The sequence below is a fragment of the Diceros bicornis genome, chromosome 26 (assembly GCF_020826845.1).
Source record: "Diceros bicornis minor isolate mBicDic1 chromosome 26, mDicBic1.mat.cur, whole genome shotgun sequence".
In the NCBI taxonomy this organism is placed as follows: domain Eukaryota; kingdom Metazoa; phylum Chordata; class Mammalia; order Perissodactyla; family Rhinocerotidae; genus Diceros; species Diceros bicornis.
This window is the reverse complement of record NC_080765.1, coordinates 6,734,839-6,789,138: the sequence shown is the minus strand read 5'-3', so window position 1 is coordinate 6,789,138 and position 54,300 is coordinate 6,734,839. Positions and strand designations below refer to the sequence as shown.

Genomic DNA, 54,300 nt, shown 5'->3' with positions numbered 1-54,300 from the left:
GCACAAAACTCAAAAGAATAGTTGGATCCAAATTGTTCCCTGGCACATGGACCTGCCAGATAGCCAAAGACTTCTACTAAAATGTCTTTTGTTTGTGCTGTATGGATCCTTTTTAGAGCTGTTTTGAAGTCATTTTCTCTTTTATAAGCTTCTGCAGATTAATCAAAGAATGCATTCCATTGTTTGTGATAGGTTTTGAATCCTCTCTTTTAAGAGTGACCCTTAAGTGGACTTATCTGAAACAGAGGTTTCCTTGAATGGCCATTAGCATTTTAAATTATCTCAAAAGTTTACTCATCTTCACTCGCTTAATTTTAGATCAGGAATTTGGAGGGACTTGAAGTAGGGGAGCTCAGTGAGAGAGGAGAGGAGCAGCGGATTTTGTTTTGTTTCGGAGGCGTGGTCACTGGTGCAGCTGATACCATCCAATCTGGCAGGTTTCTTATCTAATTATTTTGTTATTTTATTTTTTTTAATTTTTTGTTTATTGCAGTAACATTGGTTTATAACATTGTAAAAATTTCAGGTGTACATCATTGTACTTCTATTTCTGCATAGATTACATCATGTTCTCATGTTCACCACCCAAATACTAACTACAACCCATCACCACACACTTGTGCCGAATTATCCCTTTCGCCCTCCTCCCTCCCCCCTTCCCCTCTGGTAACCACCAATCCAATCTCTGTCTCTATGTGTTTGTTTATTGTTGTTATTATCTACTACTTAATGAAGGAAATCATACGGTATTTGACCTTCTCCCTCTGACTTATTTCACTTTGCATGATACCCTCAATGTCCATCTATGTTGTCACAAATGGCTGGATTTCATTGTTTCTTATGGCTGAGTAGTATTCCATTGTGTATATATACCACATCTTCTTTGTCCATTCGTCCCTTGATGGGCACTTAGGTTGCTTCCAAGTCTTGGCTATTGTGAATAACGCTGCAATGAACACAGGGGTGCATGTATTTTTATGCATTGGTGTTTTCAAGTTCTTTGGATAAATACCCAGCAGTGGAATAGCTGGATCATATGGTAGTTCTATCCTTGATTTTTTGAGGAATCTCCATACTGTTTTCCATAGTGGCTGCACCAGTTTGTACTCCCACCAGCAGTGTATGAGAGTTCCCTTCTCTCCACATCCTCTCCAACATATGTTGTTTCCTGTCTTGTTAATTATAGCCATTCTGACGGGCATGAGGTAATATCTCATTGTAGTTTTGATTTGCATTTCCCTGATAGTTAGTAATTTTGAACATCTTATCACGTGTCTGTTGGCCATCTGTATATCTTTTTTGGAGAAATGTCTGTTCAGGTCTTTTGTCCATTTTTTAATTGGGTTGTTAGTTTTTTTGTTGTTGAGATGCATGAGTTCTTTATATATTTTGGAGATTATGCCCTTATCAGATGTATGATGTGCAAATATCTTCTCCCAATTGTTAGGTTGTCTTTTCGTTTTGTTGATGGTTTCCTTTGCTGTGAAGAAGCTTTTTAGTTTGATGTAGTCCCATTTGTTTATTTTTTCTACTGTTTCTCTTGCCCAGTCAGACGTGGTGTTTGAAAAGATGTTGCTAAGACCGATGTCGAAGAGCGTACTGCCTATGTTTTCTTCTAGAAGTTTCACAGTTTCAGGTCTTACATTCAAGTCTTTAATCCATTTGGAGTTAATTTTTGTGTATGGTGTAAGGTAAGGGTCTACTTTCATTTTTTTGCATGTGGCTATCCAGTTTTCCCAACACCATTTGTTGAAGAGACTTTCTTTTCCCCATTGTATGTTCTTGGCTCCTTTGTCAAAGATTAGCTGTCCATAGATGTGTGGGTTTATTTCTGGTCTTTCAATTCTATTCCATTGATCTGTGTGTCTGTTTTTGTGCCAATACCACGCTGTTTTTGTTACCATAGCTTTGTAGTATATTTTGAAATCAGGGAGTGTGATACCTCCAGCTTTGTTCTTTTTTCTCAGGATTCCTTTAGCTATTCGGGGTCTTTTGTTGTTCCATATACATTTTAGGATTCTTTGTTCTATTTCTGTGAAAAATGTTGTTGGAACTTTGATAGGGATTGCATTGAATCTATAGATGGCTTTAGGAAGTATGGACATCTTAACTATGTTAATTCTTCCAATCCAAGAGCACAGAATGTCTTTCCATTTCTTTGTGTCTTCTTCAATTTCTTTCAGAAATGTTTTATAGTTTTCGGTGTACAGACCTTTCACCTCTTTGGTTAAGTTTATTCCTAGGTAATTTATTCTTTTTGTTGCAATTGTAAATGGGATGGTATTCTTAATTTCTCTTTCTGCTACTTTGTTGTTAGTGTGCAGAAATGCAACTGATTTTTGTATGTTGATTTTGTATGCTGCAACTTTACCATATTCGTTTATTACTTCTAAAAGTTTTCTGGTGGATTCTTTAGGGTTTTCTATATATAAAATCATGTCATCTGCAAATAGTGACAGTTTCACTTCTTCCTTTCCAATCTGGATCCCTTTTATTTCTTTCTCTTGCCTGATTGCTCTGTCTAGGACTTCCAGTACTATGTTAAATAGGAGTGGTGACAGTGGGCATCCTTGTCTGGTTCCTGTTCTTAGAGGGATAGCTTTCAGTTTTTCACCATTGAGGATGATATTAGTTGTGGGTTTGTCATATATAGTCTTTATTATCTTGAGGTACTTTCCTTCTATACCCATTTTATTCAGAGTTTTTATCATAAATGGATGCTGTATCTTGTCAAATGCTCTCTCTGCATCTATTGAGATGATCATGTGATTTTTATTCTTCATTTTATTAATGTGGTGTATCACGTTGATTGATTTGCGAATGTTAAACCATCCCTGCATCCCTGGAATAAATCTCACTTGATCATGGTGTATAATCCTTTTAACGTACTGTTGTATGCGATTTGCTAGTATTTTGTTGAGGATTTTTGCATCGATGTTCATCAGTGATATTGCCCTGTAATTTTCTTTTTTTGTGTTGTCCTTGTCTGGTTTTGGTATCAGGGTATTGTCAGTTTCGTAGAATGAGTTAGGGAGCTTCCCCCCCTCCTCAATTTTTTGGAAGAGTTTGAGAAGGATAGGTATTAAGTCTTCTTTGAATGTTTGGTAGAATTCACCAGGGAAACCGTCTGGTCCTGGACTTTTATTTTTGGGGAGGTTTGTGATTACTGTTTCTATCTCCTTACTGGTGATTGGTCTATTGAAATTCTCTACTTCTTGATTCAGTTTTGAAAGGTTGTATGATTCTAAGAATTTATCCGTTTCTTCCAGATTGTCGAATTGGTTGGCATATAGCTTTTCATAGTATTCTCTTATAATCTTTTGTATTTCTGAGGTGTCTGTTGTAACCTCTCCTCTTTCATTTCTGATTTTACTTATTTGTGCCTTCTCTCTTTTTTTCTTGGTGAGTCTAGCTAAAGGGTTGTCAATTTTGTTGATATTTTCAAAGAACAAACTCTTGGTTTTATTAATTTTTTCTATTTTTTTTGGTCTCTATTTCATTTATTTCTGCTCTGATTTTTATTATTTCCCTTCTTCTACTGATTTTGGGCTTTGTTTCTTCTTTTTCCAGTTCCTTTAGGTGCATTGTTAGATTGTTTATTTGAGATTTTTCTTGTTTGTTGAGATAGGCCTGTATTGCTATAAACTTCCCTCTTAGAACCACTTTTGCTGTATCCCATAAATTCTGGCATGTCGTATTTTCACTTTAATTTGTCTCCAGGTATTTTTTGATTTCTTCTTTCATTTCTTCGTTGACCCAGTTGTTGTTCAGTAGCATTTTGTTTAATCTCCATGTATTTGTGGCTTTTCGGATTTTCTTCCTATAGTTGATTTCTAGTTTCATACCGTTGTGGTCAGAAAAGATGCTTGGTATTATTTCAATCTTCTTAAATTTATGGAGACTTGTTTTGTGGCCTAATATGTGATCAATCCTGGAGAATGTTCCATGTGCATTTGAAAAGAACATGTATTCTTTGGTTTTTGGATGGAATGCTCTGTATATATCTACTAGGTCCATCTGTTCTAGTGTGTCGTTTAAGGCCAATGTTTCCTTATTGATCTTCTGTTTGGATGATCTATCCATTGGTGTAAGTGCAGTGTTCAAGTCCCCTACTATTATTGTGTTACTGTCTATTGCTGTTTTTACGTCTGTTAATAATTGCTTTATATATTTAGGTGCACCTACATTGGGTGCGTAGATATTTACAAGTGTTATATTCTCTTGTTGGATTGTTCCCTTGATCATTATGTAATGCCCTTCTTTGTCTCTTTTTACAGTTTTTGTTTTAAAGTCTATTTTGTCTGATATGAGTACTGCTACCCTAGCTTTCTTTTCATTGCCATTTGCGTGGAGTATCTTTTTCCATCCCTTCACTTTTAGTTTGTGAGTGTCTTTAGGTCTGAAGTGTGTCTCTTGTATGCAGCATATATATAGGTCTTGTTTTTTTATCCAATCAGCCACCCTATGCCTTTTAATTGGAGCATTTAGTCCATTGACGTTTAAAGTAGCTATTGATAAGGATGTACTTACTGCCATTTTTTAACTTTTTTTTTTTCTCAGTGTTTTAGTAGTCCTTCTCTGTTCCTTTCTTCTTCTATACAGAATTGATGGTCACTTTAGTTTGACCTCTGTCTGAAAGCTGTACTCTTTAACTCCCCTCCACCCTCCTTTTATGTTTTTGATATCATATCTAACCTCTTTTTTGTGCATTTGTATCCATTACATTCTTATCATGGAAATAGATAATTTTTCCTATTTGTGTTCTTCTCTTTTCCCCTTAAATCAGTCCCTTTAACGTTTCTTGTAGCACTGGTTTCTTGGTGACAAACTCCTTTAATTTTTGCTTGTCTGGGAAATTTTTGATCTCTCCTTCCATTTTGAATGATAACCTTGCTGGGTAGAGTATTCTTTGCTGTAAGTTTTTTCCTTTTAGCACTTTAAATATATCGTGCCATTCTCTTCTAGCCTGTAAGGTTTCTGCTGAGAAGTCAGCTGATAGCCTTATGGGGTTTCCTTTGTATCTAACTTGACTTTCTCTTGCGGCTTTTAGGATTCTCTCTTTATCTTTAATTCTGGATCTTTTGATTATGATGTGTCTTGGTGTGGGCCTCTTTGGGTTTATCTTGTTTGGGGCTCTCTGTGCTTCCTGTACCTGGATGTCTGTTTCCTTCCTTAGGTTAGGGAAGTTTTCATCTATTATTTCTTGGAATAGATTCTCTGCCCCCTTTTCTCGCTCTGCTCCCTCTGGGACACCTATAACACAGATGTTAGTGCGCTTGATGTTGTCCCAGATGTCCCTTAGACTGTCCTCACTCTTTTTAATTCTTTTCTCCCTTACCTGTTCAGCTTGGGTAATTTCTTCCAGTCTTTCGTCCAGCTCACAGATCCGTTCTTCTGTATCCTCTACTCTGCTTTTGAGTCCCTCTAATGAATTTTTCATTTCCAATATTGTATTCTTCATTTCTCATTGGTTCTTTTTTATATCTTCCATTTCTTTGTTGACATTCTCACTGAGTTCATCTATTCTTCTCCCCAGATCAGTGAGCATCCTTAACACTCTTAGTTTGCACTCTCTGTCGGGTAGTTTGCTCATTTCTGTTTCACTTAGTTTCTTTTCTGGGGTTTTGTCCTGTTCCCTTACTTGGAATGTATTCTTTTGCCTCCTCATTTTGCCTCTTTCCCTGTGCTTGTGTCTATGTATTAGGTAGGTCAGCTACGTCTCCTGCTCTTGGATAGGTGACCCTATGTAAGTGATGCCTTAGGAGGCTTCCAGTGTGCTTCCCTCAGTTCTCAATGTTCCAGGGGTGACCCCTATGTGGGCTACGTGTGTCCTTCTGTTGTGGCCTGTTTGCTCTCCCTGTAGGCACCCAGGGAGGCTGAGTTATGCTCCTGGCCAGCTGTTGTAATGCTCAGCTGCTTGTAGTTGTTGTGGGCCCTTCAGTCTCTTTATCAGGTGTGGGGAGCCCCAGCGCAGTTGGCTGCAAGTTCTAATACAATATTTGTGTTGCAGTATTTCTTTTAAGTGAGTAGGCCCCCAGTGTGGCAGGTTGTTAGGCTCAGGGGCTTACAATTGCTATAAGCCTCCAGCCTTTAGGTCTCTTGTCAGCTCTCTGAGGATTGCAGCTGGGTGGGGCTGGCCTCAGACACAGGAGCACCCAATTGTTTCAGGCTTTGGAAGGTGGGGCAAACCCCCTATGTGGGTCTTTGAGAAGCACAAGTCTTCTGCAGCTGACAAGCCCTGCCACCCACAGGTCCACACAGACAGTCAACACAGTCTTGCCCCTTGTGCCTGCCCCAACCTCCCCAAGCCGACCCTGTCTCTCCACGGCGGGAGCCCCATACACTCCACCACCGCCCCACACTCTCCACCCGCTCCTTGTGCACACCCTGCCCCGCTAAAGTCGGCTCAATTGCCAGGATGCAGAGAATCCAGTCACCAATCTATGCAGGCCCACAAGTTGCCTGAGGGCTTGTTCGGTTGGTCCAGTCTCTAGGGTGGGCTGCCTGCCCTGGCTGAGCTGGATTAAATGGGTGCTCTAGCGGGGTGGGGGGTGGGGGCAGACCCTGGGCTAGCAGGCCTCAGGGAGAACTCCAATGGTTTCTGTGTCAGCTCGCCCACACCAGGCCACAACAATGGCCGCCGCCAATGTCCCAGTCCCTGGAGGGGTTCTCACCCCTCACCGAGATGCACTCAGGGCCTATTAGGTGAGTTTCTTTTCACCACAGCACTGTGCACCTTTCTTTCTGGTGATTTTAGGTTGCTTTCTGAAATGGGTGAGTTTGCGCGCGGGCCCTTTAAGAGCCAGTTTTAGTTTCTTTGTGAACCAGGTTTTCTGGGGGTGCTCCCCAATGTTTTGGTAGCAGGCAAAGTCAGATATTATGCCGCTGGTCTCGATTGTGCTGGGTCCACAAAAAGCCCCCAGCGGGGGCGCTCCCCGGCTCAGGGCCCCGCGCCTCCAGGGAGGGCTGCGTACCTGTGAGCTGCTCTTGGCGGCTGTGAAGCTGGCGGCTTATGAAGGCGGCGTTTTTCCTCTCCAGAACGGAGTCTCTGCCTCTTCCACCTCAGTTAGGATTGTCCGTTGTTGCAGGAGTTCCTCTTATCCAGTTTTCAGTTCTGTCTCAGGGGTAATTTTTCCACGAGTAGTTATAAATTGGCTGTGTCCACGGGAGGAGGTGAGTTCCGAGTCTGCTTACGCCGCCATCTTGACTTCCCCTCTCTCTAATTATTTTATTTTAAAGAGGCAATTAGAGATTCCTGATTTTGTCTGGAAGCCTCAAAAAAATGATAATAGGCTTCTCACTGTCTTTGAGAGGTGTGAAATTCTTTTCCAATTGAGTGTGCAAATAAACCAATTTGGGAATATCACAGGAGCTCTACTGTGGCCAATGTAATTTTAGAGCACCTCTAGTAATTTGGACCCAGGTGATAAGGAACTTGCAAGTATTTGGTTCATAATTTTTGTCCGTAAAGGCTGCAGAAGTGGTGGCAAGTGGCTGGCCATTTGCTGTTTCTCTAGAGTAATCTTTAGAACAATAGGTGCTCATCCTGAATGGAGAAACCTCCCCAGATTGGAGGCACTTCCCCAGAGAAACCTCCCTGTAAACCACCTGCAGCTGAACCTTATGAGGGATTCCCCTCCTTAGAAATGGAGGGATTCCCCTCTTTAAAGAGCCTCTAGACCTCTACCAAAGCATGGGAGGTCAAGGATGTGAGAGGGCCTTACCTGGGTCGTCCTCCTGAGGCCATTGGTGATGCGGAGGAGCAGTCAAAGGGCTCCGAGTTGTGCTGGCATGCAGTGTCCAGTCGACCCCCAGGAAGAGATCAGGCAGCTGTTTCACATTCTATCCTCATCATTGGAAATGTTAACTGAAATGATCAGCTTTATGAAGCAAAGATAAGTTTTAAAGAAAAGAGAGGCTTTATTAAAAGGTTTTCAAACAAGGGAAGTACACCTAACCCTTAAGTTGATAGGTGAGCCTCTCCTCGGTCTTTGGGTGGCTGGCTTTTAAAGGCAAAAAGTGCAGAGTTTGCAAGGCTGAGTCCAGTTCTGATTGATCGCCATTCCCAGCTACAGTGTATCTTGTGTCCAGGGCTTTCTAAATGTCCTAACTGCAGGGAAAGACTACTGCGTTATCTCTGGCCATCTGGTGACAGTCAAGGTTAAAATGTAATTTTTTATTTCTGCCCATAATGCAGCCTTGAGTAACTGTCATGGTGACTCTGGCCTCATTCTTATCTCTTTCTTTTATCAATATATAAAGTAGAATATTATTCAGCTGTAAAAGGAATGAAGAACTGACACGTGCTCCAACAGGAGTGAACCTAGAAAACATTATTATAAATGAAAGAATCCAGACACAAAGGATACTTATTACATGGCTCCATTTATATGAAACGTCTAGAATGTGTAAATCCAAGAAGATAGAATGTAGATTGGGGGTTACCAGGGGCTGGGGAGAGGAGATGGAGGGGAGAAACTGCTTAATGGGCATGGGATTTTATTTGGTGGAATGGAAATATTTTGGAACTAGACAGAGGTGTTGGTCACACAACATTGTGAATGTACTAAATGACACTGAATTGTTCACTTTGGAATGGTTAGTTTTGTTATGTGAATTTTAACTCAATGAATGGTTTAGATCCCAGAAATATACCCTAACAAGTAGAAGACAGGCCACTCTGGCACTTGCCAAGCCGAGTGGCTTGTTCTAGAGGCCCTGCACAACGTCCAGCCCCCTGATGACTGGTTGAGGACTGATCCTTGGCTCTAGAAGCCAAGGATCCCTAGCCTGGCCTGTGATCTGATTAATTCCTATCAGCAGTAATAAAAGTTGGCTTGATTTAGACACTGTTTGCAACCAAGAAATTACAAACATACTCAACAGTGATAATGACGGTAAGCTGGGCCACTCACAGCCTGAAATGCCCTCTTTCCTTGTCTTCTTCTGGCAGAACACTCCTGTGTCCATGGTGTGCAAACAGAGTGTCTCCTTCTCTGGGAAGCTTTCTCACCACCCCCCAGGTGGCTCCAGATCCCACTCGTCTCTGCCTTCCCCAAGCTCCTGATGCCTTTGGAGGTGTCTGCTCACAGTGGAGCACCCCACCTGGGTCCTCTGCATAAGCGCCACTTGTGATGATCTTGTTCACGCTTTGCCTCCATGGTGTATCATAACACTGGGTACAGTGAAGACCCAATTCACACTGATAGAGGGCCCCATGGCACTGAGGATCACCGTGTGGTGGGTCAGAACAGAGCATCTTGTGCTGGAGTTCACAGTGGGCTGAACTTGGCTACCCTGGATCCCTGGAAAGGTCACTGGGCTTAGCAAGCACCATGGTGACATGTGTCCTTGGGAACCCCTTGGAACTGCATGAAGAAATGATGAGGGTTTATTTTCTGGGGAGATGGTTCATTACTCCCATCTGATTATCACAGGAGCCGGTGTTCTAACTAAAGGTCAAGAACTCCAGCCTGTGAACCTAGGTGATCTTGGCTGAATGAATGGCTGTCCTCGCCTTTCCCCTCTGCCTCTTGCTGGTCAGTTCAAGCAGCCTCACAAGGGAGGAAAATATTTAATGTTTTCAGTGATTTTCAAACTGTTCAGCCTGAGATCCACAAGCTGGATTCTTCATAAAAACTAGTAATAACATTCTTTCCATTTATATAAAAGTTAAGTTAACTGATGGGATTTTCTTTATTTAAAAGACGTTATTATTTTTGAAAAAGGTTTATGTGCACATAGTAAAACAATAAAATGGAGGTACAAGGGGATAATGCTTTTATACTATGGAGATTGATGTTTTCCTAAGTGTTCTGGTACTTCGACCGGATTAAGCAAATTACCCACTACTAGTAGTTTAAGATGTTTTTGTATCATAATTGGGAGTTAAATATTATCAAATGCTTTCTCTGAAACTATTGAGATAATATGACTTTTTCTTTTAATCAGTTAATGTGATAACTGATATTTATATTTTTTCTCTGTTAACCACATTTGAGTTCCAGGATCAAATCCACTTTGGCCATGGTGTATCATCACTGTTGCATTTGGTTTGCTACTAATTTGTTTAGTTTTTTGAGTTGAAGCTCATGAGTGAGACACACATGCAATCATCTTTTCTTGTCCTGTTTTCATCTGATCTGGATCAAGTGGCTATGCCCTCATAGAATAAGCTGGGCATGATGTGTTCTTTTGCAATTCTCTGGATTTATTTTATGTGACACTTCAGATTCTCTTGGCTTCACCCCTGTGGTCACAGCCTCTAAGACTGCTGTCAATGGTCCCTGCCTCCTGGTAGCTATGTCCCTGTGTAATCCCCTCTCCTTGGTGTGGGCTGGATTAGGTGCTTTGAAAGAATAGAATATGGCAGAAGAGATGGGATGCCATGTCTGAGATTAGGTTATAAAAAGACTGTGGTTTCGGGGCTGGCCTGGTGGCGTAGTGGTTAAGGTCACACACTCCACTTCAGTGGAGTTCATGGGTTCGGGGTTCATGGGTTAGGATCCTGGACACAGACCTATGCCCTGCTCATCTGGCCACGCTGTGGTGGCATCATGCATAGAGGGTGGAGGAGGATTGGCACAGATGATGGCTCAGGGACAATCTTCTTCAAGCAAAAAGAGGAAGATTGGCAACAGATGTTATCTCAGAGTCAGTCTCCCTCACACACACACACTGTGGCTTCTTTCTTGGGCCTCCTCCCTCCCTCACTCTGATGGAAGCCAGCTGCCATGTGTTAGCTGATGTGGAGAGGCCCATGTGGAGGGAGATCTGGTCAACAGCCAGTGAGGAATTGAGGCCTGCCAATGACCACATAAGTGGATTGAAAGTGGATCCTTCCCCAGTCAAGACTTTGGAGGGGATTGCGGCCCAGCTGGAGCAATAGGACTGTAACCTAATAAGATAGCTTGAGCCAGAGGTATTCAGCTAAGCCGTACCTGGGTTCCTAGCCCAAGAGACTGTGACATAATAAATGTTTGTTGTTTTAAGTTCTTACATTTTGGGATAATTTGCTATCTAGCATTAATAACTAATTTACCTGTCCTTCTCTTTGGCCACTTGTTTGGTTTTACCCACCATGGCAGGGACCACCTTTGCATGGATTCCTACTTAATTTATGTAGGTGTAGCCTGACAGTGCCTCCCAACTCATCTGTAATACAGAAGTTTTGGAAAGTTAATGCTCCAGGGAAAGAACATCTGACCAATGGGAAAATGAAACCAGCGGACACCTCTTTCCCTTTCCTTTCCTTGTATGGACTGTCCTGGAAAGGATTCCTTGCTTTTGATATCAAATGTTGGCCGGGTTGATAAGGAACCTCATATAGGTTCTCCTTCCTTCCATACTTCATTCCCATTTTCCTTCACTCTTGCTCATTTGGGATCATATTTGCAAATAAAATAGTGGCGCTAACACCTGTTTCTTAGGCTCTCTTTTTGGAAACCGGGCTAAGACATATTTGTCCTTGACATTTACTGTAAAACTCTCTGGACATGATGTGTTCTTTGTGGGAAGATTTTGACTTCCGCTTAACTTTTTAAAGGATTTTTTGGACTATTTAGCTTTCAATTTCTTCTTGGGTCGGTTTTGGTCAATTATGCGTTCCTAGGAACTAACCTAGTGATCTAATATTTCAACTAATGTTTTTCACAATTCTTAGCAACAATTAATAGATATGAGTTTTGTTGAGTTTAGACCTTCATCTCACAAATTTAAAAAGATTACCAATATGTGCTAATAGTTAACTGCTAGTAAGTGCTTGCCTTTGACAAAGTGAATGTACAAGCAGCAAGAAAATATTCACTGAACAACTGAGAAATGCCCACTTGTGCCTATTTCCTCACAGACCTGTGTACTTCGGATGTGACTTTATATTTCAAGTCATATGTCACAGTGATGTATTTTGTTTAGTAGTATATCTCATATTAGGTAAGATAAAACTAAAAATATCCATATTTTCACCCACCCCATTGGCCTAGTTGTTAAGTTCAGCACACCCCATTTCAGCAGCCTGGGTTCGGTTCCTGGACACGGACGTACATCACTTGTCTGTTAGTGGCCATGGTGTGATTGCAGCTCACATACAAAGAAGAGGAAGATTGGTAACAGCTGTTAGCTCAGGGTGAATCTTCCTCAGCAAAAAAAAAAAAAACCCATGTATATATATATATATATATATATGTATAAATATCAATATTTCATGAAAATAGACTCATGGCCTCTAGAAGCCTTTGCCTCCTAAGAAGGATTGAGCACAACTGCCTTCTCTCTGATGTGTGGCCAGGATTGGAACCAACCATGCCCTCCATCTTCTCTACAAGTCCCTGCTTTGAGTCTGGTCCACTGGGGAGCAGTGACAACAGACATCTCCAGAGACCCTCAAATCACAGGGATGATAAGTTTATTTTACACGGAAACCTTGTAACCTTGTAAGAATCTTTGTTCTTCCCACCTCTAGAGCAAAAAATCCTGTAAATAAACCGGTTTCCCAAGGTGGCTTTTGCATTAATTTTACCGTAACTTAATTGGCTGCTACATATGATGAGTCAGAACCTTCCTGGTCATTGTTCTCATTCCTTGACTCTTTCTCAAATTTATCTCCTTTGGTTAGTAGCTTACTATCTAGTTACTTGCTTTGGAGAAGTTCACTGTCTGGCTTGCTACTGTTTCTTATTTGGGATTTCCAGGCTGTTCTTTGCTATCTTCTTGTCTCTTATTAAACTTCATATGTTTATTCATTCGGTAAGTTGTCATGAATTTAACAAACGTTTAGTAGGTGTCACTGATATGCCAGGCAGTGTGCTGGGCTGGGGATTCAGAATCAATAAGAGAAATTTCCTACTCTTAACTCTTAAGGAGAAAATCCACACGACGTGTACTTCATCTCCATCAGTACTTGTCATCTACAGGTTAGCATGGCTTGGGGGAGAAAGTTTTAAATTTTATTGTTGTTTTGTTTTTTAATGCCAATTCTTTCCTCCTACTTCAAATTTTCGGGTGAGCCCAGTGTCCATATTTTTTAAAGCTCCCTGTGGACATGGATTGTAAGGAGTATCCTGGGCTGAGAGTCACTACGTGTTTCTCCATAAGAACTGTGAATGTGCAGAAGTGGGACGTTTCCCATCAACTACCTGCTGGAGAGTGGACAAGGCTTTTTGGAGATGATTGATACACTGGCTGACTCCTGCAGGATGCCTAGCAATTCTCCAGTTGGAAAAGGGGTTGGGCCCATTCCAGGCACAAGAACAACCTGTGCAGACACAAGGAGATATAGACATGTCTCATTTGGAGAGCTTAGAAAGTGGTGACTCATACCATTTGCTCAAAACATCATGTACACATGGGGAAATGAACCTAGGTAAGACTGAAGAGCCAGCCGTGGCCAGATGAACAAGGCTCCTGCATTCCTACCCTGAGGTGTTTGGATTTTATTCTGGACATGACGGGAGTGGCTAGAGGGATTTGAACAATGGAGGAATGTTACAATATCCATATTTACCGGATGCTGTCTGGTGGCTGAGTAGGGGATTCTCTAGATGAGGTCGGACCAGGGTCAGGCCAAACATGTTAGGAGGTTACTGCAACAATTAGGAGAGATTGCCAAGGCTTTGCCCCCTTTTGCAACATACCCCATTACACTCATATTTTCCTTCATCTTACATTTCCTGTTTCATCAATTCCTTTCCACGTGGTCTTCTGAAATTTACCTTCCAGTCTCGGAGTCCTCTTCCACTCATCACTTGGTTCAACATCTTTTACTCTATGCTTTCCTGGAAACTCAAATGATTCTGATTGAGACATATCAGAACTGTTTGCAACATCCCCTATCTGCTGTCACCTTGAGTTCAGTCAATATGTAGTTCAGTAGTGGGTAGAAGGATGTGCATGTCGTTTTTGTGGTGGTAACTATCTCTAGCATTTTTGCAACTACAGTGGAATTGTGCTGGGATGTGTGGAAGGAAACATGTATGTGGTGTGAGACTGACACAACCTGCCTAGTTATTTTAGGAGGACCCTTAGAATCCAAGCAAGCATGCCAGTGGCACAATTGGGAATCACAAGATCTGCTCCATGTGTTGGATTTATTTAATTGCTTGGGCAAGACACTTCCTCATTCTGAATTTCGGTTCCACATTTGTAAAGTGGGAATTAAGATAATCCCAACACTGCTTGTCTCACAGAGTTGTCTTGAGGATCAGTTAAGAGAGACACGAAAGATCTTTGTAAACTGCATGGTGTGGTAGAATTGTTAGTGCTTAGTTTATCAGGATTGAGACACTCTGGATGGAGTAGAATGTGAGCACCCATGAGGAAGTCTTCCTCCTCCTCTTCCCTTTGCTGTAAAGTCTACAGAAGTGCTTCTACTTCAGGGCAAGCAGATTTTCTGCCTGGTGCAACGTGTGTGGGTCAGAAAGGAATCCCCTTGTGTCACCCCAGCCCTCATTCACAGGCGTGCTCTGGGGACTCACCTTGTCTCTGTGTTAGGGCAGAGCACTGGTCATTACCCTCTCAGAAGGCCTGGCTCTATTGTAGTTCCCCCATTAATTCTGTGTGGCCTTGGGCAAGGCTGACCTGGTTAAAGTTAAGACCTTGGGCTCTAAAGCTAGACAGTGTAAATTTGAATCCCAGCTCTGCTAGGAATTAGTGATGAGACCTTGGATGTTCACTTCACCTTTTTGTGCCTCCATTTGCTTGTCTCTAATGTAGGAATCATAATAATACATATCACATAGGATTGTTGGGAGGATTGAATCAGCTCTTGTAGGCCAAGTACTCAGCACAGAAAATATTAGCTCTCATTGCCTGAGGTATGTCTTACTCTGTGTGTGTGTGTGAGTGCGCATGTGTGTGTGTTCATGTGTGTGTGTGTGGTGTGCTGTGCCTCTTTCTCTGCAGTCCCAGTTGAGAAGCCACTCTAGAATTTAGAGCCCAGAGCCTAAATGGGTGGTTATCTTGTCCCAGGTCTATCCTATTTCATCTTTGCTCTCCATCTTGCCATCAGGGCACTTGGTTCCAGACTGTGCTGGGGGACCTGGAGGATGGTATATGACAAAAGAAGAATAAAGAAGGAGGAAGGAGGGTTTAGAAAATCCTCAAGAGACACAGAGGTTGAGAGAGTCAGGCAGTGAAGGAGTCCTGTGGTTGGGATAAGGTCCTCTTGGGTTGATTCTGGTCAATTTCCTTCACAGACAGAGGAGGAAACAGCCCAGGCATGCCCAACGTCATGTACTTCCGATGCATCGAGTCCTGTTGATTCTGTTATCTTCATGTCTTTCCAAAGAGGAGAGAGTTTAAGGAAAGAAGAAGGGTCCACTGTGTCCAATACTGCTACTTCATAGCACGTGTCCAGATTTATAACTCAATATTTATTTCTGTGGTTATTTGTTTAGTATTGCTCTCCCTTGTGCCTTCATGAGAGCAAGGATCCTGACTCATTTATATTCAGGCTTGGCCCATAGCTGAGCACAGCAGGCATAGAGCCCAACCAACATACAATGGCACTGGGAGAGGTGCCCCCTCCTCCAATGCCAAGAGAGAATGTAGATGGACCTGTCCCTTTCCTCACCACTCCCTCAAGAAGAATGAGGTCCAGCCATCAATACGAAGATTCCACCAGGTTACCCCGAGTTGGCAAGGTTTGTCGCACTGAGAAGAATGGGGGCTTGAGAGATGTGTTATGGACACTCAATCTTGCTTTCATGTTTTGTACACTCTAGATTGTGACCTATGAAATTTGAATCTAATGCACAAATACTTCCAGAGCAACACTGCCTCCCCATTCTAGGAGCAATTCTGTTGGTTCGTGGAAGTCAGGACAGGCTTCCCAGAAGAGGAGCCACTTGGGCTAAGAATATAAAAGATCAAGAATATCAGACTGATGGTTCTCCTTGTATCACTGAGTCCCTGACAATCTCCAACTGTCTTGATATCTGAGCCTAATGCTTCCCTGAATGTTATTTGAGATTCAATGTTGACCAATTGCTAAGGAGACCAAGAAAGCAGATAACCCATTCTCTGTTGATGAGAACACTGTGTTTCTCATACCTGTATGATTACTTTAACTTGACTCTACTATAATTATCTGTTAATTTGTCTCTATTTTCTTTCTTTTTTTTTTTTTTAAAGATTTTATTTATTTATTTTTTACCCCAAAGCCCCAGCAGATAGTTGTATGTCATAGCTGCACATCCTTCTAGTTGCTGTATGTGGGACACGGCCTCAGCATGGCCGGAGAAGCGGTACGTCGGTGCGCGCCCGGGATCCGAACCCAGGCCGCCAGCACCGGAGCGCACGCACTTAACCACTAAGCCACGGGGCCGGCCCAATTTGTCTCTATTTTCAACCTGAATAATGTCTTGGTCTTATTTATATTTGTACCTTAAGCATTTAGAACAGAGTTTTGAAAGTACATGATGAGCCTATTAGTATGTAAACAAGTAGATGTGAGACAGGGCGTGTTGGGTGTTCTTCCACCACACAGTGTCTTCCTTCACACATGCAGCACAACTGGTAGTATGTGAGTCTCTTCATGTTAGATGTTCCCTTCTGTGGAATGAAGGGTCACAGAGGTAATGCCTTCTATTATTTCCACTTGCAGAGCAAGGCCATTTGTATTGGGTATCACATGGTGCTGGCTACACTTTAGTCCTAAGCAATGACTAGCCTATCACCCTTGGAATAGTTCCCAACCAGCTGGACCAGGCCCTGAGGTGAGTAGGGAAGTTAGATGGTCATACTCAGCTTAGTTACTAAATCACTGTCACTGAGTATGCATTTTGGAGGAATATGAATGTATATTAGTTTCCATCAAGGTTTTGTTTCCCAGAAGAAGAAGAAAACCTTTGTGTTTAGGTGAGAGAATTAAGTTGTCAATAGTTATCAGATGACACTCTAATCTTTTCTTGTTTGGATGTATTCTATGTACCTCTCTTGTTGGGAGCATAGAGGGGAGATCCTACCCAACAATGCCCTTAGCATCTTCCTGATTTGCATCTGGCTTTGTTCCTGCTGAGACAAGCTGGAATCCCTGTTCTGGAAGATCCATGGTATAGCTGTTGTGAGGGTCTCCATGGAAATAGGAACCAGAATTTTAACCAGTTTGCACTTTCAGACTTGGGTCTCAGTAGTTCCCATAGTAGCCCTTACCAGGAAATGGCAAACATTGGATATTGGTATTTCAGGGCAGCAGCAGCCTTTTTCAGTCTCCCTTCCTATTATCTTATCTATACTATGTTGTGATCAATTGCTGTTGGGAAGGCACTTGCTGTCACTGAGTCTCAGTTTCTACATCTGTAAACTGGGGGTAGTAGTATGACCATATTTACCAGTGCCCAGGGAAGGCACAAAAAGGAGACAGAAACATATTGGAATTCCTGGGATTTTCTACCTTACTTTTCCTGGGGATCATTTTCCAGCTTCCCATGTCTGTCCTTTGTTAGTGTTCCAGCTTGAAGCCACTTCTTTCCTTCATTACCTTTCTTTAGGGCTCCATTATCTCACAGAATCCAGAGGTAATCCATGTTGTGTGCACAGTTGTGTGTCTCTCTCCCTCCGGTGTGATACTGCTCACAAAGAAGGGGACTGTATGGCTTCTAGCCCACAGCCTTCAGGATACCTACACATAACGTTCACCCAGTTGCCCTGGGATCAATGCATGAATGAGTAGATGCATTCGTGCAGTACACTTTCCAGTGGCAGCTATGGATTTTACCAGGTGCCTCCTTGAGAAAACCTTAACCCATAGATGACAAACCCTGATGGTGTAAATTTAAGGTTGCACGACAATGTACCAAGAAAATAAAAGGAGGCCGTGAGCTAGTTTACCAATGAGACGTCTACCTTCTCAGGCCAGTGACGGGCAGCCTTCGGGACTTTTGGGTCAGAGGGTTGGAAAGAATTGGTTGGGGGAGAGTATTACTTTCTGCAGACGGGCTGAAGTTGAGAAAGTATAGAGAAGGAAGTGCACAAAAACTGCTTAAATGTCTGTTTCTGTCGAGTTCAGAATTTTGTTTTCCACACAACCCACAGTTTCTCAGGCCAAGCAGACACAGAGCATGGGTCAGAGTGACAATAATGAGCTGGTGTAATTTCCAGATGCTCAGCCCTTGGATCTTTCCCATTGGGTGTTTGGTGGGGGGCTCACAGGTGACAATGCTACTACAGGCTTTCTCTTTACTAGTTCCTCACCACCAATTAGAAATACCCCCATTAGTCAAAAAGCAGGAAGCCATCTGCTCTGACCTCTTTGCCCTGGAGAAAAGGCTCGTGTCATCTTTTTGGAGTCCTGGTTGCTTGTGTGCTGCCTGTGGTGACATCTTTTGTGGCTAAAGCGGCTGGAGTCCACTCGGCCATCCAAGCTGCTTTCTCCTCTTCACTCCCTTCACACCCATTGTTCTCGCACATTGATCTTTCCAGAGATAGGAGGCCTTTCTTTGGTCAAGGATCTGTCTTACTGTCTGTCTACTGCAGGACCCTCTGAGATGCTGGACTGGAGGCAGCATGAATTGATACCACTTGGTGCAGCCATAACCACTTTGTCCATGTCCTGATTCTCCTTCAGGTGCCCCCTTGAAGACAGAATGTGATGGATCAGCCTGAATGTGTAGTGATGGTGGTCCAGGCACAGCCGGGCCCTCCTATTTTATTAACTATCCAGGAAGATGGTGTGGTCACCCATGAGCCACAGGGAAAGGACGTACAGGGGGCCCAGCAATCTCACCTCTACCAACTCAATTCCAATAACCTTTATGGATGCCCCCTCTGCCTAAGGCACTCTGCTAAGGACTAGGGACATAATGGTGACTAACACCCAGCTGCCCTTGAGAAGGTCTCAATCTGATAAGGGAACTTGTCGAGGAAACCAACAGTGGTGGTGGAGGTCAGAGAGGACAATAGCAGACTTAGGAGGAGATAGAAGATGCCCAGAGGAGGCAGTGTTTTATATCTGTTCAGGAGGTTTGTGAGGAAAGACTCTAACAGAGGGGTTTCAGTCTGAGCTGGGTTTTGAAGGATGAGTAGGAGCCTTCAAGGGGGCACAGGTATATTTCTGTGCAGAGGAAAGTGCATGTGTAAAGATCTGTAGGCCTAGCCAGTTTGAAGGATTTCAAATATTTTGGAGTGCATGCAGCCATGGAGTCAAGGACAGGTTAGAGATTGAAGGCCAGTAGCTATATTTGAGTTTCTGTAACCTTTGGGCTTACTGATAACACTGATTGGGTTGTTTATTGATTTCCCACACAATATGAACTCAAAGGAGGTCAAACTGGAGTGTCCATGATGCTGTTCCAAGTATCAGGGGGGAGAGGACACATGGAGGTGGAGCACAGGTGTCTCCTCTACTGGCTGCAGCTGCAGCACCGCCCCCTTTCCCAGCACATAAACCTTCCAGCCTCACTGAATCTCCACCGGGCTGGAAGGGAAGCTCTGTATCCATGGCATAGACACAATAGCACTGACTGCTGAAAGGAAAACTCAGACGAGAGAATATCAGAAGGAAAGTGGCCATGGACCTGATCCCAAACTTTTCCACAGAAACCTGGGTTCTCCTGGCTACCAGCCTGGTGCTCCTCTATCTGTGAGTAACTGTCCAGGCTCGTGTCCTCTGTAACCTTGGACTTGGGGAGGTACTCAGGGTCCCCTTTCCCTTATCTGTTTTGAAGATTTAAAGAGTTAACAAAGTGGAAGTTGCTTAATCGTTGGGTAGTAGAAACATGTGAGAGGTTATTATTGATCTGACCCAAATCCATTGAAGGAGCACCTCCCCACCACCGCCAAAATTTGTGTAGCTGGGAGAGTTTATTGACATTATTTGCTCCTGTGGCTGATCTTCTGATTGACTACCCATGTGGACCTAGACTCTTCAACCAGAATTCAGCAGAGGCTGTTTGAAACCAACAGGCCCCCCGGGCAGTGGAGTCCTCACCCCCTTCCCAAGCTCTGGGGATCCTGGAGGCAGGAGGAAGTGGCTTGGGTTTTTGTCTCATTATCTTCACCTTCCAGGCTCTGTGTTTACTACAAGAGACAAGTAGAAGGACTGGCTCCTGTGTCACTCAGGTGGCTCCTGCTTCCCTCCCTCCTACCACCAGGCATCATCTACACAATTCTCCTGGTGCACCTAGACTTTGCTAAGGCTGGGGACTGCTCTGCCTCTCTCCTCAGACTCAGCTCATCCTTCTTTGCTGTTCCTCTCCCCTGTGTATCCCCTTCTAAGACTCAATTCCCCGACCCTGTAATATGCAGAACTACTTATTCCTAAATGAGAAATCTTTAGAGCAGAGGAGACCTGGCAGAAACCTTGAAATTGTATTCTTTCCTTTCACCTTTTCCTTCCAGTCTCTGGGAGGGTCAGCATCACTATAGAGATTTCTTTTCCCCCTGGTATGAAATCTGCTAACAGCCTTCAAAGGCATGACTGCAAAAGCCAATTTAGATTTTAAATATTTTTCCCTTTTAGTTACAGTACAGGAAGATGAATGAAAACCATCCAGCAGAGGAATTCCTTTCAATGGTGGGATCCTGGTATCATAGTGCAGGTTGGGAGAGGATTTATTTTGACGTGTGGGTAGGGAAGGCCTCTCTGTCACATTTGACCTCTGCTTCCCTCCAACTTTCTGAGAGTAGGAAATCATGAACACAGGTACAAACATAGGAAATAGAAATCCGGTTGTAATTCATTGGACGAAATGTTAGGATATCCGAGTATTTTGGCAACATATTTTCTGACTGATGACATTTTAGAGTTAATCGTTGTGGTTTAATTTCATTGTATTTAATACTAGATTTTTTACTGAGATAAGACTATTTCCAGAATGTACTTTCTGAAGGATAAAAGAGGGCTATTGGTTTAGTATTTGCGGCTAGAAAAGTGCGTAAATAACTACACCTTTGTAGAATAAAGTGAGGAATATGAATCTAGGGTACAAATATATACTTCTATGATGTAGATTGTATACGTGTTTTTAAATATCGCTGCCCAGTACGTTCTTTTAATCTCTCAGTGTAGGTGAGTAAGCGAGACTGTGAGCCAGTGATGATATGAGAGGCATCCAGGTGGGAATTAGGATGAAGAGGAAGAATATTTCTCATCCCTCGGAGCAGAGATCATCCTCAGTCTTGGTCTCACATGGGCAGCAGGCTTAGCATCTCATCTGCTTGAAGCCTGGAGACAAGGACACCATATAAGTCACTCTGTCTGTGGTTTGTCTGGCAGTAAGACTGTCATTAGATAGCGTCACCACTGGACAAAGAACACTAGCCTTAGAGACACTCGTGTAGCCAGGAGTCGGTAGCTGTACAGTAGACAATGGCCTCCTTATGCCAATACAATGTAAACATAATAAAAAAGGTTGGCTTTATTACTTTCACTTTCACTTGTACCAAAAGCCTCATTACTCTACCCAAAAGAGAGAAGCTGGAAAGAAACTGAGGAATTCACCCAGCCCACCGTCTGCCTTGATATGGAACCATGTGAGTTTAGACACTAGACTAGATCTTTCCTTGGGGACCAGGGTTGCTGACACATTCACTCAATTGCTTGGCCTCACCTGAGAGTTCATGTAGCACATTGAAAGTTCAGAAGCAGAAATTGGTTTAATTGATTTGCCATGGTTGTGATGGCAAAGGAAGGAACTGTGTGGGAGTAACCGAGGCTACCACTGTTTCTGGCAGTCAGTGCCCATCCTTCCATCAACTGTTCTGGAGAAAGGATCCCAATGCCCAGCTGGGCCTGCTCAAGGTGCATCTGCTGGGTCCTTCAAACACAGATCCTTTCATGCAATTTTTTGGTTTTATTTTATTACATATTATAAGATTTGCTGTATTAATACAGAATATTTGGAACCTATACTGCCTAAAAGGCTAACCTCCAAAGACAAAGAGACAAGGTCTTAATTCTACTCTCTGGAACATTCAATGGTTACGCATTTTATGTTGTATTATGCATCTTTTGTTATCAACAGGAGGATACCTGAAGTTTGGAAGGCCCTCTATATTTGGCTGAAAGCCCTTGTAGAACATGCTGTACCATTTACACATTGAATACTTTGTAGCCATACTTTCCTAATTTTCCTCTACAGAGTAAGTCTTGTAAGCCTAGCAACTTCATGGTTAAAACAGTTGCTGGCAGCCTCTCCCCTCAGCCACTCATTTTCCTCCATGCTTTCATCTCTCAGTAACACCAGAATGGGGAGAAATGGAAGGATCCAGAACCTCCAGTTGTGGATTTCTACACATGATACATGAAAGATGAGTTGCAGGCAGGCCTGAAATAGGGAACACCAACCTTAGTGGGTTTCTGAGACAGCTAATGCACAGAAGCAGTAAACTAACTGCTTTGTGACTGACCATCTTGAACAATGAGTGTTCCTCGCACCGTGCTTAGCAGATGAGTATCGTAGGTTGGAGAACCAGATGCCACGAAAGGAAGAATGGTCTGGACATGGATTCTTTAGTAATTGGATCCTTTATATAGTATCATTCAGGGAACATATGGATCAATCACCCTTGTCTTTTGCTCAAGTCAACCAAACTGCCTGACAACAGAGTCTTGAGTGAGACTGAAAGATGCTCACATTTCTACGAGGCCAATGGAAGCTTGAACACAGTCTTCACTCTATTGAAATAAGAACCCTGGCTGCTCCGAGGCCTGTATGAAGACAGATTTAAGAAGGACCAAATCCTAAAATCGGGCCAGGGCATAGGGGAAGGAAAATCACAAAAGTCTTCGAGCACAGTGTAAGAAAAATGCTACAGTAGGCTCTCAGTAACTCTATGTTGTTGAGTGGATGTAGTTATGCAAAATCTCATTCGAGCAGAAAAAAATTTTTCCCCTTTCTACCTAGAATGAGAATCTCTAAATCATGGGAGAGTCAAGCTGCTAAATGGACATGAGTGAATTCCCTGGGAGAATTCCAGCCTGAACCTCTCAGGGGCCCTCAAGTTTGGAAACAGTTGTCAAGTATTCACTCTAGGATTGGGACCATGGAGACTTCAGCTGCTTTTAGCCACTCATGGTTACTTTCTGTGGGTCTCGCAGTGGAGGTGCGAAAGGAGATCGTGAGTGAATGTAATTATTGCTGTTGGAGTTGCTGTTATGTATCGCCTCCACGTTACCTCCTTCTCTTCAGTGTTCCAGTTCTGAGTCAGGGACTGGCCAGCCCTAGCACCTATTCCACAATCCCTGTGACCTGGATCTCTCTTTCACTTTATAGGTATGGGACCTATACTCATGGCCTTTTTAAGAAGCTGGGAATTCCTGGGCCGACACCTCTGCCTTTTTTGGGAAACATTCTAAGCTACCATAAAGTAAGTGTTGTTGGAGCTTTGAGTTTTGCTTCTTTTTTTTTTGTTGTTGGTGATGAAGACTGGCCCTGAGCTAATCCTCCTCTTTCTGCTGAGGAAGATTGGCCCTGGGCTAACATCTGTGCCCATCTTCTTCTACTTTATATGAGATGCCACCACAACATGGCTTGGCAAGTGGTCTGTCACTGTGCGCCTGGGATCTGAACCTGTGAACCCTGGGCCGCTAAAGCAGAGTGTGCGCACTTAACTGCTATGCCACCATCCGGCCCTGTGTTTTTTTTTTTTTTCCAAACAAATGCAGACTCACTTATACAACATCACTAGAATGGAGGGGATTGGACAACGTTGGTAAAATTTAATATAACTGAATGGAATATACTAGGTGACAAATGGACTGTGAGTTTTGGTGGAGCCATTGTGGTTAACTCAGCTCTGATGCCTCTCTCAGGGCCTGGCCCCTCGGTGGAAGGTTTCAAGTTCATGTCCAGACGGCAAGCAGGCAGAGCCTTGCATGTAGATTGGTCTCTGCCTAGACTGCCTTTCCCACAGACCTGAGGCTTGTTTCTCAGATCCCAATTCTCCCAACTGAAGCCTTCAGTGCTAACTGTTGCCTAAGAACTTTCATATGTTTTTCCCTCTGAAAAAGCAATTATTTCTTTTCTAACTTTCTCAGATCTTCTCCCTAGTAGATGCACCCCAAGATCCCCATCTCTGAGACCTTTTTTTGCATGGTCAAAACATCACAACTGAAACTTAGTGATGGGGAGATTATTTTTAAGTTATAGAAATGAAAACTCAGAGCAAGTGTTTTAATTTGCTCTGTCCCGTGTGGAGTGGTGGCTTCTCCCCATCTTTTCTCGGTTGAGCTGGAAAACTAGAAGGCAGGTCCACTTTGTCATCCAATCATTCACTCACTCACTTTCTCACTAAACAAATATGCCTTAGACTTATTTAAATCTGCTAGACTAAAAGAGGTCACCAGTGCCTTAAACTTCCTAACTCTGCTAGAATTCTAGAGAGGGCTCATGAGATAAATGAAAAGGATGCTTAACAAGGAGATGAAAGAGTGTGCAGGGCACGCTCACTTTCCCTCGGCTTCAGTTTTGTCGTGTCCCTGGAGCTAATAATTCAGAGAGTTATTTAACTTCAGAGACAACCCGGGCACAAGTGAAAATACTTTAGGAAGAGAAGGAGTTACTTAGTATCCATAGACGTGGGTAAGGGATTTAGTATCTACCATACTTGTAAAATGTTCAAAATTAAATGCTCCATTTCAGATATCTCCTCTATTTTCTCTTCTTTCCTCTAAGACATCTCTGAATAAGAGCTCCCTCTCATTGCTAGTGAAAGATAGTAAGACTGATTTCATGAGATTTGAGTACTTTTTGTGCCATTTGTAGGTAGGGTTCAATACATTTCAATTAGTAATCTAATTTTGTTTCTCCTTGCAGGGTGTTTGGGATTTTGACAATAAATGTTTTAAAAAGTATGGAAAAATGTGGGGGTGAGTATTCTGGAAACTTTCATTGGATAGATTTGTTGTTATGATGATGCCCTCACCATGTGGAAGGCAATCTCAGCCTCTTTTAGAAATTTTAGAAATATGGCAATGAAGTCATTCATAAACTATCACTTTTGAGCATTCCAAATCTTTGTCCATCTGTAGACACATTTTTACATATTTGTGATCAGTATGTCTACAGTTTTCATATAATATTATGTCACACGCATTTGTCATGTTTTTGATATAATTTTTCATTACCCAGGTGGTAGATTTTCCTAATTAATTGTTGTTTTGTTCTTAGACAATTTACTTAACATTCAATTATTTACTAACAAAACTTTCTTTTTATAATGAAATATTTTAAACAAAAAATGATGGAGAATGGTACAGGAAATACCCATGTACACACCACCAGACTTAGCAAATGTTCTAATGTTCTTTCCAACCATCATCTCTAGGAGTATGGATTCTGTAACGTCAGGATGAAAGTCTGGACTTTTAGGTGTGGCTCCAGCTGTTGAATCCAGCTTGTTCAATGTAATCAGCTCTGTTTTCCCAACAGGGTTTATGATGGTAGACGGCCTGTGTTGGCTATCACAGATCCAGACATGATCAAAACAGTACTAGTGAAAGAATGTTATTCTGTTTTCACAAACCGGCCGGTAGGCATCCATTTCTTTTAATGTAAAATTTTATTTATTAAGCTTGTATTTATAAATAATTATAGGTTCACAGGAAGTTGCCTAAAAAAAAAAATGTACAGGGAGGTGCTATGTCATTGCCCCTCAGCAAGCTTCCCCCAGTGGTAATACCTTGCGTAACTATAGTACAGTATCAAAGCAGGACATACTGTCCAGTGAGCTGATTCAGATTGCATCAGTTTTATGTGCACACATTTGTATGTGTGTGAGCGTGTGTGTGTGCTGCTCTGTGAAAATTTATCATGTATGTAGATTTGTGTAACGACCACCACAATCAAGATAGAGAACTATTCCATCACCACAAGGTTGTCTCTTACTATTCTTTTATCATCACGGGGCATAGCTTTTCTTTTCCTCTTATCAGGGTCTTTAGCAGAGCAAACATTTTTTATTCTGATGAGGCCAATTTATCCGTTTTTCCATTTATTTATTTATTTTTAATTTTTTGTTTATTGTGGTAACATTGGTTTATCACATTGTATAAATTTCAGGTGTACATCATTATACTTCTATTTCTGCATGGATTACATCATGTTGTCATGTTTACCACTGAAATACTGATTACAATCCATCACCACACACATATGCCTAATTATCCCTTTCACCCTCCTCCTTCCCCCCTTCCCCTCTGGTAACCACCAATCCAATCTCTGTCTGTGTGTTTTTTTGTTGTTGTTATTATCTACTACTTAATGAGTGAGATCATACGGTATTTGACCTTCTCCCTCTGACTTATTTCACTTTGCATAATACCCTCAATGTCCATCCATGTTGTCACAAATGGCTGGATTTTATCGTTTCTTATGGCTGGTTCCAACAACATTTTTCATAGAAATAGAAGAAAGAATCCTAAAATTTATATGGAACAACAAAAGACCCAGAATTGCTAAAGGAATCCTGAGAAAGAAGAACAAAGCTGGAGATATCACACTCTCTGATTTCAAAATATGCTACAAAGTTATAGTAACCAAAACAGCATGGTACTGGTGCAAAAACAGACACACAGATCAATGGAGTAGAATCGAAAGCCCAGAAATAAACCCACACATCTATGGACAACTAATCTTCGACAAAGGAGGCATTTTTCCTTTTATGGGTTTGTGCCTTTGGTGTCAAGTCTGAAAAGTTTTCATCAAGCCCAGGTCTCAAAGATTTTCTCCTATTTTTTTCCTAAGCATTATATAGTTTTATGTTTTACATTAAATCCGTGTTCCAGTTGATGTTAATTTTTGTATAAGGTGTGAAGTTTAGATCAAGGTTCGTTTCTTTTTTTTTGCATATGAATGTCTAACAGCTCCAACGCCATTTGTGGAAAGGCTGTCTTTCCTCCATTTAATAGTTTTTGCACTATTGTCAAAAAACTGTTGGACCTATGCATGTGGGTGTATTTCTTATTCTCTGTTCATTGATCTGTGGGTCTATCCCTCCACCAGGATCACACAATCTTGATTACTATAGCGACAGAGTAAATCTTAACACCATGTAGAGTGATTCCTCCCACTTTATTTTTTTTTTCAGAAGTGTTTTAGCTATTTTGGGTCCTTTGCCTTTCCATACAAATTTAGATTAAGCTTATCCACGTTTACAAAGAAAGTGCTCAGATTTTCATAATATCTACACATCAATTTGGGGAAAAACTGTATCTTTAGTAGGTCAAGACTTTCAATCCCATGAACACAGAATGTCTCTATTTATTCAGGTTTTCTTTGATTCCTTTCATCAACATTTTGTAGTTCTTAGCATAGAGATTCCATACATGTTTTGTTAGATTTACACATAAAGTGTTTCATTTTCTTTGGAGTGATTGTAAATGGTATTGTGTTTTTAATGTGTTTTCACATATCCATAGCTATTATATAGAAATGTGGTTGATTTTTGTATGTTGATCTTGTATCCTACAACCTTGCTGAGCTCATTTAGTAGTTCTAGAGGTTTTTCTTATATTCCTTGAGATTTTCTACATTGACAATGATGTCACCTGAAAATTGGGACACTTCTATGTTTTCATTTTCAATCTGTATGCCTTTTATTTTTTTTCTTGTCTTACTGCACTAGTTAGGACTTCTAGTATGATGTTGAATAAGAACAGTGAGAGTGGATATTTTCCCCTTCTTCCTTATCTTAGGAGGACGCATTTATTCGTTCACCATTTTAAAATTTTTAAAATTTATTTTGGAAAAATAAAAAATGTATATGTTAAGGTGTACAATGTGATATTTTGATATATGAATACATTGTGAAATGATTACTACCAATGAATTAACATATCCATCACTTCCCATAGTTACATTTTCTTGTGTGTGTGGTAACACTTAAGATTTACTATTCTCACATTTTGAGTATACAGTACAGTATTATTTACTATAGTCACCATGCTGTACATTAGGTCTCCAGAACTTATTTCTCTTATAACTGAAAGTTTGTACCCTTTGAACAACACCTCCCATTCCCCGTTCCCTAGCCTCTGATAACCACCCTTCTACTCTCTGCTACTATCAGCTTGACTTTTCTCTTGTAGATTCCACATACGAGTGAGATCATGTGGTATTTGTCCTTCTGTGTCTGATAATCTTCTTAGTGTGTTGTCCTCCAGGTTCATCTATGTTGTCACAAATGGAAGGATTTCCTTCTTTTTTTTAAGCCTGCATAATAGTCCGTTGTATGTTTGTATATTATATATATATGTGTACATCATATATATATGTATATTTACATATGTATGTGCACACATTTTCTTTATCCATTCATCTATCTATTTACATTTAAAGTAATTATTGATTAAAAGGACTTATTATTGCCATTTTGTTATTCTGGGTGTTTCATAGATCGTTTGTTCCTCCTTCCTCTCTTCTTCCTTTTTTCTTTGTGATTTGATGATTTTCTATAGTGATGTGCTTTGATTCTCTTCTCTTTATCTTTTCTGTATCTACTATAGGTTTTTACTTTGTGCTTACTGTGAGGCTTCTATAAAACAACTTGTAGATGTGATAGTCTATTTCAAACTGACAACAATTGTACTTTGTTCTCACTCAAAAACTCAATGCTTTTACTCCCCACTGGCATTTTTAGTTTTTGACATCACAGTTTACATCTTTTAATATTGTGTATCAATTAACAAATTATTTTAGCTATAGTTATCTTTAATTCTTTTGTCTTTTAACCTTTACACTAGAGTTGTGAGTGATTTGCACACCACCATTACAATATTATTGTAGTCTGAATTTGAATATATATTTACATTTCCCAGTGAGTTTTATACTTTCATATAATTTCATGTTACTAGTTAGTGTCCTTTTGTTTCAGCTTGAAGAACTCCCTTTAGCCTTTCTTGTGAGGCAGGTCTAGTGGTGATGAACTCTTTCTGCTTTTGTTTGTCTGGAAATGTCTTTATCTCTCCCTCATTTCTGAAGGATCACTTTTCCAGGTAAAGTATACTTGTTCGGTAGTTTTTTCTTTCAGCACTCTGAATATATCATTTCAACCTTCCTGGGCTTCAAGGTTTCTGCTGAGATATCCACTGATAGCCTTATTAGGGTTCCCTTCTAGCTCTCTGTTGCATTTTAGTTCAGTGTTTGTATTCTTCACCTTTAGAATTTCTTTTTGGTTCTCTTTTTTTGTTTTATATCTCTTTGTTGAACTTGTTATTTTGTTTTTATAATTTTTTTCTGATTTTGTTAAATTACTTATCTGTGTTCTCTTGTAGCTCTCTGTGCTCCTTTAGAACAATTATTTCAAAATCTTTGTCAGGCAATTTGTGGATCTACATCTCTTCGGGGTCAGTTACTGGAAGTTTGCTGTGTTCCCTTGTTATTCTCATGTTTCCCTGATTCTTTGTGATCCTTGTAGTCTTGCAATGATGTCTGTGCATTTGAAGAAGCAGTCACCTCTTCCAGACTTACAAACTAACTTCAATAAGGAAAGACCTTTGCTTGTGTGTTGGCGCACACTGTACTGTGTTGTGGCCCTCAGTCTAGTGGTTCTGGGGGCCAAGTGTGGGGTTTTTGGTAGCTCTGGATTCAGAGGGGCATGGTTGGCTCAGGCAGCTTGGGTTCACAACATCATCAACTGCATGATCCTTGGCCGCAAGAGCTGTGGAGGGTCCGCAGTGGCCGCAGTGGCTGTAGAGGTCTTCAGCAGCACCTCCAGGTGTAGTAGCAATGGACCTAGGCAGGCGGCAGTGGTGGCCAGAGTTGGTGGTATGCACATGCTCATCTGTGGGTGCTGAGTGCAGGCACATACACTGCAGGGGGGCTGGTGACTGGAGTTGAGACTGGCAGCGTGCAGGTGGGCGACTGCAGGGGTTAGCTGTGGGCACATGCAGTGAAGTCCACTGACAGGAGTCAGGGCTGGCTCCAGGCACCTGAGCAGCTGCAGGGTCCTGGGCTGTTGTTATGCACATGCCCAGACACAGAGGCTGGGGCTGCTGCTGGCATGGATCCCAGGGCTCAGGCAATTGTTGGTGGCACTGGCTAGGACAGTTCTGGCAGGGGAGGAGTAGGGCAGGGTAGGACTCAGGCAGCTGGAGTCTGTGAATATGAAAACACGTGGGGCTATCAGCAGCAAAATCTGCAGAGTGTCTGTAGCATCTATGCTGGCTGTTGGTTTCCTCAACAGCAGAGGTTTAGGAGTCTTCTGCAGAGCAGGCCACAGAGAACCATGGTCACTCCGCCACATGGCTGTTACTCGCAGTCCCTGCCCTTCTTTGCTCCTAGCTGTCTTAAGATGTGTCAGCTATGCCAGTCTCTGGGTGGGGTGAAACCAAAGCAGTTCATTAGCGCAGTGCCCTGAAATGCTGGGGAAACTGGTCACTTGCCCTGCTGTCCTATTCCCAGCAAGTAAAAGTCTTTCTGGCTGGGAGTTCCCTCTTGGTGCTGAGCAGTGCTGGCCTGGAGGATGGGATGATGCAGGCAAAATGAAACTATTCTCCCTACTCATTTTGCAGTTATTCTCAGGTTCTTTGCTCCACTGTGTTACTGAAGTATCTTAAGTAGACTCCTGAGCTCTCCTAGACCTATTTTCCTTTGTGGATAGCTGTCTAATTGTTGTTCTTTGAGGGGTGATGGAGGCTGGAGTCCTACTCAGCCAGCTTAGTGAAGTCACTCCCGTCTTTCATTATTAGTGGGATGTTGGCTGTAGGTTTTCTTGTAGATGCTCCCTACGAAGTTGAGGAAGTTTCCCTCTCTTCCCAGTTTTTGAGTTTTTATCATGAAATGGTGTTGGAGATATCCATTTTAAAACCAAATATAATTTTGAAAGAGAAAGAAAATCTCGAGGAGGTTGGCTTGGTAGGCCAGCCTGAAACTGAGAAATAGAATTATCTCTTTCTTTTCCTCTCTATCCCTGGAGGAAAATGTAATGTAAAGGGATTTCCATGTGATTTACAATTTCTTTAGAATAGGAAATAGATTACTAGTCTTTTAAGTATTAACTACTATTTTTTAAAAGTCACCATATCAGGACATCCCTTTTTCAAGTTGCTTTTGCTGTAGATACATGTAGACAGAATTGGCCTGAGGCAACATACAGTTTTCCAAGGCTATCTGGCTGTCTGTCACCAATCCCTTTCTACTCTGCACAGCCCTGGAGGATGTACTAGGTCTTATGCCTGTCTATTACCCTGGAAGAACAGGTTCCCTACCACAGGGGTCATTTGTATTTAAATGGTGATTGTAATATAAAGGCTGGAAATCACATCAGTTGTCTGGATGTCTCCTCCACCCTCAAAGGAACCCAGGCATTTGGAACAAATATTTATTGAGCATCTATCATAAGGTCTGCTACTAAGTAGACAGTCACTAAATATTTGTTGAATAATTGATGCCAATTTAACAAATTTTCCGCAATTGTTGAGACCTCCAAAACTCATGTAGGGTAAAATGTCTTTTTCTTTTGAGTGTAGCGTATTGGTCTACTGGGATTTATGAAAACTGCCCTCCCATTGTCTCAGGATGAACAATGGAAGAGAATACGAACGTTGCTCTCTCCAACCTTCACGAGTGGAAAGATCAAGGAGGTAAAGAAATTAATAGGACTTTTAATTAGAAACTTAAGGAAAGCACCTGGGGCCAGGTAGAAACTAAGATAGTAGTCTCTTCTCAAGGAGTATTTTGCCGAATTTGAGCTTCCTGGAAATGGTGTTTTATCTTTATGTCCTAAAAGAGACATTATAAGATTCCTTATACAATGTCACTTACTGCTCCATGCTTGCTAAAGCCAAGTCTTTCTAGGACTTGAGTCTCTGCATTTCACTATGGGTGGTGTTGCATTTTGTGTCTAGATGTTCCCCATCATTGGCCAGTATGGAGACATGTTGGTGAGGAATCTGAGGAAGGCAGCAGAGAAAGGCAACCACATCAACTTGAAAGAGTAAGTTGGACTGCATCCGCTGGTTGTCTGAGCTCTGTCTCGAGACCCTCCAGCTGCCTGACGTGGAGCTGGAATTCCCACTGTTGAGTTACTCTAGTGACCAAACAGAAGTAGGCGTGTGGTGTTACAACTCCAATGAGTAACCCAAGAAGAGTTGGCTCACACACGAAGGCAGGGAAGCCAGGAGAGAAAGGGTCTTCTCACCTGTGTACATTAGCCAGGATTGATTTATCTGCTTAATTGTCACTTTGGATATTCTGGAAGGCAAAAACGCATAGTTTAGAAAGAAGAAACATGATTGTACTAAAGTCTTCTGTGTAGAGGTTATGGAATGGTCAGAGAGGAAGGCATTTGGTACATATTGGTGGGCAGCGGGTGGGGCAGGAAAGTTTCATTGTGGAACAACTTAAACCCCTTCATGATTTTGCTGAGGATATCCAAAAAATACTAAATATTAAATCTTACCACCACTTCTCCTTCCTTCAGTCTCAAAGAGAGAAGGCCCTGTACAGGCTATGGGTAGGGTGACAATATCATCTGTTGTCTAAAGTGGGATATTTTTAATTATGCAGGGACAATAGGTGTGAACTTGGATTGTCCTGGGAACACTGGGGACATATGATCACTTAGCTATGGGATCACCTAAATCAATGTTGGAGTGCTCTACTATTATTTTCTAACTAGAAAATAATAGTTTTTACATTTACAAAAATGATTCATCCCTCAGGGCAACCTGAGATCACTGGAGTTGAGGAGGGCTGGGTCTTTCAGGAGCCTTAGCAGGGGTGTAGAGAAGGAGGGATGACATTCCTGGCAACTCAGAACAGGGTGCTGCTGTTCTGTAATGTGCTAAAGAGGAATCAGCTCTGAGTATAGATATTTTGGCGAGGCAAGACCAGATCAATGTCATCTTTCTTGACTCCCCTAGAATGAGTTAGCTATTCCACCCTTTGTCCTGCTGAAACACAGTGCTCATATAGGTACTATTGCCCATACTCAAAACACACTATTTTAATTTTTCTGATTATGGGTCTCTCTTCCTCTATGACTCAGCTCCTTCAGCTCAGAGGAGGGTGTAACATACCTTAGTGTCCCCATCACCCCTAACACAAGGCCAAGTGCATCATTGGAACCTGATGAACACCTCATGAGTGAGTGTGATGGTAGCATAGACTCTTCAGATGATGCAGCAGAAGGTTCTGATGGTGTGTGGCTCTTTACTTGTCTTGCCTGGGCATATGACTTTACGTGCACTTCTTGCTGCATGTGTTGGATAAGGATAGCAAAGAGGTGCTGATTTTAATTTTCCATGTCTTTCTTTTTCAACTTAGCATCTTTGGGGCCTATAGCATGGATGTGATTACTAGCACATCATTTGGAGTGAACATCGATTCCCTCAACAACCCACAAGATCCCTTTGTGGAAAATGCCAAGAAGCTCTTTGGATTTGATTTCTTCAAGCCATTCTTTCTCTTAATAAGTATGTGGACTACTATTTTTCCTTTCCTTCCTTCCTACTGTCTTTCCTTCTCACACCGTCCTTCCCTCCTTTTTGTTCTTCCTTCCATCTTTCCTTCCTTCTTTCTTTCTGTAACAGCTTTATTGATTTATAATTCCCATACCATATATTTCACCCATTTATAATGTATAATTCAATGGTTTTTATATCCTAAGTATCCATCTACAGATGAATGGATAAAGAAAATGTGTTATATATGTACAGTGGAATACTATTCAGCCATAAATTGGATGGAAATCCTGCCATTGCAACAATATGGGTGGACCTTGAGGGTGTTATGCTAAGTGAAATAAGTTAGAGAAAGACAAATACTGGATGATCTCGCTTATATGTGGACTTAAAAAAAAATAAAAGAACCAAACTCATAGAGAAAAGAAATCAGACTTCTGGTTACCAGAGGCATGGGTTGGAGTAGGGGAATTGGAGGAAGGTGGTTAAAAGGTAAAAATTTTTGATTATAAGATAAATAAGTACTGGGAATATAATGAACAACATAATGTCTAGCTAACATTGCTGTATGGTATATTTGTAAGTTGCTAGAGAGTAGATCTTAATACTTCTGTCACAGGGGAAATTTTTTTTTGTGACTATAAGAGTTGAGGGATGTTAATGAAACTTATTGTGCTAATCTTTTCATGATATATGTATGTCAAGTCATTATCCTGTTCTTAAGTTCTTGAATTTATACAGTACTGTATGTCAATTATAATTCAATTAAACTGAAAGAAAGATTTTTGTTACATTCAAATATATGTTCGACTATCATTACAGTCAATCATTAGAACATTTTTGTCAACACAGATACCCTGTACATTTTAACCAACCCTACCACTCCCCTTACTCATAAGGAATCACCAATTTACTTTTTGTCTCCTTGGATTTACCTAACTTGGACACATCATAGACATGGAATCACACAATATGTGGTCTTTTGTGGCTGGCTTTCTTTATTTGGTGTAATATTTTCAAGGTTCATCCATGTTGTACCGTGTATCAGTGCTTCATTTCTCTGTATGGTCGAATCATTCTTCAGGATTTTCTATATATAAGATCATGTTATCTGGTAATAGAGATAGTTTTACTTCTTCATTTCCTATATGCATGCCTTTTATTTCTTTTTCTTGCCTGATTCCCCTGGCTAGAACTTCTAGTACAATGCTGAATAGAAGTGGTGAGAGAGGCATCCTTGTCTTGCTCTTAATAGTAGAGGAGAGCAACCAGTCTTTCACTATTAAGTATGGTGTTAGCTATTTTTTTTTAGATGCCCTATATCAGATTGAGGAAATTCCCTTCTATTCTTAGTTGGCTGAAGGTTTTTAACACAAAGGGGTACCGGATTTTGTGAAATGGTTTTTCTGCATCTACTGAGATGATCATGTGGTTTTTGTTTTATATTCTATTGATATGGTGTATTACACAACCTTGCATTCCTGGAATAAATTCCATTGTTTATGGTGTATACTTCTTTTCATATGTTGCTGGATTCAGTTTGCTAGTACTTTTTGAGGCTTTGTGTAATCATGGTCATAAAATTTGTTGATCTGTACTTTTTTTTTTTCCTGTGATGTTTGAGTCTGGTTTTAGTGTCAGGGTGATACTGTCCTTGTAGAATGAGTTTGGAAGTGTTCCCTCCTCTTCTATTTTATGGAAGAGTTTGTGAAAAATTGGTCTTAATTCTTTTTTAAATATTTGGTAGAATTTCCCATTAAACCATTTGGATCTGAGCTTTCCTTTGTGGGTAGGGTCTTGATTACTAAATCAATCTTTTACTTGGTATAGGTTTATACAGATAGTCCTCTCTTTAATTGAGGTCACATTTGTTTATAACATTTTATAAATTTCAGGTGTACATCCTTATATTTTGACTTCTGTGTAGACTGCATTGTTCTCACCACCAAAAGTCTAGTTGCCATCTGTCAGCATGCACACGTGCCCCCTTTACCCCTTTTGTCTCCCTCCCGCTCCATTCCCATCTGGAAACAACCACAGATTGTACTTCTTTTTGAGTCAGTTCCTGTAGTTTGTGTCTTTCTAGGAAATTGTCTATTTCAGCTAAGTTATCGAAATTCTAGGCGTACAATTGTTCATGGTATTCCATTATAGTTCTTTTTATTTTATTTTATTTATCTATTTTTTCCTGAGGAAGATTAGCCCTGAGTTAACAATCTTCCTCTTTTTTTTTTATGGTTGAGGAAGATTGGCCCTGAGGTAACATCTGTGCTAATCTTCCTCCACTTTATATGTGGTTCACCACCACAGGATGGCTGATAAGTGGTGTAGGTCTGTGTCTGGGATCTGAATGCGTGAACTCAGGCCACTGAAGCAGAGTGTGCTGAACTTAACCACTATCCCACAGGGCCAGTGACCTCTTTTAATTTTTTTAGTGTCAGTAGTATTGTCCCCTATTTCGTTTCTGAAGCTAGTAAGTTGAATCTTCTCTCCTTTTTTGTTGGTCAATCTAGCTAAGGGTATTTTCAAAGAATCAGCTTTTGGTTTCATCGATTTTCTCTATTGTTTTTTATTCTCTATTTCATTAGTTTCTGCTCTTGTCTTTATTATTTCCTTCTGCTTGCTTTAGGTTTGTTTGCCCTTCTTTTTTCAATATGTTAAGATGGAAAGTTAGGTTATTGGTTTGAGATCTTTGTTCTTCATAAATGTGCAAATTTGTAGCCATAATTTTCTCTTTGAGCACTTCTTTTGCTACATCCCATAAGTTTTGGATTATCATGTCTTCATTTTTACTTACCTACAAGTAATTTCTATTGCCCTTTTAATTTGTTCTTTGATCCGTGGGTTATTTAGGAGTGTATTGTTTCATTGCCACATATTTGTGAGTTTCCCAATTTTCTTTCTGTTCTTGATTTCTGATTTCATTTTCCTTGGGATTAAAGACATCATGTATTATTTCTATCTGGAGTTGTATTTCTTGAACTGCACAATTAATTAAAGTAGCGCACTATGGTACAGTTTATCCAAAGAGACTCTAATCTAATGGATAAACGGCTAAGAGGTCAAGAAATGCAATCCTGTTCCTTTGGTCACTCCAAAGATGCAGAGGGCCATTGACCTCACTGTTGTAGTTATGGCCTTTAAGCGTGGACTTACTGTTGCTCAACCATTGGCTTGGAAGTCTGAAGAAAGGTGATAGAGAGAATGGTTCCTAGTTGAGAAGCTTGTGTTATCTTTTACTCTTCTGATTGGTAGAGGCAATTGTAATTCCTACAGGTAAAATTTACTTTTTCATTGTGCTTTCTTTTTTCTTTTTCCCTACAGCTCTCTTTCCAATTGTTAATCCAGTTTTTGAATTATTAAATATCTCTCTATTTCCAAAAAGTGTTACTGATTTTTTCACAAAATCTGTAAAAAGGATGAAAGAAAGCCGCCTCAAAGATAAGGAAAAGGTAAAATCTGGTGGTGGTTACATGTGGGTGTTCACCTTTCATAATTTATTGAGCTGTGTACTTCACTGTGTGTACTTCACTGTGATGTTTTTCAGGTGGAAGAGATCTCTAGGGTTTAGAGCATGAGACTTCTATCATTTTGGGGAAATGAAGAAGGTGGAAGTTGGGGAGGGAGATAAGAAAATGAGTCAGAGGGCCATGTTTAAAATTTAATAGTAGGCATGACATTTACTATGTCACTGCATGAATATTGTTGAGCCAAAACTTTACTACTTCTCTTCAATCAATTGTCAAAGGATAAACATTTCTATTTAAAAATTATTTTACTGGTATTATAATTTCATCAGATCTTAGAGTGGCAAGGAATCATTTCAATTCCAAACCTCTTATTTTACATGTTCCCCAATGGAATCCCCCATTAGGCTACCTGTAGAGTACAGTCTGTGTTAAATTGGTGCCCTCTCATAGTCTGAAGTGGGCATGAGTCTTCTCTGGCATTGAGGCTGCAAGCTGGCTAACCCAGCTTTGCCTTCATTAGGTCTGGAGACCATCACAAGGATGTCTGCAGTCAGGGGGACAGGGCTGAGTATTCCCAGAAAGTTACTGAAGATTGTGTAGAGTTCTGGGAGTGTGGGGCCTTTGAAGAAGTTCAGAGAAAAGCTGCTGATGAACTCTGCAAACATTAGGGGATTAATTTACGTGGCCAGTCATTAAAAATGAATGCTGGGGGCCGGCCCGGTGGCGCAAGCGGTTAAGTGCGCGCGCTCCGCTGCGGCGGCCCGGGGTTCGCTGGTTCGGATCCCGGGCGCGCACCGAAGTACTGCTTGGTAAGCCATGCTGTGGCGGCGTCCCATATAAAGTGGAGGAAGATAGGCACCAATGTTAGCCCAGGGCCATCTTCCTCAGCTAAAAAAGAGGAGGATTGGCGGATGTTAGCTCAGGGCTGATCTCCTCACAAAAAAAAAAAAAAAAAAAAAATGAATGCTGAAGAAAAAAAAAGTGATTGAAGTCAGGGACTTCTTCCTGAGCAAGCAAGCATGACAGGAGAAGGAAGAGGAAACTCTTTGGCCAAGAAGCTGTGTTCAACAGCCAGTGATGCTGAAAATCAGAGAGAGTGTGGACCAAAAAACAGTTGGACACGATGGCTGGATTTCTCTTGGGGAAACATCTTGCTCTTCAACATTTGTAGCTGGATGATTTTGTTCACTAATGACTCGGGAAACACTAGTCAGACCTCTGGACTTAAAGGGGCCATATTCTTAGGAAAGAGGTTAGGTACTGCACTCATTTATTTCTGGCTTCACAAGTAAGTGTTTATCACTGAAATGTATCTCCTTCCAGCACCGAGTGGATTTTCTTCAGCTGATGATTAACTCCCAGAATTCCAAAGAACTGGACACCCATAAAGGTAACCAAGGAGTGTGTCAGAAGGCCAGTGTGGGGAAGCTCGGAGGGAGAGGATGCTTCTGAAAACTTGCAAAAAGTTTTTCCAGACAGATGGGAGTTTAAGCCAAATTGAAGGGAGACACATGTTCCTATATAAATGGTACCCAGAGGCACTTTCTAGAAAGGTACAGGCAAAATATTTTTTCAAATCTTGAAGATCAACTGTAAACAAGTATTTCATGCCCCAAAGTCAGTTAGTGGTCTATGGATCACCTACATCAGAACCTCTGGGGAGCTTGTTTCTATGTCAATTCTCAGGCCTTGTCCAGACCCCGTGAATTAGAACCTCCGCCTGGAAATTTGCATCAAGGCTTCATCACAGAAGGCACATTGCCCCGGTGTTGGTGACCTTAACATGGAGAATTGTTTAAAGTTGTGTTCACTAGCTTAATCTAGTGTCAAGTTTTATTTTTTCCTTTGTATTAACATGTAACCTCTGAGGGAAGCCTTTCAGACTGGGTAAACATTCTGTACCTCTTCAAATTTCATCTACAAATTTGTCATCTATTGATGGTTTTAGATTGAAACCATTATTCCTATGATGGTTGCAAAATGATTACTTTCCAATTCCATCATTTCTTCTACATTTATGAGTTGATGTTCCATTGTAAGGAGAACTCTCCATTCTCTCACTTATATATTTGTTTACATATTTATATCAGTATGATCTCGTATATTACTAATTTCCTCTTTTATATCATTCTCTATTTTGATGCTCAAATTCTCTCAGGTTTGTCCATGGGAAGCCCTTTCAAGTGGGCTCCTTTGTCCTTTTATTTTTCTTCTTTCTCTTTTTATTTTTTCAATAGATTTATTTAGAGCACTTTTAGATTCACAGCAATATTGAGTGCAAGGTACAGAGATTTACCCTATACCCCTTCCCCCCAATGACACACAGTCACCCCCACTATAGAAATCCCTACCAGAGTGGTATATTTGTCACAATCAATGAATGTGTGTTGACACAGTATCACCAATGTCCATAGTTTACTTTAGAGTTCACTCCTGGTGTTGTACTTCCTATGGGTTTTGACAAATGTATAATGATATATGTCCACCCTTGTAGTACGCAGATTATCCTGTATCTTTTCACACGTTATTTTGTGAGCATTTCCTTGCTTTCTGATGGAAGACATTCCAGGTTTCTCTTCTATTTCACTTGATGAGCCCTGGAATCCACCATTTCTCCAAGGACCTCTGGTTTCTTTTAGTGAGAAATGGTATTTAGAAACCCAAATCTGGGATGTAGGAGTGCTCATTGCTAGTAGCATTTCTTTGCTTCTAGATCCTATCAGTGGACAAAGCTAAGAATGTCAAATATATTTACACAGAACTGATAAATATAAATATTTCTATATATGCTCATAACCAATGATGTAAACATGCTCTGTATCCCTCACTCTAAAAGAGGCTCTGATTTATAGTTTATTTCCATGACATGTATTCTCCCATATGGTTAATTTCAAGCTACTGATGGTTTGACACCCATCTCACAGAATTCTCAAATATTTACCAATTGGTCCTAGAGAGTAGAGATGATCTGAATGTAGCACACAACTATAACTATATCTATAGCTATACATACTTCTACCTATCTATCTAACTAACTATCATCTATGTATCTATGTATCTATCTATCTATCAACTGTATGGTCTAGTACAACTTTCTGTGATGCATGTAATAGTCTGTATCTGCCCTGTTCAATACAGTAAGCACTGGACACATGTGGCTATTAAACATTTGACATGTGCGCAGTGCCACTGAAAACTTGAATCTTATATTGGATTTAAATTTAAGTAACATAAATTTAAATAGTCACATGTGACTACCATATTGTACATCACAGCTCTAAACTTTGAGTATCATGAGATTCATACTAACAAGGGGGGAGCATTTGATAGTTGAATTTACCCACAACAGCATCGCAGAAGTCATCATTGGGAAGTGGAAACTCTGTTGACCTTTCTTACACTTGTTTTGTAGTGTTTTAGTTGTGAATTATGTGGTTGGAACAGGTACCAACCATGTTTATTTCAGTGCTCTAAGTATCTAAAGGTCTTAATCTAGTCCCAAGCAAATAGATTAGAGTGTGACTATTCTTAGTTTCTTCCAGGAGAAATTAAAAATGGAGGCCAACTTATATATACACAAGGGCTATTTGCTGACCATAAAGCAGGGCAAAGAAAGGTCGCATATGCTGAGGAAGATGGCATTCAGGCCATGACTGAATAAGCATTGCTGTTACTCTCACTGGACCCTATTTTTCCTCATTTCATGCTGGCCAATGCCATTCTTTCTTCTGCTATTTAATGCCACTGATTAGACTAGGGTCAATCACCGCTCTTTTAGCATTTTGTCTGTCTCTGTAGTTTCTGTACATATCTGGGATTTTCCATTTGAAGACTTTTGCCTCAGGTCTTCCGCTACCTGACGACTCTTAAGGTACAATCCATGCTTCTCAAGCTAAGTCACGCACACCAACCACTACATCTTGTGAAAGTTCATATTCTGATTTGATAGTTCTAGGGTGGGGGTTGAGACTTGCATTTCAAATGAGGTCCCAGATGCTGCTGATGCTGCTGGTACATGGACCACACTTTGAGTAGCAAAAGTTTATCAGTAGCCCAATATTATTCTCTTTAATTCTCCTAAAGATGTTAGTGGACAGATACTTTAATTTTCTCTACATTTGAGCCTTAGTATTACACATTTTCTTAAAAAATTTCAAGCTATATTTTAGCTAGAGTATTGAAGTTTTTCCTGGGGGTATGCTATTCCACATTACTTGTAGCTAAAGTACTTTTGGGATTCTCTATGGGACATACTGAACACTGTACATGTTAGACAGAAATTCTGTCTCTTAAGTTACCCACCTCTGTTGGTGGGGACAGTGGCATAACCAGGAGATGTCCAAGAATAGTATAGACCTCGGGAAAAACTGAATTAAGACAATTTTTGCCTTTTTCTTTTCTCTCAGATTGACATCAGGGTGCAAACCACTCTCAGTTTGACTCTGAACTGCTATTCTATTTTTTCCCTGTGAGTTTTGGGAGTTTCATTTGGATTTCTCATCATCTAATCTCTGATGCTTTATATTGAGGTGCTTACCCCTAAAATGTCTTTCCTTTTCTCTTAGCTCTGTCTGATTTGGAGCTCGTGGCCCAATCTACTATCTTCATTTTTGCTGGCTATGAGACCACGAGCACTTCTCTTTCCTTCCTTATGTATCTTTTGGCCACTCACCCTGATGTGCAGCAGAAGCTGCAGGAGGAGATTGATGTGACTTTCTCCAATAAGGTGAGTGAATGATACCTGGAGTGAGAGGGTGAAGGTGAAGTCTTAGCAAGAATGTCTCCTCACCACTTCTAGAATAATTTTTCAAAATGCATAAACATCAATTCTTTCACCTACTCTATTTAAGATGGATGTAAAGAGACAAAAACAAAGGGAGAAACTTAGGCAATGTATGCTACTCCCGTAAATCTGAGATCTTTGAAAAAAGGGCTGGTCCTGATGTATCTGTTATCCTTTACCACAATATTGCCAGGTAAAAATCACAAAATCTCGGTGGCATCTAGCAATAAGCCTTTATTGCTCAAGTGTCTGGGTAATTATCCCTGTTGATATTGCCTGGACTTGCTTTGGTCTGGCTATTCGCTGACCTAGCTGGGCTTGGCTAAGCTGGCTGAGCTGACTCAGCTCCACACATCTCTTATGCTCCAAAAAACCTGTCTGGGTGTGCCCTTCTCAGGTCAACAGCAGAGGGCAAGGGCAAGAAGCCCAGTCATATGGGTGCCTTTCAAAACTGTGCTTACATCACACTTAACTAACATTCCTTTGGCCCAAAGCAAGCCACATGGCCAAGCCCAGAGTAAGGATGGAAGGACACTACAAAGTTAGATGGCAAAGAGCATGGACACAGGAAAGGGTGAAGAATTGGACCATTAGTGCAGTCTGCTACCCATGGAAAACTTTGCAGACTAGGAGAGGCTGGTGTACAGGGCAGAGCATATGGTAGGAAACAGAAGACATGACTCTGAGTCTTGACTTGGTTTTGGACAAGTCTTATGACCTTTCTGAGTCTTAGGTCTTTCAGATATAAGGCAAGAAAACATTTCAGGGTCTCCACAAATTAGAGATTATCTTTTTCTCTTGTAAAGCCTCTATTGGGATTCTTTTGTTTGTAATATGATGAAAAGGTCACTTAGAGACAGACACTAGCTAAACATTGTGTTCTCCCTTTTTTATAATAATAATTACAAGGACAATAACAACATGAGTAGCTAACATTTGCTTATTACTAAGTGTGTCTCTTCCAAATACTTTCTATTTTTAAATGAATTAATCATCGTAAAATTCCATATTAGTCAGGGTAGGGTAGGTTTAGCCTCAGTAATAGATTATCCCCCAAATTTCAGTGGCTTTACATAGCAAAGGTTTACTTCAAACTGACATTTACATGTCTATGTGGATGTAGTGGAAGATGAGAGTGGGAGTCTCTGCTCCACATAGTTACTAGGGATACAGGCTAGGATGCTCCACATTCTTGTAGCTGATTAACGGGAACAGTAGGCCTTCCTGTGGGCTGGGAAGTAAAGAACTAGAGTGTTGTTCACTAGTTTTCAAATGTTTGGTCCCCAAGGTGACATACATCACCTCAGCTCACAGCCCATCACCAAAGCTGATTTCCCATAAGTTCATGGGCCTGGGAAATGTGTGAGACTACATGGATGTTGGGTAAGCAGTGAATGTCTCTGTACAACAGCCCTATGAAGTGTCTACTCTAATTATCTCTGTGGAACATATCAGAAAACTGAGTTACAGAGAGAGAAAATACTTTCATACACTAGTTATAACTAACGGTGAGGAAGCCAAACTATACCCTAAGGTGTCTGGCTCCAGAGCCAAACTCTTAACCTCCAGAATATTGCCTCTTCAAAATAATACCAGGTGATGGCCACGTATTGTCTAGACAGTTTTCAGATCTCTCCCCAAACTGGATTTCTTTGTGATAAGAAGAAATCTGGCCTCTGTGGCTGGAGTGGCTTGTTTAGATCTTCATAGCTTATGGTCAAATCCTGAAGCTACAACTAGGGGACTTTCAGCAACAGAGATTGTGGCTGAGAGTGGGGTTCTGATCCTCTTTATAACTTTCGCTAGAAATGAAATTGACAGTGCTGTGGTAGCATCCAGTCTTACCTTTCTTTTGTCATATTTGTTTTAGAAAGGAACTAGTTTCTCCCCAAATTATTTATAGAGTTTTTTTTTTGTAATACAGTGTTTCTCCTCAAATTACATATATATATATATAAACTAAAGAGGTAGCAAGTAGGATTTTCCAACTAAAAAATGTTATGTTGAATAGGGCATTTGCTCTTTTATACATTCTCTTTCCTTGTTACTGATGTGTGGCCTCTGTTTTGAGAGGAAGCAGTGACTTTGGAATATTTCACTTAAGAGTAAGAGTCATAGTCTATTAGTCACATTCGTTCACATAAGAAAGAAAATCCACTACGTGGTAGTGTGAGGGATTTCAGACCCTGTTTAGGGGATTGTCCCAACGGTCTCCTATAGTCCTGGGAGTCCATGCTACTCCGTGCATCTCAATGGGCCATTGAGCAGGTCAAAGGACATGGTAGATATTAAAATGTCTATAAATGCTAAGGTCCTTTATCAATATGAATTATTCTTTCATACTCCTAACATTTCAATAGTACTGCAGAGACTGAGGGAAAAGTTGATCCCAAATCGCAGTTTATCAAAATCTGTTTCTTTCTTCCCAGACACCTCCCACATATGATGCTCTGGTACAGATGGAGTACCTTGACATGGTGTTGAACGAATCTCTCAGATTATTCCCAGTTGTTAGTAGACTTCAGAGGGTCTGTAACAAAGATGTGGAAATCAACGAGGTGTTCATTCCCAAAGGGACTCTGGTGACGGTGCCCACCTTTACTCTTCACCGAGCCTCGGATTTCTGGCCAGAGCCTGAGGAGTTCCATCCTGAAAGGTACAGGGCCCCTGGGAAAGAGAACCCACCCTGATATTGGCAGATTAGAGCATATTCTGATGTCTCTTAGTATAAATGACAAATGTGTGATTATACAGTCATTTATTTGTACATCTTTTTATTTTCGGCAGTTTTTTTCCTTATTGCAAGAGTGGTCATTGTTGTTGTCAAAATTTTACCAACTGTAGGCTAGAGAAAAGAAAATTATAGCTGTCCACATTGCTAATACCTTAAGATAGGTCTCACTAACAATGTGATGCATATCTTTATGCAGATTTTTCTATGCATACTTAGATTTCAAAAAATTAGAATGGGGGTCCGGCCCCATGCTGTAGTGGTTAAGTTCTGTGTGCTCTGCTTTGATGGTCTGGTTCGTGGGTTCACATCCCAGGCGTGAACCTACACCACTCACCAGCCATGCTGTGGTGGCGACCCACATATACAGTGGAGGAAGATTGGCACTGATGTTACCTCAGGCCTAATCTTCCTCAGCAATAAAACAACAAAAAAATTAGAATGGTATTCTATTTTCTTTGGTTTTGAACCTCTTACTTTATTTACCAATAAACTATGAACAACATCATATGTTACTATATATATATACATATATACACATATATATGTATATGTATAAAGATAGTATATATATTTGTGTATGATTGCATGCATTTGCCATAATTTACTGAACCACTATCTGATTTTGTGAATATAGGCTATTTTTCCTTTACATTTTTCTATGCAGTTCCCTCCAGCTCTCCTAATTTACCACCCACATTCCCACATTCCATTTTTTCAAACATTGCTGCTGTTTCCTCTAGCGTTACTGTAAGAGTGAGGTGACGACCTGAGAGGTCCTCATCCTGATGGTTTAAGCAGCCTCATTGAGGACGAACGTGAGCATAGGTCCCCCGTGCTGTCTGTGGCTGCAGTCCTGTGCCAGCTCCCTTCCACTCTCAGTATTGGGTGACCCTTCCAAAGGGAATTACTCTGTTGTCTAGACTCCGAGACATCCTCCTGGGAGGGGTCTTGAGCATGCTCTTCTGGGAACTCAGAGCCAAGGTCTGACTTTGGGCACAGCTTGAACTCTGGAAGGAGCTGACGCTTTTGCATTTATTGTATTGGTGAGCACAATTTGGAATGAACTTTTTAGGGCACTAGCTGAGATCTAGACTTTCATTAACTCCTGACTATAACCTCCCTGATGACAGGGTCCTTGTCTTGTTGGCATGGCATCGTTAATGCTGGCATAGCGTCTACACATAGTACTTGTTGAAAGAATAAGTTAGAGTGGACCGAGTGCTCTGTTTTCTGGACCAGAGGACCTCTATGGTTCCTGCAAGCTCTGCTATTCCCCTCCTGTAGTTTCACAAGCATAAAACCAGAGAGCGCTCACTGTACTTCTCTTTGATTAATTCATTCATCAAATAGAGAGTAAGTGCTTACTGTGTGTCAGGGACTGGGACAGGCAGTGAGAAATCCAAATGTTAAAAAATGTCTAATATGAAGAATTTTTGATATATACACGCGTATATGTGTTTTGACATACGTACAAGCACATTCTATAGACACAAGTCTATGGAATAGTTTTAACGTATCTATGTGGGTCCACCAGCTGCCCAACAACCATCAGCCCATGTCAGAAGCATCATCCTGACACGCTGCTACCCTTCTTCTGATTCCCATATTATTTTAAGGCATATCATGTATAACTATTCCAGAATGTTCTCCAAAATATAAGGACTCTTTAAAATTACATAGCCACATTGCCATTATCGCTTTCCCCAATCCACAATTTTTCTTCATATAATCACGTATTGAGGAATCAAATGAAATAAAGCATTGGTCTAACCTTCAAGGAACTTATAGCTGATGGAACAGAAAGAGAAGGAAGTCAGTGATTATAAAATAGTAGAGTAGCATTATATGCCCATGTAAATCCTCTGATGTAAGCTATTCTATGGGGGAGGAGGAAGAAAGAGAGAGAGAGCCGGGAGAGGAAGGGAAGAGAAGGGAAAATAACAATTTAAATAATGGGAAGCATTTCTCTTTCTTCAGCAATGGCTTATAGTTTTCGGTGTATAGGTATTTCACCTCCTTGGTTAAATTTATTCCTAGATGTTTTATTCTTGTTGTTGTGATTATGAATGGGATTGTATTCTTGATTTTTCTTTCTGCTTGTTCATTATTAGTATATAGTAACGCAACTGATTTTTGTACGTTGATTTTGTACTCTGCAACTTTGCTGTATTCATTGATTCTACCTAATAGTTGTTGGGTGGATTCTATAGGGTTTTCTATATGTAGAATCATGTGATATGCAAATAGTGAGAGTTTTACTTCTTCCTTTCCAATTTGGATCCCTGTTATTTCTTTTTCTTGCCTAATAGCTCTGGCTAAAACATCTAGTACTATGTTGAATAAGAGAAGTGAGAGCGGGTATCCTTGCCTTATTCCTGTTCTCTGAGGAATATCTTTCAGGTTTTCACTGTTGAGTATAATGTTGGCTGTGGGTGTGTCATGTATGGCCTTTATTATGTTGAGGTAGTTTCCTTCTATACCCATTTTATTGAGAGTTTTTAAAATCATAAATGGATGTTGGACCTTGTCAAATGCTTTCTCTGCATCTGTTGAGATGATCATGTGACTTTTAGTCTCTATTTTGTTAATGTGGTGTATCACATCGATAGATTTGTGGATGTTGAACCATCCCTGCATCCCTTGAATAAATCCCACTTGATAACGGTGCATGATCCTTTTAATGTATTGTCGTATTCAATTTGCTAATATTTTGTTGAGGATCCTTGCATCTATGTTCATCAGTGATATTGGCCTGTAATTTTTGTTTTTTGTGTTGTCCTTATCTGGTTTTGGTATCAGGGTAATGTTGGCCTTGTAAAATGAGTTAGTAAGCATTCTGTCCTCTTCAATTTTTTGGAAGAATTTGAGAGGATAGGTATTAAATATTCTTTGAGTGTTGGTAGAATTCTCCAGAGAAACCGCCTGGTCCTGGAGTTTTGTTTTTTGGATGTTTTTGATTACTGTGTCAAGCTCTTTACTTGTGATTGGTCTATTCAGATTTTCTATTTCTTCTTGATTCATTTTGGAAGGTTGTGTGATGGTAAGAATTTATCCATTTCTTTTAGGTTATCCGATTTACAGGTGTATAGCTTTTCATAGTGTCCTCTATAATCCTTTGTATTTATGTGACGTCTGTTGTAATTTCTCCTCTTTCATTTCTGATTTTATTTATTTGCAGCTTCTCTTTTTTTTCCTTAGTGAGTCTGGGTAAGATTTGTCAATTTTGTTTATTTTTCATAGAACCAGCTCTTGTTTTCATTGCACCTTTCTATTGTTTTTAATCTCTGTTTCATTTATTTCTGCTCTGATTTTTATTATTTTCTTCCTTCTACTGACTTTGGGCTTTGTTGTTCCTTTTATAGTTCTTTAAGGTATAGTGTAAACTTGCTTATTTGAGATTTTTCTTGTTTCTTCAGGTAGGCCTGTATTGCTATAAACTTGCCTGTTCATACCACTCTTACTGCATCCCATAATTTTTGAAATGTTGTGTTTTCATTTTCATTTGTCACCAGGGATTTCTTGATTTTTCCTTTGATTTTTTCATTGATCCAATAGTTCTTCTGTAGCAAGTTGTTTAGTCTCCATATGTTTGTGGCTTTCCCAGCTTTTTTCTTGTAGTTGATTTCCAGTTTCATATCAGTGTGGTTGGTAAAGACGCTTGTTATGATTTCAATCTTCTTAAATTTATGGAGGCTTGCTTTGTTTCCCAACATATGGTCTATTTTTGAGAATGTTCCACGTGCATTTGAGAAGAATATGTCTTCCACTGTTTTTGGATGGAATGTTCTTTATATATCTGTTAAGTCCATCTCATCTAGTGTTTCATTTAAGGCCACTGTTTCCTTCTTGACTTTGGATGAACTATGCATTGATGCAAGTGAGATATTAAAGTCCCCTACTAATATTGTGTTGTTGTCAATTCCTCTCTTTAGGTCTCTTAAAAATTGCTTTGTGTAATTTGGTGTTCCTATCTTAGGAATATCTATATTAATAAATGTTATATCTTTTTGATGGTTTGTGCCATTTATCCTTATATAATATCCATCCTTGTCTCTTGTTATCTTTTTTGGCCTGAAGTCTATTTTGTCTGATATTAGTATGGCTACACCCACCATTTTTGGTTGTCAATTGCTTGGACTATCATCTTCTGTCTCTTCACTCTGAGCCTATGTTTGTCTTTACAGCTGAGATATCTTTCCTGGAGGAAGCACATTGTTGGATCTTGGTTGTAAATCTATCCAACCACTCTGTGTCTTTTGATTGGTGAATTCAATCCATTTATATTTAGAGTGATTATTGATATATGAGGACTTCATACTGCCATTTTATCTTTTGTTTTCTGCTTGTTTTATATTTCCATTGTTTCTTTTTCCTTGTATTTCTGTCTGCCATCTCAGTTTGGTGGTTTTCTTTGCTGTTATTCTCAGTTTTCTCTTTGTTTATGATTTGTGACTCTGTTCTGATTTTTTGTTTTGTGGTTATCATGAGGTTTGTATAAAAGATCCCATAGATTAGGTAGTCCTTTTTCTGATAGCCTCTTATCTCCATTAGCCTATGCAGGTCTGTCACTTTCCTCTTTCCCGTCTAGGTTATTGTTGTTACAAATCATTCTTTTTGTGCTGTGAGTTTGTGACCAAACTGAAGTAGTTATAATTATTTTTGATGCTTTCTTTCCCTTTAGCCTTATGTTATAATTAAGTGTTTATCTAACCTATTCTGATATAGAGTTGCAATTTTCTGATTCTGTCTATTTATCACCTTCCTCAAAGCCTCGTAACCCTTTGCTTTTTTGTTTCAGGTAGGAGGGCTCCTTTCAACATTTCTTGTAAGGCAGGTCTAGTGGAGATATACTCCCTCAGCTTCTATTTGTCTGGGAAAACTTTTATTTCTTCATCATATCTGAAGGATAATTTCACTGGATATAGTATTCTTGGCTGATAGTTTTTGTCTTTCAGTATGTTGAATATATCATTCCATTCTCTCCTGGCTTGTATGGATTCTGCTGAAAAATGTGCTGAAAATCTAATGAGAGTTCCTTTGTGGGATATTTTCTTCTCTCTTGCTGCCCTTAATATTTTTTGTTGTCATTGACTTTTGATAGTTTTAATATTATATGCCTTGAAGAAGGTCTTTTTGGATTGATGTAATTAAGAGTTCTATTAGCTTCATATACTTGCATGTCCAGTTCCTTTCCCAGGTTTGGGATGCTCTCAACTATTATTTCTTTGAATAAGCTCTCTGCTCCTTTCTCCCTCTCCTTCTGCGATACCTATTATCCTTATGTTATTTTTCCTAAATGAGTCAGAAATTTCTTGAAGAATTTCTTCATTTTTTAAAAGTCTTTGTTCTCTCTCCTCCTCCAACCAAATCATTTCTCAATTTCAATCTTCAAGCTCACTGATTCACTTCTCCATATGTTCTACTCTATTTTTAATGCTTTCTACTTTATTTTTTATTTCATTAATTGTGTTTTTTATCCCCAGAAGTTCTGTTTGTTTGTTCTTTTAGAGTCCATCTCTTTGGTGAAGTACTCATTCTGTTCATTAATTTTATTCTTGAGCTTATTAAGCTGTCTTTCTGAGTTTCTTGTAACTCTTTTAGTTTCTTTATGACAGCTCTTTTGAATTCTCTGCCAGGTAGATGGTAATCTTCTATTTCCAGATTGGTTTCCGAAGAGTTATCATTCTCTTTCTGTTGTGCCGTGTTACTGTAGTTCTTCATGGTTTTTGATGAATTGATAATCTGCCAGTGTATTTCTGGTAGTAACATCATTTCTTATTTGAGTAAGGCTTTGATACTATGGTTCCAAGTTGCTACTGGTTGTATTTGAGAGCCTGTCCTTTCCTCTCTCCATTGCCTCTGCTAGAGGCATTGTCAGTGCCCTCCTTGTGCCACTTCTGCCTCTGAGGTGCTGGTGCCTTGCTGCTTATGATGTAACTGCCATCTCAGGTGTCACCACCCATGTGCCCAGGCTGCAAGAACTTCTGTTGCTTCCAGGGTCACCTGGGTCTTGTGTTCCTTCAGTGGCTCTCCATAGGTTCTCTATATGCTCGGATGCTGCTGTCCTGTGCACCACTTGCACTGGTGCTCCTGTGTTGTCTGGCGGTGTTGGTTGCATCAGTACCAAGGGTGCCAGGTTCACAGGTGTTGCTGTTGCCACTGGAGGTCTGGGGTCCAGGGAACTTGTATGCACTCCTGCAGCTGGTGGAGCTGGTGTTGGGGGTCCACCAGAGGCAGCAGTTTCACTGGTTCTGCTGTGGTTCCTGATGCTTCTTGTTTCAGATCCACCCTGCCACCAGGGTTGGGGAGCAGGGGCTAAGCCAGGAGAGTTTGGTTTTGCTGCTCATTCCTGCAGCCTCTGTTCTCTGGTGCTAGCTGGTGTGTTTTCAAAACTCAGCTCAAGGTACCCCACTCCAGCTAGGATAATCCGAGTTTTGTATACTATCTGTACTGTTGGAAAGACCTGGCCACTGCCGGGAAATGGGGAAAGGACACACATGCTGGATCCCCTGGGAGATAGCAAGTGATGTTTATTGATTTTGCTGCCACCACATCTGCTTCCAGTCATGTGAGGCTTTGTGCAGACTTCTTCTGCTTCCACCGTGCCTGCTGTTTTGCTCTGCTCACAGTTGCATGTTGCATGAGCAGTGGTGCCTGCTGTTTCTGCTCCACTCGCAGTCGTGTAAGCCATGGCACTTCCTATTTCTTCTCCACTCACAGTGACATTTTGCAGACGCACGTGCCAGGATCTGCATCCACACCCTGGATTCATGCTGCCGGGGGAGGGGCAAGTGGCTGCTTCCGTAATCCCACTGCCTCCAGGGGTTCCAGTCCTGCCACCTTCAGATGTACAGATGTATGGATCGCCTATGCACCCTGTTGTGCTGTGTAGAGAACCATCTGTTGCTCAGTGGATGTCTGATTGGTTGTAACTTTGAGAGGAGAGACAAAGGGAACAACTCACTCCACCATGATGCTGATGTCACTCTCTTAGCTCATATGTTCTTTATGTTTCATTAACTTGTTTTCATCTACTATTGTGGAACCAGGTTCAGTAAGAAGAACAAGGACAGCATAAATCCTTATCTATACCTGCCCTTTGGAACTGGACCTCGCAACTGCATTGGCATGAGGTTCGCTACCGTGAACATGAAACTTGCTGTTGTCAGAATACTGCAGAACTTCTCCTTCAAACCTTGTAAAGAAACACAGGTCAGATGGTTAATGTTCCACATAAATAATGTCTTATTGGGAATTTTTTTTTTAACTGGGGGGTCTCTCTCTCTATATATGAAAGAATGTATTCTATTCAAAGAATAATTTACTATTGGCCAGAGAACCTATTTGGAGCCATCTGTGACCCTAGGGTCCTTCAGCTCTGGACTGCTAAGTCTGTGGTGTTGTAAAGACACAACTATGAAGGTCATCTAGAGTCAATTCAATGAGCATGGCATGAATATGAGCAGTGCTTTGAACTTGAGCAAAGATGTAAATTCAATTTCAAGTTCATAGGAAGGAAGGGGAAGTGTTACGCACAGGCTTGAAATGCAGCAATTACCATGTCATGACTTTTGAAGGATGCTCTTCTCCACCAGAACTTACAGAAGCTTTGTGACAGCAGTTCTCAACCACTGTCTATGTAATGAAATCAACGAGGAGCTTTAAAAAATCCTGATGACCAGGTCATCTCAGAAATTCTAAAATAACTCACGAGAGTGGGGCTTAAATGCACCCCTGTTGTATCTCATGTGTAGCCAAAGTTGAGAATCACTGATTTAAAGGTTTTATGCCAGTTGTGAAGGACTCCCACAGCCTAGGGCCATCTGGCTATTTGATCTCACATTTTGAGAGCCATACTCCAGTTAAGCTGGACTCCTCTTCCATCCTAGTAATAAGTTTATCAATGTTCTTTCTGCTCTCCTCCATGTTCTGTTCTTATCCTTCAAGTTCAAGTTCAATCTCCAAGCCCCTCCATGGAACCTTCCTCATGTAGTCCAGAGCCCATTCTCTCCTCTGCTCTGTTATCAGTTACTGCAGGCTGGTATCATGGGTTCGACCACCTTAATTAGTACTTTGTCATTAAACCATCCAGTTTCATGCTCTATGTTTTATTTTTACCTAAGACTATCTTTAACTCTAGCTGGTGCCTTGCAAGTCATACAGTAAATGCTTAAGGAGTGATTTAAGTTGATTTGGAGCTCTTGGATAAAAATTTTGAACAATTTTAGTTATAAAAACTTAAATGACATTTGTATATGTGCTTGTTGTGTGTGTGTGTGTCTGTATGCAGGGGAAATATATTATGCTATTTTAAATTATAAAATAACAAGGTTTTATATTTATAGAAAGACCTGGAATCTCTCCTCTGATGAACATCAAGAATTGTTGCCATTGATTCTTGTCAAATAATGTCCTATAATAAGGATTATTTCTAGGACTCTTGCATTTAATATGTAACTCCTCCCCTTAAATTGGGTCTCTTCAGGGGAGAGGAGGATAGAGAGGGTTTCCATCTTATTTTTCACTTTAGGGCAATTGTGTGGCCGTCCTGTAAGTATGTACAAACAGGGGACTCAGTCCTGAGAGAAAGCAGGTCTCTGGCACACTTGGGATGGGCAGACACTCCCTGCAAGCTCCCAGTCATTCACAGGCTGGTGCTTCTCACCCTCCATGACAGTTTGCTTGTGCTTCAGTCAACTGAGTCCCAAAGATGAATCTGCTGGTGGTCTCCCTATGCTGAAGGAGTGACTGGGTGAGAATGGAGCTAAAACTATCCGTCAAAACACTGTAGGTCAGAAGTTGACCATTTGCAGTACACATGGGATCCAAGAGATGGTAGAAAATGGGCATAATGCTTCAAAAAGCCCTTATCCCATCTTGAATCTGGATGGGTTCCACCGGGGGAGGTGACTGCACTCTTTAGAAGTTGAGGATGATTCATGCAATGAAAATGTGTACCCACTCAGAATTACCTTGCAAGTTCCAACATATGTGAAATTAATTCTATGTTGCTTTTCAAAAGAGTTTGCCACAAACCCTAAGAATCTGGTTTAAATGTAAATGGGTCATTCTTTTTACTTAAAATTGAAGTCAAAAAGGAACACAAGCCAACATGATTTTGTCTCTGGCCTGGTCCAAAAGTGTGCTGCATAGATATTTTGTTGAATGGGTGGATGGATGAAAGCTTTATTGTCCAGTCTGACACAGCTTATAGACTAAGTATACAGAATCAAAGATATATGATGTTACAAGTAGTTTATATGTTTTTAAAGTATTATTGCCCTTAATGTATCTCGTCTACTTTGCTTCTGTTGTTGGGGGGGCTTATCAGTCAGTTCTCATATGCATGTTTAACTGTTGCAGATCCCCCTGAAACTAGGCAGGCGAGGAGTTCTTCAACCACAAAAACCCATTGTTCTAACGGTTGAGTCCAGAGATGGGACCGTGAGTGGAGCCTGACTCTCCCTAAGGACTTCTGTTTTGTTGTTCAAATTAGCTGTATCCCAGAACACCGAAGACCTCAATTTACTTGTGAATAACACAAATGAAGATGGACTTAACCTGCTGCACTGCATGGATGCCTAGGGATTATTACATTCATTACACTTCCTCAGTGTCTGTGTAGAGTATTATGTGTTGTTCAATATAAAGGAGGGGCCTAGTAAGTACCAGATATGTGGACTCAACTTATTTGGTTCTCACAGGATGATCTCCATCCACCTCCGTTAGTACCATCTACTTGTCCTGAGTACTGATCGAGAATAAAAGTTTCTCAATAATTGTATCAACAAACTTCAATGAAAATAAGAATTATTGTGCTGATTGTAGTAGTGACATTTATATCACATGTTCATTTTGAATCTTCTATGAAGTAAAAATTGAGAAAGTCAATAGACACCTCTTTAGAAAAGTATTATCTGCTGTCTTTGTGCACATTAGGGGGACTCTAGGGACCTGAATCAGTGAGAACCAG

General features: G+C 40.7%; 1 protein-coding gene across 1 annotated transcript; it reads left to right on the top strand.

Moving 5' to 3' along the window:
• The first annotated feature begins 19,505 nt into the window (after nucleotides 1-19,505).
• Nucleotides 19,506-53,903, top strand: LOC131422203 (cytochrome P450 3A12-like). Its single transcript, XM_058569211.1, has 13 exons — nucleotides 19,506-19,576; nucleotides 23,211-23,304; nucleotides 24,753-24,805; nucleotides 25,368-25,467; nucleotides 31,406-31,519; nucleotides 31,784-31,872; nucleotides 33,204-33,352; nucleotides 36,665-36,792; nucleotides 38,134-38,200; nucleotides 41,376-41,536; nucleotides 44,023-44,249; nucleotides 51,377-51,539; nucleotides 53,691-53,903. The coding sequence occupies exons 1-13, from the start codon at nucleotides 19,506-19,508 to the stop codon at nucleotides 53,784-53,786; spliced, it is 1,512 nt and encodes a 503-aa protein (XP_058425194.1). The 3' UTR covers nucleotides 53,787-53,903.
• Nucleotides 53,904-54,300: the final 397 nt, after the last annotated feature.

Bases quoted from the DNA above. Each gene is read 5' to 3' on its own strand.
- LOC131422203 (XM_058569211.1), top strand. From the start codon at position 19,506: ATGGACCTGATCCCAAACTTTTCCACAGAAACCTGGGTTCTCCTGGCT. The intron at 38,201-41,375 runs GTAACCAAGGAG...CTTTTCTCTTAG, and splicing joins AGAACTGGACACCCATAAAG to CTCTGTCTGATTTGGAGCTC. The intron at 51,540-53,690 runs GTCAGATGGTTA...TAACTGTTGCAG, and splicing joins AACCTTGTAAAGAAACACAG to ATCCCCCTGAAACTAGGCAG.